General features: G+C 45.3%; 1 protein-coding gene across 2 annotated transcripts; it reads right to left on the bottom strand.

Moving 5' to 3' along the window:
* Positions 1 to 14,492: 14,492 nt before the first annotated feature.
* On the bottom strand, positions 14,493 to 64,332 carry TGM6 (transglutaminase 6). Of its 2 annotated transcripts, XM_032142997.1 has the most exons (13): positions 64,261 to 64,332; positions 50,001 to 50,174; positions 49,191 to 49,433; positions 47,996 to 48,114; positions 46,574 to 46,702; positions 44,891 to 45,068; positions 44,190 to 44,328; positions 41,112 to 41,215; positions 40,789 to 41,031; positions 25,998 to 26,339; positions 16,721 to 16,875; positions 16,296 to 16,429; positions 14,493 to 14,756 (listed from the first exon to the last, which is right to left on the bottom strand). In XM_032142997.1, the coding sequence occupies exons 1-13, from the start codon at positions 64,265 to 64,267 to the stop codon at positions 14,603 to 14,605; spliced, it is 2,121 nt and encodes a 706-aa protein (XP_031998888.1). In that variant the 5' UTR covers positions 64,268 to 64,332; the 3' UTR covers positions 14,493 to 14,602. The 2 variants fall into 2 exon arrangements, with proteins under 2 accessions (XP_031998888.1, XP_031998889.1); XM_032142998.1 differs by lacking the exon at positions 16,296 to 16,429.
* Positions 64,333 to 72,089: the final 7,757 nt, after the last annotated feature.

Here is a 72,089-nt window from a genome sequence, read left to right as displayed (position 1 = left end):
TTATTTCCTTTCTTATGCTTCCTTTGAGTTTAATTTGCTCTTCTTTTTCTAGACTCTTTTTTTTTTGAGAGGGTGTTTTGCTCTTGTTTCCCAGGCTGGACTGCAATGGCGCTATCTCAGCTCACTGCAACCTCCACCTCCTGGGTTCAAGTGATTCTCCTGCCTCAGCCTCCTGAGTAGCTGGGATTACAGGCATGCGCTACCGCGCCCTGCTAATTTTGTATTTTTAGTTGAGACGGGGTTTCTTCATGTTGGTCAGGCTGGTCTGGAACTCCCAACCTCAGGTGATCTGCCCGCCTCGGCTTCCCAAAGCGCTGGGATTACAGGCGTGAACCACTGCGCCCAGCCCTTTTTCTATGTTCTTAAGGTGGGAGTTTAGATTGTTGATTTGAGGCTTTTCATTTTTTTCTGATGTAAATATTCTATGAATTTTCCCCTCAGTACTGTTTCAGTTGGGTCCCACAAATTTTGATATGTGGTATCTTCATTTTAGTTCAATTCAGCGCATATTTTAATTTTCCTTGAGACTTCCTTTTTGATCCATGAATTACTTGGAAATGTGTTGTTCAGTTTCCAACTGATTAACATAGATTGTATTTTCCATAAAAACCATATATGTGTGTGCGTGTGTGTGTGTGTGTATAATTTTTTTTTTTTTTAGATGGAGTCTCACTTGCTCTATCACCTGGGCTGGAGTGTGGTGGCTCACTGCAACTTCCACCTGCTGGGTTCAGGTGATTTTCCTGTATTAGCCTCCTGAATAGCTGGGATTACAGGTGTGCACTACCACGCCCGGCTAATTTTTGTATTTTTAGTAGAGACGAGGTTTCACTGTGTTGGCCAGGTTGGTCGTGAACTCCTGACCTCAAGTGATCTTCCCATCTTGGCCTCCTAAAGTGCTGGGATTACAGGCGTGAGCCACTGCACCCTGCCAGATGGCAATCTTTTATTGAATGGTGCTGCTCCTTGTGGAGCAAGGCTAACTTGTAGGCAGTGCACCCAGAGTCGGCAAGGTGTTGGCAACTGTATTTTACCCACTTACAATTATATGCAAATTAAGGGGCAGGTTGATGCAAATTGAGGGTGTGGGCTACTTAGAACTTTGTAGGAAAGGGGTGGTAACTTCTGCATTGTTGCCATGGAAAGGGGCAGTAACTTCTGCGTCATTGCCATGGCATTTGTAAACTGTCATGGCACTGGTGGAAGTGATTTATGCTAATGAGCAATCAGGGCAGCTAAGGATTACTTTTGTCACCATCTGCTGGTTTCAGCCAGTTTCTTTACTTCATCCTATCTGGATCAGATCTTATTTTGGTCAGCAGGGTTGTGATTAGAAAACAAGTCCTGCTGGTCTCTAACCTCAAATTAATCTGTTTTCAAGTTTGCTTATTCTTTCTTCTGTCAGCTCAAATCTGTTCTTGAGTCCCTCTATTAAAATGTTTATTTTATTTATTATACTTTTCAACTCCAGAAGTTCTGTTTAGTTCTTTCGTATGGTTTCTATCCATTATTGATATGCTTTATTTGGTGAGCCATTTCCTCATACTTAAAAATATTTTTTTACACATAGCTTTTTTTTTTTTTAGTTCTTTGAACATATTTAAAACAGCTATTTAAACTGTCTAATAAATCCAATATCTGGGCTTCCTCAGGAACAGTTATTATTGAGTTTTTAGAATTTTCTCGGGTATAGGCTATATTTTCTTAGTTCATTGTATGTCTGGTATATTTTTTGAAAACTGGACATTGAAAATAATGTGGCAACTCTGGAAGCCAAAGTTCACTGCTCCCCAAGGGCCTGTTGTTATTTTTGTTGTTCATTCAGTGACTTTCTTGTATTAATTCTTTAAAGTTGTGTATTGCCACTGGAGTCTCTGCTCAATTAGCTTGGTAGTCAGCTAATTATTGAACACAGATTTCCTTAAATGTCTTGAACCAATAAGCTCCCCAGCCTTTGTTGAGGAGCTCCTTGTGTATGTTAGGACATACCTTCAATTCTCAGGCACGAAGTTTACAGCTATTCCTTATCCTCCACTTCCTTCTTGTGTAGTGCCTGTGGTCAGCCAGAGGTGAAAATTTAGGTCATCTTAAGTTATTCCTAGACGGGTGTATAGGAATAACTTAGGAAACCCTGGGCAGGTGTACAGTCCTATGCATGCAAATGGCCTCCTAGATTTCCAAATGTATGTTGGAGCTTTTTAAAGTTCCCTGTGGACATCTCATTTCTCATCTTTTAATATTTTTGGTCAGCTTTTTGTTTACCCTATGTTAGGTAGTTTTGATGCCCCAACTTTAGGTAGTTTTGATGTTAAACAATTTCCACTGCTTGTTTTCAGCAAACTCCTGGGGAAAGAGTCTATTTGTACTGAGCAAGCTCTGAGTCAGCTCAGATGAAAAGAAATCCTACAAGTGAAGATTTTAGGGAACCACCAGAGAGGTCAAATAATCATCATCCACTGAGAATGATGTTTTGGAGGAGCTCAAAACCTGTTCTTCCCTTTCCAGTGTCTGCCAAGCTACTGATTTTCACTATAATTGCAGTGATGTTGGTTTTCAAGACAACCAAGGAGATGGGAAGTTAAAACACTACAAAGAGGTCGAGCAGGGAGGCCCATACCTGTAATCCCAGGACATTGGGAGGCTGAGGCAGGTGGATCTCTTGAGCCCAGGAGTTTGAGACCACCCTGGGCAACATGGTGGTACCCTGTCTCTACAAAAAGTACAAAAGCTGGGCATGATGGCATGTGCCTGTAGTACCAGCTTCCCAAAATGCTGGTGGGAGGATCTCTTGAGCCCAGGAGGTGGAGGTTGCAGTGAGCTGAGATTGGGCCACTGCACTCCAGCCTGGGTGACAGAGTGAGACTCCCTCCCAGAAAACAAACAAACAAGAAAAAACCCACTACAAAGCCCTTACCATTCTAACTAATATTCATGGTTTTTTTTTAATTGAATAAGCAATCCTCAGATTTTTGGAAGCCTTTGGTTAATTTACAGAGTTCTGGACATGTTGTTTTTGACAATTTTTGTCAATGTTCTTATTGCTTTAATGGAGGAGTGGAATTTGGAGGTTAGTACTCTGCCATTCCTGATGACATCCTGGGAATGTGGACATTTTGATGTCCCCCTTTCCCGCTCTTTTCGGGGCGCAGTGGCAGGCACCTGTAATCCCAGCTACTGGGGAGGCTGAGGCAGGAGAATCGCTTGAACCCAGGCAGCAGAATCGCTTGAACCCAGGCGGCAGAGGTTGCAGTGAGCTGAGACTGCGCCACTGCACTCCAGCCTGGGCAATGGAGTGAGATTCCATCTCAAAATAAATAAAATAAAATAAAATAAAATAAAAAAATAAAATAAAATAAATACAATACAATAAAATACAGCCAAGCAGCCATTTGCTGACTAGAGGTTATACGTGTACTCTGCATTCCCAGAGGGCTCACACCTTTTTAACTTTGGGACTTACAGCTCTCACCTGAACTAACCAATCAGAGGTCACCTGCCTTGACCAATCAGAGCTCAACTGTATTGACCAATCAGAACAAAGCAAGTTTGAATCCTTCATTTGCACAAATGGACTTAATTGGGAACTGAGGTGGGAAGTTTTGCTATAAAACCTGGGCTTTCCCTACCATCAGAGTGAACAGGCAACCTACAGAATGGGAGAAAATTTTTGCAACCTACTCATCTGACAAAGGGCTAATATCCATAATCTACAATGAACTCAAGCAAATTTACAAGAAAAAAACAACCCCATCAAAAAGTGGGCAAAGGACATGAACAGACACTTCTCAAAAGAAGACATTTATGCAGCCAAAAAACACATGAAAAAATGCTCTTCATCACTGGCCATCAGAGAAATGCAAATCAAAACCACAGTGAGATACCATCTCACACCATTTAGAATGGCCATCATTAAAAAGTCAGGAAACAACAGGTGCTGGAGAGGATGTGGAGAAATAGGAACACTTTTACACTGTTGGTGGGACTGTAAACTAGTTCAACCATTGTGGAAGTCAGTGTGGCGATTCCTCAGGGATCTCGAACTAGAAATACCATTTGACCCAGCCATCCCATTACTGGGTATATACCCAAAGGACTATAAATCATGCTGCTATACAGACACATGCACACGTATGTTTATTGCGGCAGTATTCACAGTAGCAAAGAGTTGGAACCAACCCAAATGTCCAACAACGATAGACTGGATTAAGAAAATGTGGCACATATACACAATGGAATACTATGTAGCCATAAAAAATGATGAGTTCATGTCCTTTCTAGGGACATGGATGAAACTGGAAAACATCATTCTCAGTAAACTATCGCAAGGGCAAAAAACCAAACACCACATGTTCTCACTCATAGGTGGGAATCGAACAATGAGAACTCATGGACACAGGAAGGGGAACATCACACTCTGGGGACTGTTGTGGGGTGGGGGGTGGGGGGAGGGAGAGCATTAGGAGATATACCTAATGCTAAATGACGAGTTAATGGGTGCAGCAAAACAACATGGCACATGGATACATATGTAACAAACCTGCACATTGTGCACATGTACCCTAAAACCTAAAGTATAATAATAATAAAAAAAATAAATAAAAATAAATAAATAAATACAATTTACCAAAAACAGAAGCAAAAAAATCTGTCACCTAGGCTGGAGTGTAGTGGCGCAATATCTGCTCTCTGTAACCTCTGCCTCTAGGGTTCAAGCGATTCTCCCGCCTCAGCCTCCCCAGAAGCTGGGATTACAGGCACCTGCCATCATGCCTGCTAATTTTTGTATTTTTGTAGAGACGGGGTTTCACCACGTTGGCCAGGCTGGTCTCGAACTCCTTGCCCCAGGTGATCCATCCACCTTGGCCTCCCAAAGTGCTGGGATTACAGGCATGAGCCACTGTGCCCAGCCGGATTTTAATTTTTTCTGTGGATATTCAACTGACCCAACATCATTCATTTAAAAAACCTTAATTATATTTTATTATAAATCAAATATCCATCCACGGGTCTATTTCTGGCCTCCATTTTGTTCCATTGGCCTTATCTTCCTCCTATCGTACTTCATCATATTAATCAATATAGCTTTATAATGAACCTTGATATCTAGTAGGGAAAGTCTTCTCATTTTGTTCTTCTTTAAAATACTCTTTGCTACTTTTGGGTTTTTGCATTTCCTTATACATTTTAGGATAGATGGATAGATAGTAATTTTTATTGCAATTGCACTGCACCCATAGAACAATTTGTAGTCTTCCAGTTCATGAACCTGATATATTTCTTCAACTATATAGATCTGTCATTTTTCTCATTAATATTTTACAGTTTTCTGGGTAGAGGCCTTACATGTCTTTTGTTATATTCTTTTTTCCAAGTATTTCATGACTTTTGATGCTGTTATAATGGTATCTTTTAAAATTTATTTTAAAAAATTTTTGTTGCTGGTATATAGAAATATGATTACTCTTTTATATTAACCTTATATCCAGTAATTTTACTAAATTCACTTATTAATCCTACTAACTATCCTTAGATACTTTTGGATTTTTCTATAATTGTACACAATCATGTCGACTGTGAATAAAGACAGTTTTAGTTCTTCTTTTCCAATCCTTACCCTTTTAATGTCTGTTTCTTACTTTATTGCACTGGAAGCTCCAGTACATTGCCAAATGGAAGTAATAATAATGAACATCTTTTCCTCATTCCCAATCACCACTCCCACTTCCTCCCTCTGGGTACTCAAGAAATATAAGTGCTGGCCAGGCACAGTGGCTCATGCCTGTAATCCCAGCAGTTTGAGAGGCTGAGGCGGGCGGATCACTTGAGGTCATGAGTTTGAGACCAGTCTGGCCAACGTGGTGAAAACCCATCTCTACCAAAAAATAAAAAAATTAGCTGGGCGTGGTGGCGCATGCCTATAGTCCCAGTTACCCAGAAGGCTGAGATGGGAGAATCACTTGAACCCAGGAGGTGGAGGTTGCAGTGAGCCGAGATCGTGTGACTGCACTCCAGACCTGGGCAACAGAGTGAGACCCTGTCTCAAAAAGGCAACAGAGTAAGTGCATCACCATACCACCCTCTCATCTATCCAGGTCAGCTCTGAGGTTATGGAAATGGGGTTTAGCCCTTGTCTGGAGATTAAAAAGGCCTCAGTCTCCCCTAAGCATAACCTCCCTGGGTTCACACAGCTCAGAAGCTCAACCTATTCCCTGTTGGCATCTTGGTTGACAACTTCTCTGGAGAGAAGGGAGAGTAAAGAGGGGCATATTTCTAGGCTAGGCTGTGTCACTTGACCTGGTCTAGTGAGACAGGATTCTGGAACCTCACCCAGTTCTGGAGCCATCCTAAAATTTGAGTGATTGTTGGGAGGTCCTGTAATCCAAATAGGTTCCCTTGCTAATACTTTAAATTCCCCCAAGACAGTAATACGTAACTTGTAATCTGGATTAAGTATTGCCTTCTCCAGATACTTCTCTAAAAATGCAAATGCCTTTGAAAGAGGGAAGAAATGAAGTCAGTGTCACATGGTGTCCAAGTGTCAAACAGTTGCTATAATACCAGCAACACACATGCACATACCTGCAAAACATATACTGTATGGCATGTTCACCGAACTGCCCTTTTCTCATTCCAGAAAGACATTGGGGAAATGTCCCAGGCAAAGAAAAGACATGTCCTTTTTGGTGGTTGTGCACATGGGCTCTGGAGCCAGACTGCCTGAATTCACTGTCTGCTTTGCCATTACTAACTTATTAATGAGAAGCTACTGAGAGGCTACTCAACATCTCAGGGACTTAGCTTCCTTCTCTGTAAAATAGAAATAACAATACTATCTAGCTATTTGGCACATGATAAGTGCTCATTAAATATCGTTGTTATTAGACAATATTAGCTCCCTGCCTCCCGTGCCTATGTTTGATGCAAATCAATTTTACAAATAGCAATAGCCAACCTAGACTGCCACTGCCTTCTAAGGTCTATTCAATGGCCAACTTCATTCAGCACTGTGATGGTCAGTTATAGTGTGTCAATTTGACTTGGCCATGGGGTGCCCAGGCATTTGGTCAAACATTATTCTGGACACTTCTATGAGGGTTTCTTGGATGAGATTAACATTGAAATTGGTAGACTTTGAGTAAAGCAGATTGCCCTCCCTGATGTGGGTGGGCGTAATCCAATCAGTTGAAGGCCTGAATGGGACAATAGGCTGACCTTCCTCTGTGTAAGAGGGAATTCTTTATGCCTCACTGCCTTCAAACTTGGCTTTCCCCTGCCTTTGGGCTTGAACTGAAACGCTGGCTCTTCCTGCATCTCAAGCCTGCTGGCCTTTTGACTAAAACTACACCGTTGACTCTCCTGGTTCTCAGGCTTTCAGACTCAGATTGAGCCTACACCACCAGCCCTCCTGGGTCTCCAACTTGCCAACTGCAGATCTTGGGACTTGTTAGCCTTCATAATTCCATGAGCTGGTTCCTTGTAATCAATCTCTTCTGTCCATATGTTGAAAGAATTAAACATAAGAAACAGTTATAACCTCCTTTGGCTGACCAATGAACAAGAGGCCAGGGATCTTTCTGAAGGACATCCCTTTAGGCCTGAAGAAACTACAAAGATGACTTGAACGAGAAGATGTTGGAGTGGTCAGAATCAAGGTATTGGCCTCTGAATCTCCTTCTTTGGTTACCATCTAGGGATTGAAGGTCAGGGCAACTGACCAGTGTCAAGAAGAGGGTGATAAGCTGCAGGACACTTCGGGCACATTAGCTTCACTCTGTTCCTTAGATGCATCTGGCTCATCTCTATGTCAGTGCCTGTGTGGGTCAGCGTTCTTTGTCACAAGGAAAAGAAACTGACTCTTGATGGCTTAAGCAAAAGGGGATGGCGAGTGGAAATTAAGCACAAATTGGAGAGGATGCTAAGAGACAGACCAGACCTAGGGAATACTGGATCCCATGAATTTCCAGAGGGTCAAGAAGCAGGCAGCAAGAAACAGCATGGCAGATTGTATACTTCCAAAAATAGCTACAGCAATATTTCTAGTCCCATAAGCTCTTCCAGAATGTTTCCACCTCTTATGATGAGTTGGAGTCTACTGGAACTGGGAGGAGCTGCCTCGATGAATAGAATGTGGCAGAAGCAACACTAGGTGACTTCCAACACAAGGCCATAAAGGCGAGATGGCTTTCCTCTGGTGCTCCTTCTCTCTGGATATGCTTGGCCTTGCAACCCAGCTACCACGTTGTGAGGAAGCCCAGGCCATGTGGAGGGGTCATGGGTAGGTGTTCTAGCTGACAGCCACAGCTTAGGGCCCAGCCAACAGCCAGTGTCAACCACCAGCAAGGTGAGTAAATGAGCTTTCAGATGATTCCAGCCTCCAGGCTTTGAGCCACCCCAGCTGTTGCTGAGTTGACCAGAGATGACCTGTCCCCACCAAGCCCCACCCAAATTGCAGATTCAAGAACAAAATAACTGTCATTATTATTATTATTATTTATTTTATTTATTTATTTTTGAGACGGAGTTTCGTTCTTGTTGCCCAGGCTAGAGTGCAATGGTGCGATTTCAGCTCACCACAACCTCCGCCTCCTGCGTGCAAGTGATTCTTCTGCTTCAGCCTCCCGAGTAGCTGGGATTATAGGCATGCGCCACCATGCCTGGCTAATTTTGTATTTTTAGTAGAGATGGGGTTTTTCCATGTTGGTCAGGCTGGTCTGGAACTCCTAACCTCAGGTGATCCGCCCACCTCGGCATCCCAAAGTGCTGGGATTACAGGCATGAGCCACTGTGCCTGGCCAATAACTGTCATTATTTTAAGCCTTAAGTTATCATTTGCTTGTTACCAGCAATTGGTAACCGGAACACAGCAACTGTACCAGCAGAAATCACCTGGTTAGAAGACTGCCTAGGGCTCTACCACCACCACCACCTTTAGTGCCTTCTGAAGCTTCTCTCCGTTCTGCTCTCTTAAGATCCAAGTTCCAGGAGGGAGCATATGCACCTTCTGAGTCAAGGCGCCCACTGTGGGCTGTACTGAGGGCAGGCTGCAGAAAGATCTGTCTTCCTCAGCCTAAGGAAGAGAAAGGGGCCGTGGGAGATGGGAGCCACGGGTCACCCTCCCCACAAGACTGTGTGGGAAAAGTGATTCCCCGTGTTACAGGAAAGGCCTCAAACTGATGCATGTGGCCTCTGCCTGGAACATAGTTCTCTACATCTTCGCACAGCTGACTCTTCACGTGCAGTAAAGCATAGCAGCTGAGAGTACAGTCTCTGCTGGCCTGAGTTCAAATATCAGGTCTGCATCTTATGTGCTGTGCCATTGTGTATAAAGTGGCTTCATGTCTCTGTGCCTCAGTTTCCTCATTTGGAAAGGGTAAAGAATAATAGCACCTACTTTCTTACGTTACTATGAAAATTAAATAAATATGTGTAAGGCACCTGAAACAGTTCCTGGCAAGTAGGAAGCACATTAACTGTTAAATTTTAATCATTATTTTTGTTGTAATTATTAACATTTCAGCTCAAACATCACTTCCTCAGAGAGTCTTTCTCTGGTACCTCCATCCAAAGTAGGGCTATCTTGGCTGGGTGCAGTGGCTCAGGCCTGTAATCCCAGCACTTTGGGAGGCTGAGGCAGGCAGATCATCTGAGGTCAGGAGTTCGAGACCAGCCTGGCCAATGTGGTGAAACCCTGTCTCTACTAAAAGAAAAAAAGAAAAACAAACAAACAAACAAAAACTAGCCAGGTGTGGTGGTGTGTGCCTGTACTCCTAGCTATTCGGGAGGCTGAGGCAGGAGAATTGCTTGAACCCGGGAGGTGGAGGTTGCAGTGAAACAAGATTGCACCACTGCACTCCAGCCTGGGCAACAGAGCAAGATTGTGTCTAAAATAAATAAATAAAGTAAGGCTATAGGGCTATCTTAACTCCACCACTCAGGGAGAGGTGGCTGTCACTTTTATTTTCTTTTTGGCACTTATTCACTAAATTTAATTAGCTTATTTATTCACGAATTTGTCTACTTGTTTACTTTTATTTCTCACTGTACTTTTCATATCTTTTCAAATGTGATTGAACACCTGTCTCCACCGGCTAGAGGATAATCCCTGTGAGCACGAGCCTAGGCAACCTATCATGTCACTGCTCTGTTCTTGGGGTGGGACAGAATGTAGGTGGGGGACGTGGAAACACATGGCTCAGAATCCCCTCAATGGAGGGCTCATTCCGCAAACTGCTGTGAGTGCTGCAGACAGATGACCCTTAGCTGTCAGCTGCTCCAGGGCTGGCCCCTGCTGTAGAGAGCTGTCTTACCCAAAGTCATGTCCCTTCCTGGGTGAATCGCTAACAGAGGCAGGCATAGGAAGGCCCAGCCATCTTGGCCCAAACTGGATAACTCAGATAGGCCATTCTAGCTCCAGAGCTGGGGTCAGGACAGGCTGTCTCTGGACCTGCACCACGGTTCGATTCTTCCCTCTGCACACTCATGCTCCCCCACTCCCTTCCATGGGTGTTGAACCCTAGATCACTCTTTGATCAACATCCTGCATCCTAAACTCCATCTCACAATCAGCTTTCTAGGAACTCAGCCTGCAACAGCCGAGCTCGAGGCACACAGATAGTTGGCATTTGCTGGAAGGATGTGTCTGGAGCCACCACAAGGGGAAATGGATCTGGGACACGTGGAGCCTCCCTGAGGGAAGGAGCATCTTTATACGTGGAGTAGCAGATGGCCTCCTGTTCCAGGGAAGATGCTTACAGGGTTCCTTTCACTTGTGGCAGATGCATAATAGGAGAAAGGAACCCACATGATGAGAGGAGGGGTCCCTGGTCAGTCGCTCCATAAGGATTGGGCCATGAATGCAGATTCTCACAGCGTGACAGAGCTAAAAGATCCAGGGGGTCACCATGCTTCTCAAATATTTCTACCCAAGTATCTCAAAGGGAAAGGAAGGTGAGCGCAGATCCCTGGCTCAGGGACAGGCTGTCTTCACCCAGTGACCAGGGATATGGGAAACTCAGATCAGAATGGAAATCCAAAGCTAAGGCCAGATCCATCTGGGATCTGAGTGAGGTCAGGGGTCAGCCAGAGCCTGGATAAAGGCTCAGTGTAGGCTCAGAGCTCAGTCTTGGATCAGAGCTCTGTTTGAGGTTAGGGCTTAGTGTGGGGTCAGGGCTCACTTAGTCAGGATTGGAGCTCAGTCTGGGGTCAGGACTTAATCTGAGGTTGACATGAGAGCTCAGTCTGGGGTCAGGATTATCTGGGACTGGACCAGGGCTCCATGTGGAGCCAGAGGTCTGTCTACAGCCAGAGTCAAGTCAGGATTTAGCTGTGGTAGGATCCAGGGCTTAGTGTGAGGCCAAGGTCTAGGGCTCATCTGGCATCAAGGTCATGACCTAGTTAGCCTCTGAGTCACGGCTGTCTCTGGGGTCACAAGCACAAGCTGGAGCCTCATCCTAGTTTCAGTCCGGGGCTTGTTAAGGGCTTGGCCTTGGTTCAGGTTTGGGCTTGATCCTAGGGCAGGGTGTAGCCTGGTGTCAGAGCTCAGTCCCGGAGCAAGATTTGAAACGATGCATTGTTCTACGGCAAGGTCAGCCAACTACAAGCTGTGGGCCAAACTTGGCCTGCCACCTGTTTTTGTAAATAAAACTTTATTGCAACACATCCAGGCTCATTTGTCTATGTACTAAGTATGGCAGTTTTCATGCTATAGCAGCAGAGTTGAGTAGTTGTAACAGAGACTCTATGGCCTGCAAAGCCTGAAATATTTACTATCTGGTCATTGACAGAAAAGTTTGCCAACCTCTGTCCTAAAGGTTTGGAGGCCCCTCTGGTATGTGAAAGCCCAGATCCCTGACCTAACTTGGTGTCAAGGGCCTTCATGAAGTTTCAGACAGTGTTTAAGAGACAGGGGGACTCAAAGGAAGCAGGAGTCCTGAGGCTCAGTAAAGCCCTGTTGCTGGTGTCCTTCTGAGTGCCCCATGGCCAGCCAACTCTAAGGCTTTTCTCAGTCTTGAACTACCTGTTCTGCCCTTCCTGTGTTAAGGGCATGGTCAGGGTCTTGCCCTACCAGCTGGGAATTCCCTACCTGCACATTTTTCTTTGTAATTTCCAAAACCACATTCCCACTCACACTCTCCCTTGGACTTCTAGGCTGTCTTCTGTCAATTTCTCTACCTCTCCCACTCACAAGCAGGGCTTTCTCATTGGCTGTTGGGGCGGCTTCTGCTTTCCACCGGGGCTGGAATAACCAGGGAGGCCAGTTTTGTCCCATTAAAGCGCTACTTGAAGGCGCCAAGGGCAAGAGCATTGTACTGGAAACAGAGCTACATGGCAGGTGGCCCTCACCACCTTCAGCGACATTCCCCTCCCTAAACACCTACAAGGGGACTTCAAAAGGTTCATGGAGAAGTAACATTAAAATATAAACATAAAAAGTAGAAACTTTATTTCTCAACATGAGCTCTGTCAAGTTCAAGATATTTTTATAAACAATAATACCTTCCATTTAGTCCATCCCTAAAGAACTGAGGGTCCAGGGGATTTAACCATGTCAACACAGTCTTTTTTTTTTTTTTTAACACAACTGAAGAAAAATGGGCACCCTTTAAAGAGTTTGTTTTTAAGATTAGGAAACAGGCTGGGCACAGTGGCTCATGCCTGTAATCCCAACACTTTGGGAGGCCGAGGCAGGAGGATCACTTGAGGTCAGGAGTTTGAGACCAGCCTGACCAACATGGTGAAACCTCATCTCTACTAAAAATGCAAAAATTAGCCGGGCATGGAGGCACACGCTTGTAATCCCAGCTACTCAGGAGGCTGAGGCGGGAGAATCGCTTGAACTCAGGAGGCAGAGGTTGCTGTGAGCCGAGATTGCGCCACTGCACTCCAGCCTGGGTGACAGAGCAAGACTCTGTCTCAAAAAAAAAAAAAAAAAAAAAGAGGAAATAAAAAGAAGTCAGATGGAGCCAAATCAGGACAGTATGGTGGATGCTTAATGAATTCCAGTCAACACTCTCACAAAATTGCCTTTTTTTGATGAGAGGAATGAGCAGGAGCATTATTGTGGTGGAGAAGGACTCTCTGGTGAAGCTTTCCTGGGGCTTTTTCTGAAAGCTTCAGCTAACTTTATCAAAACACTCATAATAAGGGTGTTGTTACTCTTTGGTTGTCCAGAAAGCCGACAAGCAAAATGTCTTGAGCATCCCAAAAAACAGTTTCCACAAGCTTTGCACCTGACCGGTCCACCTTTTTTTTTTTTTTTTTTTGAGATAGAGTCTTGCTCTGTTGCCCAGGCTGGAGTGCAGTGGTGCAATCTCGGTTCACTGCAACCTTCACCTCCTGGGTTCAAGTGATTCTCCTGCCTTAGTCTTCTGAGTAGCTGGGATTACAGGCACACACCACAACACCTGGCTAATTTTTGTAGTTTTAGTAGAGATGGGGTTCACCTGGCCAGGCAGGTCTCGATCTCCTGACCTCAAGTGATCCACCCACCTCGACCTCCCAAAGTGCTGGGATTACAGGTGTGAGCCACTGTGCCTGGCTGGCCGGTCCACTGTTGCTTTGACTGAACCACTTCCCCCTCTTGGTAGCCATTGCTTCTATTGTGCTTTGTCTTTAGGACTGTATTGGTAAAGCCATGTTCCATCCTGTTACAATTCTTTGAAGAAATGCTTCGGGATCTTGATCCCTTGTTTACAATTTCCATGGAAAGTTCTGCTCTTGTTTGCAGCTGATCTGGGGGCAACAGTTTTGGCACCTATTGAATGAAACATTTTCTCAACTTTAATTGTTCAGTCAGAATTGTGTAAGTTGAGCCCTGTGAGGTGTTGGCTGTTGTTTGTGCTGTTAGTCACTGGCCCTCTTCAGATTTGGGGCTGCAGATTTTAGGGAAATGCAATCCAGTTTGGGCCCTTCCTTTATCTTCTTAGATGATCCCAGGCAGCAGTCGCCCCTCAGATCCTGGGCCTCTGTCTTCACTGAGGGAAAATCTCCCTTTGCTTAAAATCTAATGCTTTTTAGGATCAGGACTTAGGAGGTATAAATGGCACACACACGGGCCTCAACTCTGCCTCTAGCTCACCCTGTGGCCTCTGTAAGTTTCCTTCTTCTCTGTAATGGGAGTGTTGAGGGATGGTTAGGTTCCAGCTCTGATACTTTTGGGTTCTCTGTCAGGACTGTGGGGAGGATCCTTGGCTCTTGATGTAGCCAGGGCATTTGAAAAGCAAGGAGAGTCCAAGGGTCAGCCAGGGTGACAGCGAGGTGGCGGGGCGGAAGATGGCAGAGCCGAGTGGGCCAGGGTTTCTCTGATGCTCGGGTCTGTCAGCCTCCCAGCCATGGGGGTGAGAGATGAAGGTTGGAGAGGATCCCTAGGTTCTTACATCATCTATGGTTGTCCAAAAGTTTAAGGATTACTGAGTGCAACCCTTCATTTTACAGAAGAGTAAACTGAGGCCCAGGAGGAGAAGGAACTTGCCTAAATTTACAAAGTAGGTCAGAGGTCGAAGCAGGATTAACTGAGGACTCCTGGTTCCCATGTGGAAGAGACAAAGAATGGGCAGGAGGAGGACAGGGTCCGAATCCACCCCTCTCAGTCCCTCATGATCCATCACTTGGCAGTGGCCACATGGACGATCACAAAGCCCTTGATGTCCGGGAAGTGAGGGCTTACAAGGTCCACCTGCAGCTGCCTTGGGCCACTCTTGGAGGGGGTGATGTCAAACTGGACTGAGGCCCTCTCCTGAGGCTCCAGGGTGGGCACACTGGAGGAAAAGGAGGGGAGAAAGGCAGACTGTCAGTCCTCTTGCCATTCTGAGTCTGGCCTGCCAATCCACGGCTCCCCATACTCCTCAGGATAAAGTTCACCTTGTGGCTTGACATTCAAGCCTTAACAACATGTTTCCAACCCAGGTGCAGTGGCTCACTCCTGTAATCCCAGCACACCGGGAGGCCAAGGCAGGTGGATCACCTGAGGTCAGGAGTTCGAGACCAGCCTGGCCAACATGGTGAAACCTCACCTCTACTGAAATACAAAAATTAGCCAGGTGCGGTGGTGCACACCTGTAATCCCAGCTACTCAGGAAGCTGAGATGGGAGAATCACTTGAATCTGGGAGGGGGAGGTTGCAGTGAGCCAAGATTGCACCACTGCACTCCAGCCTGGGCAACAGAGTGAGACTCTGTCTCAAAAACAAACAAACAAACAAACAAACAAACAAACAAAAACAACAACCAAAGAAACATGTTTCCAATTTAATTTTCTCTTCTACCACCCGCACTCTTCCCATCCAGCCAGGCTAGTTTTCTGTCTGTGCCCTGAACTTCCCTCCTCTGGGCTTTCACCTGCTCTGTTCCTCCCACCTAGGATGCCTTTCTTATTCCAATCCACCTAAGGCCCAAATCAAGTTCTCTTCTTCCAGGAGAACTTCCCTGACAACATCAGCCATCAGGTGTCGACACCAAGACCTTTGCCTGGCAAACCATCCTTCCTTCTTGATAACTGAAAATCCCCTGTCCTCCTCCTGCCCATTCTTTGTCTCTTCCACATGGGAACCAGGAGTCCTCAGTTAATCCTGCTTAAAATTCATCATTTAAGGCTCAGCTCAAACACCAGCTCCACTGGGACTTCTTCCTGGCCTCACTCTCACTTAAGGGCTGCTTTTGCTCCCCCAGACCTTAGACAAGATCTTTTTCACAAATCACACTGTCCTCATGTGAAGGGCCACCTGTATCTGAGAGCCCTTCTCCAGGCAAAACGCCTTCTGTCCATCTTAGTTCCTAACAATTACACATGGGCCAGAGCACAGGTCAGTATAATCAAGGACCACATGAGTAGCAAGTGGATGAATAGAAGAATGAAGGAGTGAATTAATGGTTGACAATGAATAAGTAAATAAACGAATCCATGAACGAATGGGAACATGTGTGAATGAATGAGTGAAGCATAAATGTAGGAATAAGTGAATGAAAAAATGAGCAAATGAGTGAATAAATGAGTAAGCAAATTGAAGAATGCATGAATGAAAGAGAGCAAATGAATGAAAGTGAGTGAATAAATGGATAAATAAGTGAAAGTATGAATGAATGATATGAGTGAATGAGTGAATGAGTTATATGATTTGACTAAATGAATGAATGAATGAAGGAATAAATAAGTGAATGAAGGCTGATATGTATAGGCTGTGGGCTGGTTCCTGGGGTGTCCAGAATCTCCCACACTCCCCCATCCCTGGCAACTTCTCTCTGGCTCATCCATAAGGAAGGGAGCCCCATTCCCTGCCAGCCCCCCAGGCTGGCACTTACTCGATGCTGAGCTGTTCCTGGAGAAGGCCGCTGCCCTCCACCATCAGCGCACAGTCCTTCACTCTCTCTAAGAGGGGGTTGACTACTGTCACTTCCACCGTAACTGCCACTCCCACCACAGCTGGGCCCAGAACCTGAAGGGGACAACATCCATGAGCCATCGCGCCTACCCCTCCTCCCTCCAGGAAACCAATGGTCCTGGCTGAGTTAGAGGATGGATCATTAGTCATGTCCACCCCCGCCTCCATATACCCCATTGCTGAGTGCCACTGTTGCACCCATCCCCTTATGTCAACCCACTCCTCCCACCCTGGAGAGCTAAAGCTGGAGTTAAAGGCACAAACCCCCCAGCTTCTGACGCCCTGCCCCAGCTCTGGGGAGTGGGTGCCGCTAGGAACAGCGTGGTAGATACAGGCTGAGGTCACCTTGATGGTGATGAAGTCCTCTAAAGTAATATCCTTCTCCACTAGAAGCTTCTCTCCTTTGGTGACAAGGCACATGGCAGCCAACAGGATCTTCTTGTCCTCTGTCAGGTCTTCTTTATACTTAGAGTAAGATACTGTAATTGGGATTCTCTTCTCTGGAAGGGAAAGCAGAAGTGGGAGTTGGGGCTTGATGTCTTTCTTCAATGGCACTGGGAAGTAGGAAGGGAATGCCCAACTAATAGCTCCTTTTTCTCTGGTCCTTGCAACCATTCTGAGACAGGCTTTACTCTCCTCAGTTCTCAGATGAAGAAACCTAATGCCCAGGGCAGATATTTTCCTGTTCAAACTCATATAGGAAGTAAACCAAGATAGTAAGATGAGGTGGGAGTCACATTTAGGTCAGGGAGCTACCACAATACCAGATCATTTCTCCAAGAGCCCCCAAAGATGTTTCCAAGCTTTCCCTACTTATTCAAGATGGAAATCTCTCAGCCCATCAACCATTCATCTCATCCTTCACTGTTCATTGAGCACCTACTATGTGCTAGGTGCAGAGAAGAGGAAGACCAAAGGCATGCCTCAATCTTCCAATCCTGTGAGGCCAATTTCCCTACAACTTTTCCAAATGCCCCCCTCCGTGAAGGCCCAGTCCTGGTCAGCCCCACCAACTGAGGGAAGTCTTCACTGACACCTCCACCCAGTGCTCTCATGCTCTCTGAGCTCCTGTGGTCCTGGCCATCTCTATCTCCCTCTCACCAGTCACAAACATCCTGCCTAGGTATTCTTTTCTTGTAAGCATGGATCACCACAAACCTCAGTCTTTTTTTTTTTGGAGATGAGTCTCGCTCTTTTGTGAGGCTGGAGTGCAGTGACATCATCTGCTCACTGCAACCTCCACCTCCTGGGTTCAAGCAATTTCCTGCCTCGGCCTCCTGAGTAGCTGGGACTGCAGGCACACGCCACCACGCCCAGCTAATTCTTGTATTCTTAGTAGAGATGGGGTTTCACCACGTTTGCCAGGATGGTCTCTATCTCTTGACCTCATGATCCGCTCGCCTTGGCCTCCCAAAGTGCTGGGATTACAGGTGTGAGCCACCATGCCCAGAGCATATTTTTTTTTTTCCGACTACTATATATTCTTTCTTTTAGGTTCAATGTGCTCTTTCTGGTTTGCTCCCAGGCCCTCTCATTCCCTATTGTTCTACTCCCCCTGCTTCCTTTATTTCTGTTTTCTTCCTGACTCTGAAGGCATCTGAATTTTTAACTCATGGAAAAGGTCCTTAAAGGGCTCAACTTGGCTCATGCACTCTGCTACCCCAGGGCTTTGCATATCGTAGATTCTCCCGAATGCCAGCAGGCTGATTCATGTGTTAAAGTATGATTTTGTTTTATGGGCTCCCTTAGTTCAGTAGGTCATTACTGGAAGAACCTTTATTACGATAACAGTAATAAATAATAATTATAGGCCGAGTGCAGTGGCTCACGCCTGTAATCCCAGCACTTCGGGAGGCGAAGGCAGGTGGATCACCTGAGGTCAGGAGTTCGAGACCAGCTTGACTAACATGGTGAAACCCTGTCTCTACTAAAAAAAAATTACAAAATTAGCAAGGCATGGTGATGTGTGCCTGTAATCCCAGCTACTTGGGAGGCTGAGCAGGAGAATTGCTTGAACCCAGGAGGCGGAGTTTGCAGTGAGCTGAGATTGCGCCACTGCACTCCAGCCTGAGAGACAGAGAGAGACTCTATTTCAAAATAACAATAACAATAACAATAATAATTATAATTATAAAAGCTAACTTTTACTAAGGGATTAAAGTGTACTGCACTTGGAAGTGCTTTCACAGATTGACTTATTTAATCCTTACAACAATTCCATGAGCAGGTGTTATTATTTTTATTTTATTGATTTGTTGATTTATTATTTTATTGATAATATATTATTATTGATAATAATATCAAAAACACTGATAATAAACATCATAAATCGAATGTTCATTAGGTAGTAGGAATGATGCCAAATACTTTATATACATCATATCATTTACTCCTTGCATGGTGATAGACCACGGTTCTCCAAACGTGGTCCTGGGACCAGCAGCATCAGCGTCACCTGGGAACTTGTTAGAAATGTAAATTCTCAGTCTCCAGCATGAAGAACCATCATATGCCACCATATGATACACATGAGCAGAACTTTGGGCATCAGCTCAGACCCTGGGAGAAAGGAGGAGGAAAGTAGCCCTTTAAAATGTTTGGATCAGGGCTTCTTGAAGTTCTCTGACTCATAGACTCCACTAACAATCTAATAAAAGCTGAGACCGCTTTCCCTAGAACAATGGTTCTCAATAGCACCGTCACTCAGCTGGACATAACTGACATCTGTAGAATATTGCATCCAACAACAGCAGGATACACATTCTTCTCAATCTCACACGGACCATTAACCAAAAAGGATCACATTCTGTGGCATAAATGACACATTAACAAGTTTAAAATAATAGAAATTACGCAATATATGCCCCCAGAACACAATGAAATCAAACTGGAAATTAATGACATAAAGAGAGCTGAAAAATCTAAAATACCTAGGGATTAAACAACACACTTCCAGAAGAACACATGGGACAAAGAAGAAGTCTTAAGAGAAATTTAAAAGTATTTCGAAGTAAATGAAAATGAAACTACAACTTATCAAAATTTGTGGGCACATGCCTGTAGTCCCGGCTACTTGGGAGGCTGAGGAGGGAGAATCACCTGAGCCCGGGAAGTTGCGGCTACAATGAGCCATGACTGTGCCACTGCACTCCAGCCTGGGTTACAGAATGAGACTCTGTCTGAAAAGCAAAACAAAACAAACAAACAAACACCCCTCCCCCAACACACAAACTTGTAGGATGCAGCAAAAGCAGTGCTTAGAGAGAAGTCTATAATATTCAATACATATGATAGAAAAGAAGAAGGATCTAAAACCAATAATCTAAATTTCTGCTTTAGGAAACTATAAAAAGGAGAACACGTTAAACTCATCTTAAGCAGAAGAAAAGAAATAATAAAAATTAGAGCAGAAATCAGTAAAATTGAAAATCAGAGATCAATAGAGAAAATCAGCAAAACCAAAAGCTGGTTCTTTGAAAAGATCAATAAAGTCAATAAGCCTCTAGCAAGGCTAACTTAGAAAAAAAAAAGAGAGAAGGCACAAGTTACTAATATGATAAATGCAAGAGAGGACATCTCTACAGATCCCATGGACATTAAAAGGATAGTAAAGGTAACAAGTTTGGGGAGTCAGGAAAAAAACAGACAGTAAAGGAATATTATGAACAACTTTATGCCCACAGGTTTGATAACCTAGATGAAAGGGAGCAGTTCCTGAAAGAAAAAATCTGCTAAAATTCATACAAGAAGAAACAGACAGCATGAATAGGCCTACATCTATTAAAAAACGGAATCAGCACTTAATAACCTTCCAAACCAGAACACATTAATCCCAGATGGGTTCATTGGTGAATTATACCAAGCATTTAAGAAAAAAAAATTATAGCAATTCTCTACAATATCTTCCAGAAAATGGAAGCAGAGAAATACTTCCTAATTCATTCTATGAGGCCAGCATTACCTTTATGTCAAAAACCAGACAAAGACATCACAAGAAAAAGAAAACTACAGACCAATATGAACACAGATGCAAAAATTCCCACAAAGTATTGGTAAATTGAATCAACAATGTATAAAAAATCACATGCTATGATCAAGTAGGATTTATTCTAGGCATGTAAGGCTGGGTCAATATTAAAGATCAATTAATATAGTCCATCAAATCAACAGGAAAAAATAACATGATCATATCAATAGATGCAGAAAAAGAATTTGATAAAATCCAACACCCATTCCTGATAAAGCTCTCAGCAAACTAGGAATAGAGGAGGAATTTACTCAACTTGATAAAGAACATCTACAAAAAACCTACAGCAAACATTGTCCTTAATGGTGAGAAACTGGAAGCTTTCCCATGATGATTAGGAACAAGGCAAGGATGTCCGCTCTTACTATTCCTTTTCAACATCATTGGAAGTCCTAGCTAATGCAATAAGATAAAACAAGGAAATAAAATGTATACAGATTGGGAAGGAAGAAATAAAGCAGTCTTTGTTCACAAATGATATAATTGTTTATGTAGAAAATCCAAAAGAATTGTCAATGACAACAAACAAAAAATCCTGGAACTAATGAGTGGTAATAGCAAGATTACAGGGTATAAGATTACTAATACACAAAAGTCAATCACTTTCCTATATACCAGCAATGAACAATTGGAAATTAAAATGAAAAACATAATACCATTTATGTTAGCACCACCAAAAATGGAATACTTAGGCGTTAATTTAACAAAATATGTACAAGATCTGTACTCTTGTACATAGAACTGTACATAGAAGAAGATCTGTACTTAGAAGAACTGTACATAGAAGAACTGTACATAGAAGAAGATCTGTACTCTTGTACAAGAAGAACTGTAAAACTCTGATGAAAGAAATCAAAGAACTAAATAAATGGAGAGATATTCTATGTTCATGGATAGAAAGGTTCAATATTGTCAAAATGTCAATTTTTCCTAACTCGATCTATAGATTCAATGCAATCTGAAGAAGTTATTTTGTGGATATTGACAAACTGATTCCAAACTTTATGTGTGGGTGGGAGGCAGGAATGAAGAGAAGTTGGATAATGGGTACAAGATAGTTAGAAAGAATAAGTTCTAATATTTCATAATACAGTAGGGAAATTATAGTTAATAATGATTTATGGTATATTTCTAAATAGCTAGAATAAACAAATTGTATTGTTTCGAACACAAAGAAAAGATACAGATAAATGTATAAGGTGATGGATATCCCAGTTACCTTGATTTGATTGTTACACATTCTATACATGTATCAAAATATGTGTACCCACAAAATATGTACTATTATGATGTATCAATTAAGATTTTTTTAAAGAGCCATGACATAAAAAAGTTTATGTCAAGAGGCAAAAGACCCAGAGTAGTCAATACAATTGTACAATTGTACAATATTGAAGGAGAGGAACAAAGTTAGAGGACTGGCACTACCTGACTTCAAGATTTACTATAAAGGTACAGTAATCAAGACAGTGTGGTATTAGTGAAAGAATGGACAAAGACAGGCATACCTTATTTTATTGTGCTTCATTTTATGGTACGTTGCAGATATTGCATTTTTTACAAATTGAAGGTCTGTGGCAACCCTGAGTCAGGCAAGTCTATAAGAGCCATTTTTTCCAAGAGCATGTGTTTACTTCTATGATCAGTGATCTTTTTTTTTTTTTTTTAAGACAAGGTCTTGCTCTGTCACCCAGGCTGTAGGTGCAGTGGTGTGATCATAGCTCACTGCAAACCTCCAACTCTTGGGCTCAAGCAATCCTCCTGCCTCAGCCTCCAAGTAGCTAGGACTACGGAAGCATGCCACCACACCCAGCATATATTTTTTATTTTAATTTTTTGTAAATACGGGGTTTTGCTGTGTTGCCCAAGCTGGTCTCAAACTCCTAGGTTCAAGCAATTCCCTCACTTTGGCCTCCAAAAGTGATTGGGATTGGGATTACATATATGAGCCCCTGTGCCCAGCCCTTGATCAGTGATCTTTGATGCTATTATTGTAACTGTTTGCTGGCACCACAAACCATGCCCTGTAAGATGTTGAACTTAATTGATAAATGTTGTGTGAGTTCTGACTGCTCCACCCACTGGCCATTTCCCCATCTCTCTCCCATCCCTCGGGCCTCCCTATTCCCAGATACACAACAATATTGAAATTAGGCCAATTAATAAACCTACAATGGCCTCTAGGTGTTCAAGTTAATGAGAGTTACGTGTCTTTCACTTTAAATCAAAAGCTAGAAATGATTAAGCTTAGTGGGGAAGGCACATAGAAAGCCAAGATGGGCCCAAAGCTAGGCCTCTTGTGCCAAATAGCAAGGTTTTGAATGCAAAGGGAAAGTTCTTGAAGGAAACTAAAAGTGACATAGGAATGATAAGAAAGCAAAATAGCCTTATTGCTAATATGGAGAAAGTTTTAGTGATCTCCATATAAGATCACACCAACCATAACATTCCATTAAGCCAAAGCCTAATCCAGAGCAACGCCCTGATTCTCTTCAATTCTATAAGGATTGAGAGACGTTAGGAAGCTACACTATTCTGTGTGATAGTGGAATGAAGTGGAAGCTTCACTATTCTGTATGATAGTGGAATGTTAGATACATGCCATTATACATTTGTCAAAAGCCATAGAATGCACAACATAGAGTGAACCTTAATGTTAACTATGAATTTTAGTTAATAATACTGTGTCAATATTGGCTCATTAATTGTAACAAATGTACCACACTAAAGCAAGATGTTAATAACAGGACGAGAGGCGTGGTGGTGGGCAGGGATATGGGAACTCTCTGTACTTCCCACTCAAAGTTTTCTGAAAACCTAAAACTACTTAAAAACCTAATAATTTAATAAATTATATGTTTTAATAGTCTATCATTTGGCCAAAGAATTTTACTTTTTTTTTTTGTTTTCTTAGACAAGAGTCTCGCTGTCACCCAGGCTGGAGTGCAGCGGCACAATCTCGGCTCAATGCAAGCTCTGCTTCCCGGGTTCACGCCTTTCTCCTGCCTCAGCCTCCCGAGTAGCTGGGACTACAGGCACACGCCGCCACGCCCGGCTAATTTTTTTGTATTTTTAGTAGAAATTTTAGTAGGGGTTTCACTGTGTTAGCCAGGATGGTCTCGATCTCCTGACCTCGTGATCCGCCCGCCTCGGCCTCCCAAAGTGCTGGGATTATAGGCGTCAGCCACCGCGCCTGGCCCAAGAATTTCACTTTTGTGATATAGTCTGACAAAAGTCCAAAATCCAGAGGAAAAAAAATGATTTCTTTTTGCATCAAAATGTTTACTTGCTTGCCTGACACTCTGTAGATAAATTAAACAAAAGTTTAGTGTTATTTTTAGTAGCAATAAGCTGATAACTACCTAAAAGAAAAGATAGGTCACCATATATTTATTTAAAGATCTATTAAATTCTATTTATTTAAACATCCATTAAAATGATGTTTGTGAGGAGCTTATAAAAATATTTAAAATACAATGTAATATGAAAAGATCAGGGCATTAATGACTATTTGCAATATTTAACTAGAACTGTTTTTCAAAAAGCAAACAGGCATTAAAGATTTGGAAGTAAAATACATTAACAGTTTGTAGGTGGGTGGTAGAATCATAGGTGATTTTTCTCTTTTGCTTTCCAAATTTTTATGAATATGTATTACTTTTAATATGAAAAAAATTGCTAAAAGCCAGAGGGAAGTGTATGTTAATTAAAATTTTATGATGAAGTGTTATTTTGTGATTTAGACTTTGTGAAAAATAAATGACAAAAAAAGCTAAAAAAGTGTGACACCTCCTTCATACATTTTCACACCCTATGAAAATCCACAAGCTTCACTTACCAGAAACTGGCCCAGAGCAGCAATTTCTTTGTTTAATTGAATCCTCAGAGTTCAGAAAGTATGTGAAAGAAGAGAGAGGCAAAGGAGAGATAGAGATACAGAGATAGACTGAGAGAGAGGAGAGATAGAGAGACAGACGAAAAAGCCAAAGAGACAGAGACAGAGAGAGAGACAGGGAAGGAGAGACAGATGGAGAGGGAGATATGGGCAAAAAGACAGACAGACAGACTAGGAAAAAAGTGCAAGAATAATCAAAGAGGATACATTTAATAAATCATCCATGAAGTGCTATGTGTTCAAGGATCACAAAACAAATCCTTTAACCTTCGCCTCCCGGGTTCAAGGGAGTCTCCTACCTCAGCCTCCCGAGTAGCTGGGACTACAGGCATATGCCACCACGCCCGGCTAATTTTTTTGTATTTTTAGTAGAGATGGGGTTTCACCATGTTAGCCAGGATGGTTTCGATCTCCTGACCTCGTGATCCACCTGCCTTGGCCTCCCAAAGTGCTAGGATTACGGGCGTGAGCCGCCGTGCCCAGCCTCAATATATTTTTTAAGAAACAGTTGGAATGAGGTCAGTTAAAAAAATACCAAAACCTTTAAAAAGACTGAAGCTATTCTCTTCTGCTATGAAATACTAAGGATAAATTTTAGGCAAATGTACCATTAGGTGTGTTGAGCATATTTGGTGTGGGCTGACCTGACCATTCCATAACCTGCAGTCAAGCAATTGTATCAGCTGAGTAAATGTGCACTGTGGTCAACGTTCCTGGCCTTGAACCCTGGCTTTGCCCCTTTCTGGTCTTGGTCAGGAGTGTGTCTCTCATGCCAGACTGCCTGGATTTGGGTCCTGCAACTATGCACACTGACTGTGTGACCCTGAACTCGTGACTTCACCTTTCTTGGTGTAAGTTTTCTCCTTTCAAAGATGGAGCTAGCACTAGTACCATGCATAAGGTGGCTGGAGGGATTATGCTGTCACATGCAGAATTCTTGGGACAGGGCTTGGCACATGTAAGCACTTAATAAACATCTCTGGCCCGGCGCCGTGGCTCAAGCCTGTCATCCCAGCACTTTGGGAGGCCAAGGTGGGCGGATCACTTGAGTCCAGCCTGGGCAACATCGTGAAACCCCTTCTCTACTAAAAATACAAAAATTATCTGTGGTGCATGCCTATAGTCCCAGCTACTCAGGAGGCTGAGGCAAGAGAATCCCTTGAACCCGGGAGGTGGAGGTTGCAGTGAGCTAAGATCACACCACTTCACTCCAGCCTGGGTGACAGAGCGAGACTCTGTCTCAAAAAAACCTGAAAACCAAAACAAAGAAAACCATCTGTTACCAGTCCAGCCCTCTCCCACAGAACACCTGGAGCCAAATGGGCTCCAGATTTTTTTTGGATTTTAGAAAAGTAATGCATGGCATATTCCATATATGCTGAAATACCCCCAGCATGTATTTATTTGGTGTGTAAATATTCATTCTAATTAAAAACATAGAAACTATAAATCACATCTTCATCAGATCGCCACCAGATGCATGTGGACTTGCATTACTGTTATTATTGTTTTGCCCCTCCGAGTCTCAGTTTTCTCATCTGTAAAGTGGGGACAAGAGGCAAGGCACTGAGCACAATGCTCAGGAATGTCCCCTTCCTTCCTGGGGATGAATGCAGTCCTGGGAAATCCCCCTGATCTCCACAACCCTCCTGAAGAAGGAGGTGGCTTGGCTTGATTCCACCAAGCCAGGGTACACTTACCTTCTTGCGGCCCCAGCCTCACGGCGTGGGATTCATGCAGGATCTCTGCCACTGGCTTGCGGGTGTAGAGGATGGTGGCACCGCTCAGGTTGACCCTCACCCGCTGGGCCCGGGAGGTGAGGTTGGCCAAGCACAGGGCCAGTCTCAGGTCGTGGCCCAGCATGGGAGGCTCTAGCACCTTGAACTTGCCAGCGATGCTGGGCTTGGTGGCAGGCTCCAGGAGGTCGTCACGCCAGAGACAGTGCCCCCCAGCCCTGCGGATCCGGGTTCTCCTTCCAGAGGCTTCCACGCCGAACAGCCTCTTCACCGCCTTGCTGTACACCTGCCTCTCTTTCCGGGACCCTGCAGGGCATCACACAACGTCAGCGGCAGGCACCCCCTTGCTCCTTTAATTTACCATGGCTCGTGGAAGTCAAACTGGCAGTTCAAGAGCCATACACACACCGGCGCCACATGCCTTGTGTTTGATTCTCTATGTCAATAAAATTTTAAATCAGTTGCCAGGAAATTTCACATAAAAATGCAAATTTCCAGCTTCTCTGACAGCTGGGTCAAAAGCCTCATATAATGATAGCTAGCACTTTTGCAGATTTGCTATGTGTACTCTAGCACTTGGTGCTATATTTTTTTTCTCTAGGAGGTACTACGGAGGTATTATCATCACCCACATTTAACAGACAAGGAAGCCGAGACACAGAGAAGTAAAGTAACCCCTCAATCACACAGCTTATGTGGTAAGTGAGGGAGCTGGGACTTGAACCAGGCAGTAAAGCTCCAAATTCCATTTATGCTCCCTTACCACTCTCTATATGGCAACAATAGTCTTGAGGCAGGAGGCGGGACTTGACTCTGGAGTTGGGGCTCAAACTCAGGACTAGATTAAAGACAAATGGAAACAGGGAGGAGGCAAAAGCACTTCTCTATAAGACATGCCCACCAGTGCTATGGCAACACCCAGAACTTACTACCCCTTTTCAAGGTAATCACCTGGAAGTTAGCACCCTTTTCCTAAAAATTTCTGCATAATCTGCCCCTTAATTTGCATGTAATTAAAACTGAGTATAAATATGATTACAAAACTGTAGGGTATAACAACTTCATTCTTTTGCATGTGGATATACAGCAGTCCCAACGCCACTTGTTGAAAAGACTGTTTTTATTCTTTCTCCATTGAATTGTCTTGACAGCCATGTAGAAATCAATTGAACATAATTTTAAGGGCTTCTTTTTGGACTCTCAGTTCAATTTCTCTGATCTATATGTCCCTTCTCATGCCAATATCACACCGTCGGGGTTTCTGTATATTTGTAGTACTTTTTGTTTGCCTGTTTGTTTTTGAGACAGGATCTCACTCTGTCACCCAGAGCTGCTATGCTGGGCATACTGCCTGTGGGGTAGCCCTGGCCAACAAGGAGCAGCACCTTTGCTGTTACTACACACTGCTGCTTCAAGAAAAGTTGCTAACACCACTGGCTCATCCTTGAATTCTTTCCTGGGTGATGCCAGGAACCCTCCTGGGCTAAGCCCGCATGCCCTACATCAGTCTAGAGTTGAGCAATAGCAGCCCCCCTAAGAGGGAATGCACTCTCTGGTTGTCCATGATCTTCACCCTGTAATTCTCACTCACGGGGTTCTATCGGTGGGGCTCCTGTAGACATGTGAGTTTAGGGCCCCTGATACATCACTTTCCCCACTGCTAGCACAGACTCTCTTTTGAGCTCCAGAACAATACAAGGAACTGGACAGCACCCCCCAGGTGTCTCACAGGTGCCTCAAATCCAACCAAACCCACCAACTGCCCAGCAGCATTCCTCATTCCAGCCAATGGTGCAGCCATGAGCCCAGGTGTACAAGCCAGAAGCCTGGGGGTGTTCTTGACTCTTCTCTCACCTTTATCACTCACAAAAGAGCCCTCACCAGGTCCTGCTGAGCATCCTCCTTAGGCTCTGGAATCTGTCCTCTTCTCTCATCTCTCCTCCCCCATCAGACCACCATACAAACCGCCTCACCATGAGGTCAGTGTGTGAAGTTTTATTACTGTTTTCATTACTCTGTCCCTGCAAGCTTCAGTTTTCCTATCTGTAAAGTGGGGACAAGAGGCCCACAAGCAAGGCACTGAGCACAATAATCAAGAACGTCCCCTCCCTTCCTGGGAATGTGGGATCCATCCCATTCCAGTTCTGTTTCCACGCTGATGATTCCAAAATCCAATTCTGATGGTTCCTCTTCCCTACTTGAAACCTGCAGCATATGGTCTTCACACCACTCTCCCCCGAAGGTACCCTGATACTGTGTGACCCTGGTCTGATCACTTGGTGATCGCTTGGTGTTGCTGTGGACACCAAGGTTCTTTAACATTCCATGTTTTATTATTAAAATGTATGTGAATTCTGCTACTGCACAATATATTTTTACTATGAAAATGTTTCATTTCCCTGCCAAAGAATGTAATGCCACCTTCTCATGGAGGCCTTCTCTGACCACCCGATTTTTTTAACAGCTTTATTGAGATATAATTCCATAACACGCAATTCACCCATTTTAAGAGTGTAATTCAATGTTTCTTAGTAGTTCACAGAATTGTGCACCCATCACCACAATCTAATTTTAGAACATTTTAGTCACTCCCCCCCAAAAAATTCTGTAACCATCAGGAGTCACTTCCCATTCCTTCCCACCCCAACCCCAGCCCTAGGCAACCACTAATATAATTCATAATTTGCCTATTCTGGACATTTCATATAAAGGGAATCATACAACATGTGGTCTTTTGTGAAATTTTTCCACTTAACATCATGTTTTCAAGGTTCATTCATGTTGTAGGTAGCATGTATCAGTACTGTGTTCCTTTTTATTTCTGACTAGTATTCCATCTGATGGATATACATTTTATTTATCTATTGATGGGTATTTGAGCTGTTTCTATTTTTATCTATTTTAAATAATGTTTCTATAAATATTCATGTAAAGTTTTTGTGTGGGTGTTTGTTTTCATTTCTCTTGGAAATGTAGCTGGGAGTGCAATTGCCGGGTCATGGTAACACTATGTTTAACATTTTGAGAAACTGTCAAAGTGTTTTCCAAAGTGGCTGCACAACTGTAAATTTCCACCAGCAATGTATGAGTGTTTCAATTTCTCCACATCTTCACCAGCACTAATTGTCTATCTTTTTGATGACAGTAGTTCTAGTGGATGTGAAGTGGTATCTCATTGTGGTTTTGACATGCATTTTCCTAATGACTTAATGATGTTAAGCATCTTTTTATGTGCTTATCGGCCATTTGTATATGGTCTTTGGGGAAACGTTCATTCACATCTTTTGCCATTTTAAAATTGGATTATTTATTTATTTATTTATTTTGTAGAGATGGAGTTTTGTATGTTGCCCAGGCTGGTCTTGAACTCCTAGCCTCAAGTACTCCTCCCAGCTTGGCCTCTCAAGGTGCTAGGATGGGCCAAGCATGGTGGCTCATGCCTTGTAATCCTAGCACCTTGAGAAGTCAAGGCGGGAGGAGCACTTGGACTTTCAGGTGCTCTAAAAAAAAATTATATTTTTTTTATGGTTGAGTTGTAAGAGTTACATATACATATATTCTAGATGAGAGTGCTTTATCCATTCAATACATGATTTGCAAATATTCTCTCCTATTCCATGGGCTATCTTTCCATTTTCCTGATGGTACTGTTTGCAGGACAAGTTTTTAAATTTGATAAAGTCCAATTTTTTCCTTTGTTACTTGTGCTTTTGATGTCGTTTCTGAAAAGGCTTGGTCTAACCCAAGATCATGAAGATTTACTCCTATGTTTTCTTCCAAAAGTTTTTTAGTTTTAGCTCTCACGTGTAAGTCTATAAACCATTTTGAGAATTTTTTGTGTATCATGTGAGATAGGAGGCCAACTTCATTCTTTTTATTTTCCTTTTTTAAAATTTTTCATGTAACCAGTGGGGTATAACAACTTCATTCTTTTGCATGTGGGGATATACAGTGGTCCCAACACCATTTGTTGAAAAGACTATTCTTATTCTTTCTCCATTGAATTGTCTTGACACGCTTGTAGAATCAATTGAACATAACTTTAAGGGTTTATTTTTCGACTCTCAGTTCAATTTCTTTGATCTATATGTCCATTCTCATGCCAGTATCACACTGTCTGGGTTACTGTATATCTGTTGTAATTTTTGTTTGTCTGTTTATTTTTGAGACAGAATCTCACTCTGTCACCCAGGCTGGAGTACAGTGGTGCAATCATGGCTCATTGCAGCCTCAACCTCCCAGGCTCAAGCAATCCTCCCACTTCAGCCTCCTGAGTAGCTGGTAGCCATGCCACCACACTCAGCTAATTTTTAAAATTTTTTGTAGAGATGAAGTTGTCCATGTTGCCCAGCTGGCCTGAAGGGAGATTCCTGAACTGAAGGGAAGTCTCCTGACTTGGCCTCCTAAAGTGCTGGGATCACAGACATAAGCCACCATGCCTGGCTGTAGTAAGTTTTGAATTTGGGAAGTATGAGACCTCCAACTTCTTTTTCAAGATTGTTTGGGCTATTTGGGGTTCCCTTGCATTTCCAAATGAATTTTATGATTAGGTTGCTAATTTTGGGAAAAAAAAACTCAGCTGTAACTTTGATAGCATTTTGCTGAGTCTGTAGATCAATTTTGAGAGTATTGCAATTTTAACAATATAAACCCTTTCGATCCATGAAAATGGGATGCATTTTCATTTATTAGAACATTAATTTCTTTCAACAATGTTTTATAGTTTTAGCATATAAGTCTTGCTCTTCTTTTGTTGAATTTATTCCTAAGTATTTTATTCTTTTTGATGCTATTGTAAATGGATTTATTTTCTTAATTTCATTTTTGGATTATTCATTGCTAGTATCTAGAAATATGATTAATTTTTGTATATTGATCTTGTGTTCTGCAAACTTGCTGAACTTGTTTATCATTTCTAATAGCTTTTTAATGGATTCCTTAGGATTTTATATATACAAGATTATGTCATGTGCAAATAGAGACAGTTTCATTTCTTTCCAATTTGGAAATCTCTCTATTTCCATTTCTTCTTTCCCTCCCTCCCTCTCTTCCTCCCTTTCTTCTTTTGTCTTCTTTCTTTTTATTTTAAAAATTGTGATAAAATACATATAACAAAACATTTACCATCTTAATCATTTTTAAGTGTACACTTCAGTGTCATTAAGTACATTCATATTGTTGTATAACCATCACTACCATCTATCCAGTGCTCTTTTCATCTTGATTGAAACTCTGTACCTATTAAACAATAATGCCCATTATCCCCAGATCTTAGCCCCTGGCAACCACCATTCTACTTTCTGTCTCTATGAGTTTGGCTACTCTAGGTACTTCATAGATATAAGCGGCATCACAGAATATTTGTTCTTTTATGTCTGGCTTATTTCACTTAGCATAATGTCCTCAATTTTCATCTGTGTTCCAGCATTTGTTGGTATTTTCTTTCTTTTTAAGGCTAAATAATATTCCATTGTATGTATATACCACATTTTGTTTATTCATTCATTCAATGATGGACACTTGGGTTGCTTTCACCTTTTGGCCATTTTGATGAGATTGGGTGCATTCAGGGTGGTATGGCTGTAGATGTTTTGGCTATTTTGAATAATGCTGCTCTGAACATGGGTGTACAAATATCTCTTTGAGGTCCTGCTTTCAATTATTTTGGGCATATACCTAGAAGTTGAATTGCTGGATTGTATGATAATTCTATTTTTAATATTTTTATTAAATATTTTGGCAACATATTCAAGACATCAGTGCCAAATCCAACATTATGAAAGTTTTCTCCTATGTTTTTTTCTATGAGTTTTATAATTTTAGGCCTCATGTTTAGACCTTTGATCCATTTTCAGTTAATTTTTCTATATAATGTAAGAGTCTAATGTTCAGTCTTTTGCACATAGATATCTAGTTTTCCCAATACAATTTTTAAAAAGATATCTATTTCTTTTTCTTGCTTAATTTCCCTGGCTAGTACTTCCATAAAAATGATGCATCAATATGGCAAAAAAGGACATCTTGGTCTTGTTCCTGATCTTGGGGTGTAAATGTTCAACCTTTCACTATTAAGTATCATTTTAGCTGTGGCTTTTTTATAGGTGACTTATCAGACTGAGGAAGTTTACTTCTATTCTGAATTTGTTGAGTGTTTTTTTTTATCATAAAGGGGTATGAGATTTTGTCAAATGCTTTTTCTGCATCTACTGAGATGATCATGTTGTTTTGTCCTTTTTTCTATTGATACGGTGTATTATATTAGCTGATTTTCAATGTTAAACCCATCTTGTATTCCTGGGGTAAATCCCACTTGCTCATGGCATATAATCTTTTTTTTATATGTTGCTGAATTCAGTTTATCGGTAACTGAATTCATTTCATATTCATGAATTTTTGCTTTCATTGTTGATTTTTGCTTTCACATTCATAAGGAAGATAGATATGTAGTTTTCTTTTTTTCTGATGTCATCTGGTTTTGGTATCAGGATAATACTGACTTTATAGAATGAGTTGAAAGGTATTCCCTCATCTTCTACTTTTTGGAATAATTCGTGAATAATTGATATTAGTTCTTTTAATATTTGGTAGAATTCACCAGTGACATAATCTGGGCCTGATTATTTCTTTGTGGGAAGTTTTCATATTACTAGCTCAATATGAACTATTACTAGTTCTTTACTTGTTGTGAATCTATTCAGATTTTCTATTTCTTTTTGAGATAGTTTTGGCAACTTGTGTCTTTCTAGAAATTTACCCATTTAATCTAAAGTTATCTAATATGTTGTCATACAGTTGCTCATAGTATCCCCTAATAAACTATCATTAATTATAGCAATTCTGACTCCAAATGTGTGGGGATTTTTCATACCAACCAATTCTCCAACTCTCTGGACACCAACTGGGTCTCCTACAATTCAATTCAATTCAATTATAACACTAACTACCTGGAGTTAGCATCAGACTCCACAGGTTTAAGGGCTCAGTCCCACAAGACTGAGTCTTCAGACTCCAGTCACAAGTATTGGTTACTCAGGGTTGCTCACACTTCTGTCCAACTTTGCTACAGATTTGGGGTTCTCATAACTGCCCCCAGCCTTAGGTTTCATAATTTGCTAGAGTGGTTCACAGAACTCAGAAAAACAATTTACTTACCATTCCTGCTTAGTTATGAAGGACATAACTCAGCAAGAGCCAAGTGGGAGAGAGACACAGGGCAAGGTATGGCAGGGGGCAGAGGTGGTGTGGGGTTTCCATCTCCTCTCTAAGCATGCCACCCTCTCAGCACCTCAATGTCGTCCCCAACCTGGAACCTCTCCAAACCCCATTGTTTAGCAGTTTTTACAGAGTTTCATTACATAGGCATGACTGATTAAATCATAGGCCTTTGGTGATTAACTCAATCTTCAGCCTCTCTCCCCTCCCTGGAGGTCAGAGATGGGGTTTAAAGTCCCCAATCCCTAATCATGTCTTGATTTTTCAGGCAACCAGCCCCCATGCTGAAAGTGATCTAGGTGCACCTAGTCATCTCACTAATGTGCTACAGCTGATGCTCTTCTCATTCTGAAGACTCCAAGGGTTTTAGGAGCTGTGTGCCAGAAACTGGGGATGATAACCAAATACTTTTCTTTAAAAACCACACTCGTTATAGTTCTTTTCATTTTTGCAGGGTTGGTAGTGACGTCCTCTCTAATTTTAGTAATTTGATTCTTTTCTTAGTCTAGCTAAAGGTTTATCAATTTTGTCAATCTTTTCAAAGAATCAACTGGTTTTGTTGATTTTCTTTTATGATTTTTCTGCTCTTTATTTCATTTACATTTATTTCCACTTTAATCTTTCTTGTTTCCTCTTTCTGCTTTTTTAAGTGTTTAGTTTGCTTTTCTTTTTTTTGTTCTTTTTTTTTTTTTTTTTGTTTTGTTTGAGACAGTCTCGCTTTGTGAACCAGGCTGGAGTGCAGTGGCCTGATCTCGGCTCACTGCAACCTCCACCTCCCAGGTTCAGGTGATTCTCCTGCCTCAGCCTCCTGAGTAGCTGGGACTATAGGTGCATGCCCCCACACCCAATTCATTTTTGTATTTTTAGTAGAGATAGGGTTTCCCAATGTTGGCCAGGCTGGTCTCGAACTCCTGACCTCAGGTGATCCACACACCTTGGCCTCCTAAAATGCTGGGATTATAGGGGCGAGCCACCACATCCAGCCATTTTTCTAGGTTCTTAAGGTAGAAGATTAGGCTATTGATTTGAAATCTTTCTTCTTTAATACAGGTTTTACTGCTATAAATTTCCCTCTGTGTACTGCTTTAGCTGCATCTTATAAATTTTGGCATACTGCGTTTTCATTTTCTTTCACTGCAGAGTATTTTCTAATTTGACTTGTGATCTTTCCTTTGGCTCATTGGATATTTAGATGTATGCATTGTTTAATTTTCACATATTATAAATGTATCAAATTCTCTTCTGATACTGATTTATAATTTAATTCTATTGGAATAAGATTATACACTTTGTATGATTTCAATCCTCTTAAGTTTACAGAGGCTTATTTTATGGCTGAGCATATGGTCAATTCTAGATTATGCTACCCTTGTACTTTCCAAGAATATGTATATGTTTCTGCTACAATGTGGAGTCTTCTATAGGCATCTGTTAGAGTCCACCTGATTTTAAATGACAAATGTTCACTTCCTCTCAACCAGTCCCTAAACTCTTTCCCTTCTTTATTTTTCCCCAGAACACTTATCAGTATCTGAAATACTAGTTATTTTACTTATTTGTTTACTTTTACCTGCCCCATTAGAATGTCAGCTCCTTTATCCTTTAAGATAAAGATCATATGCATTTTGCTCACTGGTTGCCTGGCACTCAGTAAATGCTCAATAAACACATGCCAATAGAAAAAAATGTGAAAATGTGGCTTATATGTCCTGTAGCTTCACATAAGCCAGTCCTGCAGTCAACAAAGCAAGGCCCTTCTTGATACAACTCAAACTCCTTATGGCATTAAAAGCCCTTTATATGCTGTTGGCCCCAATTCATTCATTCCGTGAATCTGTACTGAGCACCTACTATGCAGTTGATGCTGCTGTAGGAGTTGGGGATATAGCAGTGAACAAAACAGTCAGGCTCCCTGCCATCCTAGAACTCTCAGTCTAGGAGCATTCTAGGGAGACAATAAAGATTCAAGCAAATATCAAGTTGCGATATGTGCTTAGAAGGAAGTCAATAGGGTGCTGAGACCCCTGGCCAGGCAAAAGTTTGGAGTGAAGTCAGTAGGTCCTTCCCAGGCAAAGAAAGCATCTTGTGCCAAGTCCTTTAGGTATAAAAGAGCTGCTAATGACCCTTCCCTCTTGCTGTTATCTAAACAAGTACTTCCCTCGCTGCTGCTGTTCCCTGATCATTCTGTACCTTGGCAGCCTGACCTCATCACACTGCATTGGGGTTGTCTGCTTTCCTGTGCTTCCTGTCCACTCTCCCACTTGGTACTTGGGGGTACCCACTAAATGCAAGAAGGGAGGGAGAGAGAAAGGCACAGTAGAAAGACAGAGAGCAGAATGGCTGGGAGAGAGGGAGTGTGGAAGGAGAGTGTCCTGTGCTGGTCACAGGGTCTCTGCATCAACCTCTCAGCAACTGTAGCCCCACAGCCACTGCACTCACTGTTCCCTGTCTGCTTGGCCAGCCAGGCCCCTGGGCAGTAGGTGCTTAGTCTTCCCACATAGGCTGCAGTGGGTTGAACAACGTCCCCCTCAACAATATGCCCAAGTCCTAACCCCTAGTACCTGTGAATATAACCTGTGAACAGGATCTTTGAAGATATAATTCAAGATTTTGGGATAAGATCATCCTGGATTTAGAGTAGGCTCTAAATCCAATGACTTTTGTCCTTGTAAGAGAAAGGAGATAGGAATTTGAAACACATAGGAGGAAAGAAGGCCATGAGAAGATAGAGGCAGAGATTGGAATGATGTGACTACAAGCCAAGGAATGCCTGACCCACCAGAAGCTAGAAGAGTCAAGGAAAGAATCTCCCCTAGAGCCTTTGGATGGAGCATGGTTGAGCCAGCCCCTTGATTTTGGACTTCTGGCCTCCAGACTGTGTGTGAGAGAATAAATTTCTGATGTTTTAAGCCACCAAGTTTGTGGTAATTTATTATGGCAGGCCCAGGAAACTAATACACAGGCCCAGAAGCTGATGGCTGGACAGGTGCACCAGCCTTGCTTCCCTGCTGTCTACTAGTACCAGCCTCACCAACTAAGATCTTGGCTTTATATTTTCTTTGTTTGGAAGGTTCATTCTCTGTTTGCTTAGTCTCCAGGCTGTCTTAGGAATATGGGCAAAGCACATTGTACCCAGGGGCTCTGAATCTTTGTGCTCTAGCATGTGTCCTGGTTCCACAGACAGAGCAAGAGCTCATGACTCAGAGAGGCACAAGTCCCTGTCATTTCATCTGTAGAATACTGCTCAAGCAAGTCAAGGATGTCTTGGCTTCCATGAGCAGTATTGCCCAGCATGAGTCTGGAATCCCGCTGGACCCTGTCTTCCTGGAATGCCTTCTCAACCTTTCATCTCCTGGCTAAATCTTACTCCCTTCAGCATTCCCTCCCATAGGCTGCTTTTCCTGATACCTTCTGCCCTGGCCGAATTAGAGACTCCTCCTCTCTGTTCCTTTAGCCTCTGGACGCCCCAGTAGAGTGCCAGTCACTCTGAATTATTCTGTGCTGTCTGCTCACCATGTGGTGAGTTCTCTGGGGACTTCTCTTTGTCCCCTTGCCTCTGAATCATGCCTGACACTCAGGAGGGTCTCTACTTTGAGAGCACATGAAAAAGCCTAGCATGGTGTACGGCACACCAAGGCCACTCAGCGAAGACGTGCAGTCTAGCATATTAGGGAGGGCAGAGGCCCTAAGAGTGGACTGCCTTGTTAGAATTCCAGCTCTTCTGGGCTTTGGAAACTTGGGGAAGTTACTTAACCTCCCTGTACCTCAGTTTGATTATCCATAAAATGATTTTATTTTATTTTTTGAGACAGAGTCTCACTCTGTAGCCTGGAGTGTAGTGACGTAATCTCTGCTCACTGCAACCTCCGCCTCCTGAGAGCAAGCAATTATCTTGCTTCAGCCTCCTGAACAGCTGAGACTACAGGCAACCACCACCATGCCCAGCTAATTTTTGTATTTTTAGTAGAAATAGGGTTTTGCCATGTTGGCCAGGCTAGTCTTGAACTCCTGACCTCAGATGATCTGCCCACCTTGGCCTCCCAAAGTGCTGGGATTGCAGGTGTGAGCCACCATGCCTGGCTCATAAAATGATTTTAAAATAAATATTAAATGAAATAATGCATGGACATTGCTTACCATTTTGCTTAGCAAGTTCTAGATACCGTTACTATTATTTTTGTTAATCTAGATGTGAAATTACGTTGCCCACAGTAGGCAGTCAATAAACAGTGGACAATATTATAATTAAATAGTGGCAGTGCAGTGCAGAGTGAGGAGCATGGGCTCTGGGTTCTGCAGGAGAGTTCTCCCTTCCCTGGCTGGGTCAACTTGCCTCTCTGTACCTCTGTCTTCTCCTCTGTAAAATAAACGTTGTACTAGTGTCTCACTTAAAAGCTCATGGTAAGGGCTTTGTAAACATTTGTTAAATAAAATAACTACATAACGTGAAAATGGCCAGCCCACAGCAGGTGCTCAGTAACAGTGATTGCCATCACTGTCATCATGTAACAGGATATTAATTTCTCCTGTGGCCATGGTTTTTTTTTTTTTGGGGAGTTTCGCTCTTGTTGCCGAGGGTGGAGTGCAGTGTGCGATCTTGGCTCACTGCAACCTCCGTCTCCCAGGTTCAAGCAATTCTCCTGCCTCAGCCTCCCAAGTAGCTGGGATTACAGGCATGGGCCACCATGCCCGGCTAATTTTGTATTTTTAGTAGAGATGGGGTTTCACCATGTTGGCCAGGCTGGTCTTGAACTCTTGACCTCAGGTGATCTGCCCACCTCGGCCTCCCAGAGTGCTGGGATTACAGGTGTGAGCCACAGCGCCTGGCTGGTCATGGTTAAATCTTAGGACAAAAAACCCACAGACCTCATGTTCTTTTTTTTTTTTTTGAGACAGGGTCTCACTGTGTTGCCCAGGCTGGAGTGCAGTGGCACAATCTTGTCTCACTGCAACGTCTGCTTTCCAGAATCAAGCGTTCCTCCCACTGGAGCCTCCTAAGTAGCTGGGACTACAGGCATATGCCACCATGCCTGGCTAATTCTTTTGTATTTTTTGTAGAGATTGGGTTTTGCCATGTTGCCCAGGCTAGACACCACGTTCTAAGTTCCAGAAGCTCCCAGCAGAAGGGACCCAGCAATCAATCTGCAGGTCTTATCAGAGAGGTGCCAGCTCACATACTCCCCTCATCCATAGCTCACCCCCAAGACATTAAGAAGATAGCTAAAGTGGAAGATGTCTTTGACAGTCAAGAAAGTGCCATGTTCCTGGAGATAGGAGCTAAAGTGTGAGTTGGGGGTATGTGTAGGTGTTTAAAAGAATCAATATTAAGGTTTGGGGGTATCTTCAGCAAGAAATGACTGGCTGATCTAGATTGGGGGTGCCTACAGAAAGGGAAGTTGGTATTCCCCTCCCTGTGGGAGGTCTGTTTATCCTGTCTTGCTTACTAAGCCGTGTACTACCTGAGCAGGGAGAAGAGAATTGAAGGGAGAGAGCAGGTGGGAGACAGCCAGTCAAGACTGCTCCTCCTACCCACAAGTGTCAGGTTTCAGTTCCCAGCCTTGGAGTGGGACACAGTGGAGGTTAGGGTTGGGGGCCACAGCCTTGTAAAACCTCTGCAGAACTTGGGGACAAAAATCATCATGCATCAGAAAGAAGCTGTGTTGAAAGGGCCCAAATAGCACAAGAAATCAGCAGTGTCTAGAGGAACAGCACAGGGATTAGTCTGGATGGCAGCAGGTTGTGATGGAGCCACCATCTGTCCTCAGCAAGCATAGATAGGAAACTAGGGCAGCAGCACCCGCCCACTTAGCCAGCACTGAATCCTCACCCAGTTAAGACAAAGGCATCTGCTCTCCTCTCTCTTCTTTTCCTCCCCCTTAGCCTGACAGTACTCTCAGCATTGGTTGCACACTAAAGACCACCTGGGAGCTTTAAAAAGTCCCAGTGCCAGAACCACATCCCGTAGAGACTGTGATTCAATTAGTCAGGGGTGGAATCTGGCCTGCTGTGGTAGATTAAAAATGGCCATAATGCCTTGCAGCTTCCCACCCCTTGAATCTGGATTGGGCTCATGAATTGCTTTGACCAATAGAATGTGGCAGAAGTGACATGGTGCACATTCTGAGCCAGGCCTCTAGAAACCTCACAGCTTCATCTCTCACCTTCTGGGAATGTTGCTGCTATTCAGAAAAGCATAGGCTGGCCTGTTGGGACATGAGAGGCCAAGTGGGAACACAGACCCAGCCATCTCAGCAGTCCCATGTGACAGACATATGTGAGATCCCAACCAGCACCACCTGGAGAAGATGAACCATCCCAGCTGAGCACAGCCCAAATTGCTGACCCACAGAATTGACCAAATAAGTAATTATTGTTTAAGATATATAACTGAAACAGCTCCCTGGATACTTCAAATGTGCAACCAGGGGCCGGGTGCAGTGGCTCACGCCTGTAATCCCAGCACTTTGGGAGGCTGAGGTGGATGGATCACCTGAGGTCAGGAGTTCAAGGGCAGCCTGGCCAACATGGTGAAACCCTGTCTCTACTAAAAATACAAAAATTAGCTGGGCATGGTGGCGGGCACCTGTAATCCCAGCTACTCGGGAGGATGAGGCAGGAGAATCGCTTGAACCTAGGAGGCGGAGGTTGCAGTGAGCTGAGATCACATTATTGCACTCCAGTCTGGGCAGCAAGAGTGAGACTCCATCTCAAAGAAAAAAAAAGTGCAACCAGAGCTGTAAAATATGATGCAAGAGAGCAGAAAAGGGAGGTGAGGAGGTGTTCAGAGCAGATTATGTCTCCACTTTAGCAACCTTCCAGGGTCACTGCTCTAGCTTGTGCTCAGGGGACAGGAGGAGACAGGGTCTAATTCAAGTTTGAGCTTGAAGTCATAATTACTTGGTGACATGGTTTTAACAAGCAGAAATGGTTGAAAATATGTTAGTCAGATCACAACATTGCTAAGGAACCTGTTACACAGTGGGAAAGGGAGATTTTTAAAGTATATAGTTGGAAGCAGCTATAAGAAAAAATACAACTGTTTTGTTTTTGTAGCCTAACAAGTAGGGGCTCTTCAATGAACCAGTGGCCATAAATTGGTATCATGGCACAGGCCCTGGCAGATGCTAAACAGGAGATGCTATTACTATTAGTCTGAATTGGGCCTGTGCCATGCGTTTGTCCTAGGTGTTCAATAAATAATACCTGCTACTATCATCATTATTATTATTAGCAGTGATTATTATTGTATGTGAACATACCTAATGCAGTGCCTGGTATATGGCAAGTGTTCAAGGAAATGTAGCTATTATTATTACAAATGGGAAATCTTCTAAGGCAGAAGAGGTGCTTAGCAAACAGAGGAAGCTATTAATGTAGCCTATATAAAGGCACTTGGCTCAGAGCACAGAGACAATGTGAATGGAAGCTGCTGTCAGAGTCATATACATGGGGCGGGGCCTGGCCCCAGGCCACCCGCAGTGGGCTCTCTGCAGCAGATGGACCATCCTGGGGAAGGTAATAAAGGCCGCCACGTGGCCCTTACCTTCCGGATACTTGTAGAGGTCGGTGATGTCCACGCGGGAGTCACTGCCCACTGCCTTCGTGCTGATGCATCTCCCAATCTTCTTTGTGTTCGAGTATACACGCTCCCGGCTCTCATCCTCATGCCACAGCCAGGTGATGTAGTCAGCGTTGACCTCCGCAAACACGAAGGGGCCATTGTGGGCCAGGTGCACATCGCCCTCGCGGATGGCGGTGACTGAGGCTGGGCCGCACCGGAACACACCTGGACAGGAGGGGTGGGCATGAGCAGCATGGGTAAGGAAAAGCAGGGGTCTGGAACTTACCCCACCCAGTTGAGCATACCTTCACTCTCCTCCTGGGGGGTGGCATCCAGAACCTGCCAGCCATTGTAAGAGGGGCCTAGGTCCTGCCGGGCAAACCAGCTCTCATTCCAGACATGGAAATTCCTGCCACAGAGAGAGGATGGGTGAAGCTGCCTAGAGTGAGGGCATAGGAAGGGAAGATCCTACTGAGAGGCAGACCCTGGGCTCCCTACTCTGCACAAGAACTGTGGCTGCATGTTGTGAATCACTCATTCAACCACACTAATGAGCACACAGCATTCATATATGTTTGTATATATGTGTATGTGTGTATATAGATGTGTGTGTATATTTATCAAGAACGTGTTGTCCAAGGTACTGCAACTAAGACAGAAGATCTTTACTCTCATGCTACTTACATTCTAACAAAGGAGACAGGCAAAGCTAAGTCAGCAGATAAATCAAACAAATGTAAGTGACAATAAATGTTATGAAGAAAAAGAGGAGCTTAAGCTAGAGAACAACCCCTATAGACCTACTCTAGGTAAATGACATTGAAGGTGAGACTTAAGTGAGAAAGAATAAGCTATAGGAAGAGTGAAGGGAACAATATTCCAGGCAGAAGGAACAGCATGTGCAAAGGTCCTGAGTGAGACAAGGAAAAGCATAGTGTGTTCAAGGAGCAGAAAGTATTTAAGTATCTCTGGGATATGGCCAGCAGAGGGGGTAGGTAGGGTTCTGATTATGCAGAGCACTATAGACTCTGGTAATTTCAGCCTTATTTTTAATTCCCTGTGTTAAAAATGAGAATATGAGTAGGAAACATGACATCACTTGTTCAAGGTCTTGCAGAAAGAAAGGAGCAGACAGAAACCTGATTCCCGGTTTGCCTGACTTGGCATCTGTACAGTCGGCCTCAGAACTCCTCTTTGGCAGGCAACTGTCTTTGTTGGGGAAAGTATCTTGATTAGCATTTGGGGATTAAAGGTGGGACCCTGATAACCTGGGTGGTGACAGAGTCCCCAACATCAAAATGAAGTGTCGGTGCTTTCTGCATGAAGAGAAGGGAAGAATGTGAGTATTTTGTGCTTCCAGGGCAAGGGAATGAAGAGAACCAAAAAAGAGGAGAGGCCAAGGGGAGCAAAGAGATGGTCTGAGCTGGAGGCCAGCTCGGGAAGGGCTCCTGGCACGCTTCCCTGGGGAACAAGGATACAAGGCTCTCCGTGTCTCTGTGTTGTGTTCTCTTCACTGTCTCTCCTAATCTTTATTTTTTAAATTTTTATTTATTTATTTATTTTGAGATAGAGTCTTGCTCTGTCACCCAGGCTGGAGTGCAATGGCGCAATCTCGGCTTACTGCAACCTCTGCTTCCCAGGTTCAAGTGATTCTCATGCCTGAGCTTCCCTAGTAGCTGGGATTATAGGTGTGTGTCACCACACCTGGCTAATTTTTTTTTTTTTTTTTTTTTTTTTTTTTTTTTTTTAGGAGAGATGGGGTTTCACCATGTTGGCCAGGCTGGTCTCGAACTCCTGACCTCAAGCGATTTGCCAGCCTCGGCCTCCCAAAGTGTTGGGATTACAGGTGTGAGCCACCGCGCCCAGCCGTCTCTCCTAATCTTTAGAAAGTTGGCTTTGAGTGGCAGACTTGCACATGTGTGAACAGACATCTGAACAAGGTTATTCACTGAAGCCTTGTTTGTAAAAGCAAAACTTGTTTTTAACTGAGGCAACTGAAATGTCCATCCATATGGGACGGTTCGATGAACAATGGCTTTTTCATGCAATTGAGAGGCAGACTGAGTTCATACCCTTATGCTTCCACTCACTAGCTGTGTGGCCTTGGATGGGTTACTTAACCTCTCTGTGCTTCAGTTTCCTCATCTGCAAAATAGAATCAATGATCTTAACTTATTCACAGGTTGTTTGAAGAAATACATGAGTTAATCTATATACAGCACTTAGAACTGGACCTGGCACAGACTAGGTGCTCAGTGAGTGTTATGTTACTATTTAAAACATTATGGAAAATAAGGAAAACTCTTTGTGTATTGATGTGGAATTGTTAAATGTTCCAGCAAGAACAGTATCAAATAAAGCTGCCAATACTGTTTAAGCGGGGAAAAGGCAGGGAGGCACTGTAGGTACGTATGTGCTGGTGTCTGCAGAGCATCTCTCTGACAGGAGACATAGGAGACAGTGATAGTGTTGCCTCCAGGAGGAGGATGGGGAGGCTGGGAAACTGGGTGGGAGGGAGACATCACCGCAACCCATTTTGTACCTTTCGAATATTAAACCACATGAATGTTTTTCCTATTTCAGAAAATTAAGTAAGTTAGAATGAATTTTTTTTTTTTTTTTTTTTAGACGGAGTCTCACTCTGTCGCCCACGCTGGAGTGCAGTGTCATGATCTTGGCTCACAGAGACAACCTCTGCCTTCCAGGTTCAAGCGATTCTCCTGCCTCAGCCTCCAGAGTAGCTGGGACTACAGGTGGCTGCCACGACGCCTGGCTAATTTTTGTGTTTTTAGTAGGGATGGGGTTTCACTATGTTGACCAGGGTAGAGTGCAATGGTGTGATCTCAGCTCACCGCAACCTCTGCCTCCTGGGTTCAAGCAATTCTCCTGCCTTAGCCTCCTGAGTAGCTGGGATTACAGGTGTGAGCCACCGCACCTGGCCTAGAATGAATTTTTAAAATCTTTATGTGAAGAATTTTGTTTTAACTGAGGAAGGAGTCTGTTTCCCACCTGAGACACAGCACGGAGAACTGCAGCTGATACGGAAGCAGGAGCCTGATCCAGAGGTACCTGTGCGGGTGGAGTTCCCACCCCACCCCAGGAAGCCACAGATTCCCAGAGAGAGTAGAACCAGGCGTTCAAGGCAATCAAATCTTGAGGCCCCTCCTGACCTCTGAGTCTACATGTCTTGAGCTCAGACCTTACATCTTGGAAGAGGTACCACTCTATCCGCAGGGCGCCTCTCACTCCCTCCAGAGTTGGCTCAGACTCAGGAGAGCTGGGCTCTGGGCCTGCCGCACCCTGCTGGTGTTATGGAAGATGATGCCTTGCTCCACCTGCTGGGCTTCCAGAGCCCTTGGGCCTAGGCTGGGGGCAGGACCCACCACATGCTGTCTTCTGTCAGGTCCTCCAGAGTCCGCCCGAAGGAGTCCACGTATTTGTCCACGCTCAGGTTCTGGTCTGTGTCGTGGGCTGAGTTGAAGTTGGACACGACCCGTGTGGCTATCCCCAAGCACCTGAGGACTGCAGAGCAGAGACTGGGAGGCTCGGAGCCGGTGGGACCCCGGCCCCTAGGAGAGGGGCCTGGCTTCCACAGCAGGCCCCCTGGCTCATTTGTGGCCAAAGCCCTCTGCCACCCCATCTTTTTCTGTGTGTCTGCTTTGTCAGGTTGCGGGGCTGAGACTCCCATCTCCACTCTCAGAAATGCCACCATCTCCTGCACATTCTCTCAAGGACTTCAGGAGACGTTGTTGCCACCTCATGTGAGCAGACAGGCTTTGAGGCTGGCAGGAACTTGGAAGCCATCTAATAGAGCCCTCATCTTCCTGAGGGGACTGGAGGCCAAGGGAGCCACAGGGCTTGCCCAAGGCACTCAATGAATGAGAGACAGAGGGAGCTAGGACTCCTTCAAAATAAAAGATCAGATGTTAAGGAAATAAATTCTCTGGCTTCTCTCTTCATTAGCCAGACTTTGTTCTCCCCGTCAATGAATCCATCAATGAAGATGGGTTGCAGCATATGCAAATATATGTAAATACATATAGATAGAGGAGGCTGGGGGAGGGGCCCTTCTCTCCCAGGGTACCTGTGCACATGACTCCCGCGAAGACCCAGCACTGGCCGTACTTGACTGGCTTGTACCTGCCCTTGAGCCACTTCTGCAGAATGGCCACGCTGCCGCGCCAGTGCAGTGGACTGGTGCCGCTGCCGTACTTGCCCTGCCACTGTCCTTGCACCACACCTCGGTCATTGTTGCTGTTCACCTGGGCAGAGGAGGGCATGGGTCCACCACCAGGCAGGGCTTCCTACCTCAAGAACCACATCGTGGTAAAATCGTCTCCAACTTTGGACCACCAGGTCAATCGGGGTCACTCTTGCTTTTTAACTATCTGAAAATTAGGGGCATCTGTTGCCTTAAAATACCTACTTCCTGGCAGCACTTGTCATTTTTCAATTATCTTCCATTTGGATACTGTGTTGTAAAAATCATTACAACTTTAGAGCATTTCCTATGTTAAAGGATCTGTTTTGGAGGACTGTTGGCATTATAGGGACAGCTAACATTTATTAAATGCTTATTGTGTGCCAGACACCACTATGCCAAGAATTCTGTGCACACTATATTAACCCGTTGAAGTTTACAGTGTAGGTTTATTATTCTCCTTTTTTTTTTCAGATGCAAAAACTGAGCTTCAGAAGCATTCATGGACCTGCCCAAATCACACAGCAAGTTAGTCCAAGTGGTGATCCATGAGTCTAGGACATGGACTCGGGAGCCTTGAGTTCAGGACTTTCACTGTCCTCGGGGTTGTGATGCTCTGCTGCTTGGGATTGTCACTCATGTTAATTCTCTGTGCTCCAACTGCTCTCTGAGATCTTGAGGAATTGAGAGTATCAAATAGGAGAAATATAGCTTTGTGCAATTTTGGAATCTCAGATACCCACCCACTGACCTTAATACCTGCATGTGGTAGAGGGAGCTGGTAGACCCTGCAGACACCTTTTGGGAAGAAACACCACAGCCTGAGGCCTGTGATAGGTTAAAGTTGTCATGCCTCCCATGGAGAGGTGTGTCTATGTCCCACTAAAAAGGAGGGGTCCTCTTGAGTCTGGGCTGGCCTGTGACTACTTTGACCACTGACTATGGTGGAAGTGATGCTGTGCCAGTTTCCAGGCCTAGGACTTATAAGACTGGGAGCTTCCACTTACTCTTTCTTGGAAGAATTGCTTGGGGCAGGGAGGTGTGGGTGGGGGAGCCATTGCTATGCATGAGACTGCCATATTGTGAGGAAGCCCAAGCTAGCCACATGGAAAGGCTGTGTGGAAAGAGTGATGACTGGTGAGTCCCAGCTGCTCCAGCCTCCCCAGCCCAGGGCCTGACATGAGGGTGGGGAAGCCATCCTGGACATTCCAGTTCCAGGAGACATGACACGGATGGCAACCTAGGAACTGCCAACCACCAGAACCAAAGCCCCAGACAGAGGTCCTGTCAAACCATCCCAGACATATGTAGCCATTAAGATACCCCCAGAAGAGCCATCTTGGAGTGGAGACAAACCATTCTCATGGTGCCCTGCCCAAATTCCTAGTCTAAAAAACTGTAAACATAATAAAGGGTTGTTTTACACCACTGAGTTTTCGGGTGGTTGGTTATGCAACAACAGAGAATTAAAACAAGGGGTGATGGGAAGAATCACAGAGTGTGGTCCCGGGGTTGGCTGGGGGATCCTTGAGGAAGTACACGTGCAGGGATGGAGGGGCTTCTCACCATGGCGCTGATGACCCTGGTGACGTAGATGGGGTCGTGGCGGCAGGACACGTCGGTGGCTGGGTTGTTTTGGTGACTGGGGCTTCGATCCAGGATGGAGAGGCAGATGTTCAGGATGTCCTCCTCAAACTGCTCCCCAGAGAGGCTGTGCTTAGAGGCTGTGCTCAGTCACCCATGTTCCAGGCCCTCCCACAGCTCTCACCTGGTCAGTCACCCCATCTGTGCAGCGCAGTTTGCTGCCCCCTCCAACCACCAGGGGCATCACAGAGCACCCCCTAGTCTTGGAAACCCTTCCTCAAAGAGTCACCTAGGGAATCAGAACCGCAGCCTTAATCATGCCTCTCCCCTGCTCAACAACCTCCCATGGCTCCCGACTACCCACAGTAAAGTCTGGGCTAAAATTGGTGGCTCTTGAGCCACATCTACCTCGCTGATATGCTCATTTGGTCTACATGATGTTTTCAAACACATTTGAATTAGTTAGCAACATTTAAAAACTGGGGAATTTTTGCATACATATTTAGGTTTCTGGTCTCTGATAATTTGGAAGGTCTAGCAATAAAAAGTGGGTGCTGAATAGTGGCTACCCCTTAGGGGGACCCTAAACTCCTCACTATGTCTTCCCTGCCCAGCACCCGAATCCCAAATGCTTTAAGCCCCTGGCCTGCAGGGCAGTGCGCGACTCCTCAGCCTGACAGTCAAGTCCAATCTTTCTTCCACTGGGCACCCGGAGCTCAGCCAGACAGAACTCCTCTAGCAGACTCAGGACTCCCTGCTTCCCACCTCCGTGCAGCTCTGCCTGCTCTTCCCTCTGCCTGGGCAGATCCTGCCTCACTGTAGAGACCCAACCACAATATCATGTAAGCCTCCACGATGGCCGAGGTGGAGGTTCCTTTCACCCTCTTCTGGGCTCCCTTTGCTTCCATCCCTATCATTCTGACTTTTTCCTTCCCCTATTGCACCTGGTATTGGAACTGCTTATCTAAGCCAGTGGCTCTCAAAGCGTGGTCCTAGGCCGGCAGCATCAGCATCACCTGGGAACTGGTTAGAAATGCACATTCTCAGGCCCTGCCCAAGACCTACTCAGTCGGCAGCTCTGGGGGTGGGGTCCAGCACGCCATCCCTCCTGGGATTCTGATGTATGCTCGAGTTCGAAAACCACTGATCAGAGCTATTCATTTTTCCACAACCATACTGACCTGTTCTGTGTCCAAACCATGTCCAAACCACCTCCCCTTCCCCAGGACCCGGCGCAGGCCCTGGCCCAGTGAATAGTAGATGAATGAATGAACAAGTGGGTTTTCTCTAGGAGAGAGCCCCCCTTGTCCCTCCTGAGAAGAGTGAGCAGACAGAGGGACTCCAGTCCCACCGCCCTCCCCATGCCCCAGCCCACATCCTTGTCTGGCCTGTGCCCCTGGAGACCTGCCCGTAGTTCCAGCCCTGCGCTCGTATGTGCTTCTCCACGCCTCGGAAGATGATGCCGCTGTCGTTGAGCACGTACTCCCGTCTCTCCTCCTCTGAGGCCAGAAACACATCGTCCTCTGAAAAGCAGTCATCAGGCCCGGAGTGGACTGGGGCTCTGGCCTTGCTGGCCTGGGGAAGGGGCTGCATCAGGGATCAGCAGCAGGACAGCGCCCGGAGGCTGATTGGGGCAGGAGAGGTCAAGAGGGGGCTTGCGAGCTCCTGTGCTGCCTCCCTGCCAAACTCCATCCCTCCTGGCAAGTCTTTATCGAAGCAGGGACCAATCCCAAAACAGCCCAAGACTGGAGTTTTATGGGACCTGACACCTTTGGGTGGCCCTCCTTGATGTCAGTAGTGGCCTCATATTTCTCATATTTCTTTCTTTTTTTTCTTTTCTTTTTTTCTTTCTTTCTTTTTTTTTTTTTTTTTTGAGACAGAGTTTTGCTCTTGTTGCCCAGGCTGGAGTGCAATGGCGCAATCTCAGCTCACTGCAACCTCCACCTCCTGGGTTCAAGTGATTCTCCTACCTCAGCCTCCCGAGTAGCTGGGATTACAGGCATGTGCCACCACAGCTGGCTAATTTTGTATTTTTAGTAGAGACGGGGTTTCTCCATGTTGGTCAGGCTGGTCTTGAACTCTCGACCTCAGGTGATCCACCTGCCTTGGCCTCCCAAAGTGCTGGGGTTACAGGTGTGAGCCACTGCACCTGGCCATATTTCTTAAACATTGATAATAATACTGATCCTGGCCACCCCTTACAAAGGCCTTACGATGTATTAGCCCTGTGGATTTTCACCATAGTCCTAAGAGGTAGGCACTGTTATTTTTCCCATATTACAGATGAGGAAATGGAGACTGGTAGAGGGGAGCAGCTCAGCAGAGCTGGGACTAAACCAAGGCAGTCTGATTCCCAAGTCCTGGCTCTTACCCACCCCTGGGCCTCTCCTACCCACTGGGTCCTCTGGCACAGGCTTTGAAGCACCTGCTACCAGGTTTCTCTGACCATTGCCTACCCCTGCCTAGGCTAAGTTCTTGCCCAGCTCTTGGTATTCAGCTTCTTGTCCTTTAACGCACCTCCCAGGCCCCCTCCAAGGGCAGACTCTCCCCTGAGGATGTCTTTTGGAAAAACCTCTACATTGGACTTGGCCACTCCTACCTGCACACCATGGGTTGAAAAGGAGAACAAACTGGCCCAGCCTCCGGTTGCTGTGTTTGCGGTGAGAGGAAAGCCTGATACTCAGCAGGTGGCGGCCAATGACAGCATTGGGAGGGCTGGCGAGACTGACGGTCAGAGTGTTCTCCATCTGAGCCTCCTTTGCTGCTGTCCAGCCCTCACCCTGCTCCAGCTCCGATGTCTGGAACACAGCTTTGGTGTGGAGGGCCTCAGAAGCCCGGGGTCCTGGAGGAGAGGAGAGGGACTCAGGAGACCCTGCCCCTGGGAAACCCGGCTTTAGAGAAGTGAAAAAAGCTCAGGCCTGGAAGCCCCACCTTCACCCCCTGAACTGCTGGGAGGCTCTGGGAAAAGGACCTGACCAAGAGCAAGAAGGCCAGTGGCCGAGTGAGGGTCCACCTCAGCTGCCCTGACACCCCAGCCACTTTCAGGCCAAGGAGAAAGTGACAGCATCCTTTAAAACCAAAGTCTGCCTATGTCGGGCCGGGAAAGGAAAGAAAAGCTTGGGCTTCAAAGTGCTTGATGGTTTTTCATACCCTTCCAGAGCCCCGGGTGTCTGGTACACACAGCGTTCCAGAGAGGTCCTCCCATCCATCCCACTGTCTGCTGGCAGCACCTCCCAACCACCCCCAGAAAGCTGCCACCAGAAGCCTCCAGGGTTCAAGGCTCTGTCTACCTACAGGGACTTGCTTCCCCCAGAGCCTGAGCTGCTGACTGCAAGGTCTCATGTTACTGGGTCATAAGATGGGTCCCTCCAGCTGCAGACTAGAAGGGGGCGCTGGTGAGCCCAGTTACCTGTCTCCACCGTGAAGATGAGGGTCTCCTCACAGTCCAGGGCTCTGCTCAGCTCCAGCGTGAGGCTGAACGACTGGCCCCTGCGAACCACTAGCTCAGGGCAGGGGTACTCCTGGGTGTGGTGGGCAGCGCCATTCCTTGACCGCTGCCAGTCCACCTTAGTGACTCTGATCCCTGGGTGGGGAGAGGACAGGGAGATGAGGCCATGGCCTCGTGTTTCTCACCCACTCTGAGCTTGTCCTCCCATTCACTCCCGGCCAGTCATTTGTTCATCCAGCTGCTATTTATCATATACCAGCGATTCTCTGTTTGTTTGTTTGTTTGTTTATTTTGAGACAGGGTCTCACTCTATCACCCAGGCTGGAGTGCAGTGGCGTGATCTCAGTTCACTGCAACCTCTGCCTCCCAGGTTCAAGCAATTCTTGTGCCTCAGCCTCCTGAGTAGCTGGAACTACAGGTGCACATCGCCACACCTGGGTAATTTATTTGCATATTTTCGGAGAGATGGAGTTTTGCCATGTTGGTTAAGCTGGTCTGAAACTCCTGACCTCAGGTGATCTGCCCGCCTCAGCCTCCCACAGTGCTGGGATTACAGGTGTGAGGCACCTTGCCCAGCCTCTTAGTCATTAAGTTCTGTAAAATCACTGCAAAGTTTGAATTAATGAGAACTGACCCATTGCCCTCAGGGAAAATAAATACAGGTTTAGGTTCCTGTGAGCCTCTGGTCCCAACTTATTCATCAATTGATCAGTATATAACCTTATTATATGTGCGTTTCTGTTTAAAGATACATTATTCAGGATGGGCGTGGTGGCTCACGCCTGTAATCCTAGCACTTTGGGAGGCCGAGGTGGGCGGATTACCTGAGCTTAGGAGCTCGAGACCACCCTGGGGCCAACATGGTGAAACCTCGTCTCTACTATAATACAAAAAATGAGCCGGGCGTGGTGGCGGGTGCCTGTAATCCCAGCCACTCAAGCAGGAGAATCGCTTGAACCCGGGAGGTGGAAGTTGCAGTGAGCTCAGATTGCACCACTGCACTCTAGCCTGGGCCACAGAGCGAGACTCTTCTTCTCAAAACAAACAAACATAATTTAATATATATTGTTGATTCATTAATATTGAACTTGTGGCCAGCAGTGCTATAGTTCATTCCTGAATGTTCACCTAACACATATTTTTCATGTAAGGCAGATCGCAGCTTTCCTGCTCCTAGGAACATGAGACAGCACTTCAGTCCTATGCTCTGCGGCCATTTTAAACAGAGAAATCACCAACAAAAAAAGCACAAAAATGCAAAAAAACCCTAGTTTTAAATGAACAGAGAAAGGTTATTTGTTTATAGTATGACAGCTGAAACAAGAAGGCAGAATATTGCCTGTTCAGCTTCAGCTGGGAATACGCATGTCAGTTCAGGTGACAATTTTTCTGCACTCTGTGCATGTCTGCGAATGGCCAATAAAGTGCAGAGTATAGATTTTGGATTTAAAAATAAATATTAGCAATGTGCATATACAGAATCCACAAGTGTTGAGGATTGACTGTATGATCTCTATGCCAGGCTGGTGTCTGGTGCTGAGGATATAGATGTGGGCTTGCCCTCAGTGCATGGTGCGGTGAGACTGTATGGCTCAATGGTTATGAGGAGGTCTTCTGGGGGGCAGCTGACATGGGTTCAGATTCTGACTTGGCCATCTACTGGCTGAACCACCTTCCTTTCCTTTATCAAAACAGAGTGTCACTTTGTCACCCAGGCTGGAGTGCAATGGCGCGATCTCGGCTCACTGCAATCTCTGCTTCCCAGGCTCAAGTGATCCTCTCATCTCAGCCTCCCAAGTAGCTGGGACTGCAGGCGCATGCCACCATACTCAGCTAATTTTTTGTATTTTTGGTAGAGACCAGGTTTCGCCATGTTGCCCCGAACTCCTGAGCTCAAGCAATCTGTCCGCCTTGGCCTCCCAAAGTGCTGGGATTACAGGCGTGACCACTGTTCCCAGCCCGCCTTCTTGACCTCTCTGCATCTCAGTTCCCCGCTCTGCAGAATGGGAATAATGCCTGTGGCGTGATTGTGAGGATAATGGCCCCTGTCGTTTAGAGTCCTCAGAACATGAGAGCTCAATAAATGTTACTTATTATGTTCCAGGGGTGACACCTAAGTAGGTGAGTCCACATAACTCATTCTTGCTTTGATACATGCTATCAGGGAGAAGGATAGGAGCTGAAAGAACAGTAACAGAGGGCTTGGCCTGGTCTGAAGGGGGACAAGCAAGGCTTCCTTGAGAAGGCAGAATTGAGGCTGAGTCTTAAATTGGATGGGGGTCCCCAGGAAAGAATTGAGTGATGGATCTAGTCTCAGTCCAAGCATCCTCTTCCTCTATTCAGGGTTCATTCATTCAAATGCTGAGCATTGTGCTGGATGCTACAGACCCAACAGTCTGTCAAATACCCACTATCACGCAGTTGATAGCCCAGTGGAGAAGACTGGCATTAAGCATATAGACCTCAAACATTTAGGGGCAAGCTTTGAGATGAACCCTAAGGGAGAGGCATTGGGAGTCCCAGGAGCACAGAACACCTAAACTCAAGTAGTTAGATTAACAAAACTATTCACCAGAGTAATATAAGCAACAGCTTAAAACTCTAGGATGTGTGCAGTCTTGAATTCTAGCCAGCAGCTATGGTGCTAGACAGAGAGACAGGAGGGAGTATGGTGACTTCTAAAATTTGAGAGAAAGCAGATGTGTGGGGAAAGCAATGAGGTCGGAGGGGCCCATAGTCAGCAGACCACCAACGCTTGGAGTGGGATGAGGAGTCTGCCTTTTATCCTAAGGACCGTAGTCAGCCAAATATTGTTTTAAGCAAAGCTGTGATGTAATCAGATTTGCACCTTGGAAAGTTCATTCTGGTGCCATGTAGAAGATTAATTAGATATCTGGTGAGATGCTTTAGTAAGCGAAGGGATGTTCCACGAAACTGCTGTTTCATCTTGTCAAACATCTGCTGCCAAACCTCCACTGGATGCCCCATTGTCTGTTATGATCTGTCCAAGCTCCTTCATCTTGGACAAGGAACCAGGCAGGATCCCGTTGCTTTCCATCCCTCCAGCTCACCCCCACCCTGTCACAGCTCCATTACTCTTTGCTCTAGCTGCATCAGACTCTAGCTCTGCAACCTCCTGCCCCGACGTCCCACACATCTCTTTCCTGCCTTGTGCTTTTCCTAAGGTCCCTCCTGGTTGGGGTGCCTGTGATTGTCCTCTGAGATGTTCCGGCCTCGGCCCTGCCACTACAGTTTATCTCTCCTTTGTCCACTCAGCTATTAGATTTGGGATAATACAAACAACAATAATAAAATCTTTGTATGTATTCAAGTGCTTATGCCTCCTAACATACACCTAAGGGAGGTACTATGACCCTTTGCATTTTCTAGATGCTGTCATGCTCACTGGGTTCCCTATTTCACCTTCCCTGTGCCCCCAGCCCCGCATATCCTCAGGGCTCAACATGGAAGCCAGAAGGATCCTGTTAAAATCTAAGATCACTTCGTTGCTCTCAAACTCTCCATTGGTTCCTGTCTCTCTCAGCAGAGTTGAAGTCCCGACAATGACCCACAAGCCCTTCAGGATTGAGTACTTTGATATCTTTTTGGGCCTTCTGTTTCTCTTCCCCTCTCTCAACCCCTTAAGCCACACTGACCTCCTTATTTCTCTTTGAACCTGCGGACAGGCTCCCTTTTCAGGGCTTTTGCACCTGCTGTTCCCTGTATGTGGATCGCTCTCCTTTCGGATTCCTGCAGAACCTGCTTGCCTTATTCTTCAAGTCTTTGCTCAAATGTCACCTTTTCAGTGGGACCTTCCCTGACCACCCCTATATAAATTGCAAATCACCCCTACCCTCTTTCTCCACTATTTTCCTCCATGGCACTTACTGACATCTTACACTAATTTTATTTCTTTATTTTAATTGCCTACCTTCTGTTTCAAGAATATCAACTCCATAAGGGCAGGGAGCTGTGCCTGTTTTGCTCATTGATGAATCTTCAGTGCCTGATACATGGAAGGTGCTCAACAAATATTTCTTAAATGTATTAATGAATGAATGAGGAAACTGAGGGCAAGAGAAGTGAAATAACTTGCCAAAGGGCACACAAACAAGCAAGGGCTGGAGTGGAGTCTGTGGGCATTCTGGCTTCCAGCTGTTGACCACTGGGCCAGTGGTTATACTAGTTTTATTGTGGTTGACATAAGAAACAGTTTTAAATGTTCCATACTCCATATGCCTGCAAACATATATACATGCACAGATAAAAACTGAAACAAAAGTTTCATTACTATTTCCCCTTATCATGAATGATGAATACTGAAATTTATTTTCTTTTTCTGTCAAATCTCTCTAGCCAAAGACCACCAGGAACACATCAGTACAATGAACAGGAAAGGCTCATCGCTCGTGGCAATGAGAAAGACTGCTCACCACAAAGAACCACGGAACATCTTGGGAAGAGGATATTAGAGAGGACTTACAGGATTACGGCTTGTGTTAGGTGGTTTTGGGGAGAGTTCAAAGAAGCAGGGCTTTGCTCGGGATTGGAGACTGCTCTGGGAATGAGGCAAGTCTATGTCTGAGTATCTTAATAGTCCTTATGTAGAAGGTGGGAAGAATGAATCGAGGCTAGTGTCACAAGTGGTAAAGAAGCAGCCATTATTCATATCAGCCCAACTATAGGGCTAATATGTCAGTAAATCGAGACCAGTAAATGGAGACCAGTAAATGGCTTAGACAATGTTCATGTTTTTGTCTGTGTTCACTCATGATTACAGAGTGGTCTTGTTTTTGTCTTGATTCACTACAGTCACAGGATGGCATCTGATCACTTCATCATGTCTTCTGGTAAAGTTTCAATAATCATTTACATACTTAAGTATGTTTAGTGAAAAATTGATTTCCTCTTATTTACTATTTATATTATAGTTAGGATACAATTTTTTAAAAAGTGGTGTATAGAGGTAGGTAAGGAACCTGAAATTCAATTTCAGGTTGGTGAAGGGACACTATTAAATATTTGTTATATTGAGAGGGAGGGTATTAGGGACAAAAGAGTTGATGTTTTACTCATCTATTGCTTCTTAACCAATCTGTTTAACCCAGAGTTTAGCTTGGAAAAATGATAATCATATGTTATCTTTCATGGTTTCTGTGGGTCAGGAATTTGGGCAGAACTCCACTGGCCAGCTCTTAACTGGAGTTTCTTATGTGGTTGCAATCAGACGTTAGTTGGGGCCATACTCATCTGAAGGCTTGACTGAGGCCGGAGGATACACTTTAAAGGTGACTAACTTACATGGTTGGCAAATTGGTGCTGAATACAGGTTGAGGCACCTTGCTTCCTTTCCATGTGGATCTTTCCATGGGAATGCTTGAGTGTCCTCCTGGCATGGTGCTTAGTTTCCCCTGAGCAAGTGACCTGAGAGACCATGGTGGAAGCTGCAATGCTTTTTATGACCTAACCTCAGAAGTTACACAATGTCACCTCCACCTTATCCTATGGGTCAAGGCAGTTACAAAGGCCTACCCAGGTTCAAAGAGAAGGAACATGCCCCATCTCTTGCCAAAAATGTACCAATGTCATGTCTCATTGTAAAAAGAACATTGAGCTGAGATGTATACTGATATGACCGCCCTGTGAAATATAATCTGCCACAGCTGAGAACCACTGAAGTTATATCACCAAGTACTCCCCACCCAAGGACACTTATCATGCAACTCTTTTTTTTTTTTTTTTTTTTGAGACAGAGTCTCACTCTGTCACCCAGGCTGGAGTGCAGTGGCGCAATCTCAGCTCACTGCAAGCTCTGCCTCCCAGGTTCTCACCATTCTCCGGCCTCAGCCTCTCCGAGTAGCTGGGACTATAGGTGCCCACCACCACGCCCGGCTAATTTTTAAAATATTTTTAGTAGAGACGGGGTTTCACCGTGGTCTCAATCTCCTGACTTCGTGATCCGCCCACCTCTGCCTCCCAAAGTGCTGGGATTACAAGCGTGAGCCACTGCACCCGGTCTACTTATCATGCAACTCTTGGCTGTATCTTATTTGATGCCAAGCATACAGGAAATGTTCAGTAATTTTTGGCTAGACCATTGGATAGGTTTTATTTAATAAATCTTCCTATGAACCAAGTGCTTTTCCAAATATTTTACAAATATTAGCTCATTTAATCTTAATAAACCATATGAGAGAGGTACTATTGTTAACTCAATGTCACAGATGATAAAACTGAGGTACAGAGTTACACAGCCTGTTTTTTGTTTTTTGTTTTTTTTTTTAAATTTGAGATAGGATCTTGCTATGTTGACATGTTGACCAGGCTGGTCTCCAACTCCTGGCCTCAAGCAATCCTCCCATCTCAGCCTCACAAAGTGCTGGGATTACAGGCATGAGCCACTGCACATGACCCAGAGTTACACAGCCTTCTAAGTGATGGAGCTGGGAATCTGCCTCCTGAGTTGGTGGCTTGTCTATTGTGCCTTTATCTTTGACCCCATAGGAGTCACAGCCTGGAAGTTCCAGACTGTAAAATTCAACATGAGCTTCACCACAGGCATCATCAGATCAGTGGCTTGTGTGGGCAAGTGTCTGGACAGAGCTGGTCAAAATGTTTGACTTTTTAAAGATTCCAGCATCTTTGTGCAATTTTTTAGTTAACAGCATGTGGCAGATTGATTTTCCAAAAGTGGTTGCAGTAATATCTCCCATCCCACATACTCTTCTTTCAATATGATGTTGATACTCCTCTCATTGAGAAGTAGAGCATATATTCCCACCCTCTGGACCTGGAAGACTTGTGGCTAAGACAGAGTGACACATTGTGACTTCTAAGGCTAGATTATAAAAGTTAATACAGCTTCTTTCTGGTTCCCTTGGGTTGCTTGCTCTTAGAACCCAGCCACCATGCAATGAAGAAGCCCAAATGGCCCATGGAGAAGCTCACCTGGAGAGGAACCAAGGCTTCCAACCCACAGCCCACTGAGCTCCCAGCTGACAGACAGAACTATTTGGAAGCCATGGGACTGAGCCATCTGGCAAGTGGGTCCTTCAGCCCCCAGGCAATCTGCCCCAGCTGATGCAGACACAAGCTGTCCCTGCCGTGCTCTGCCCAAATTGCAGGTTCCTAAGCAGGAGAATGATTGTTGTCTGAAGCCCCTAAGTGCTGGGGCAGTTTGCTACACAGGAATTGATAACTGAAACATGGAGAGAGCCAAGATTCTTGTCTAGACCACAACAGCCTCCCAACTACTCTCCACCTGTGAGCTGTCTGGGCTGGTGCTGTGGTCTCAATAATCAGGCTTGAGATTCATGCAAAAGACTAGTTTTAGCTTAGCCTAGGCCAGAAGCCCCTGCTGGCATCATGATATGGGGATAATGACTGAACATGTGGGTAGGAACTCACATGGCTGACACATGTATCCCAAGATTGGGAGCTCCTACAAGCCCCTGCTGTGGTGACTGAGCAAAGACTGTGCAGGACCAGTGTTCAACAGTGACCCCGTGTGGCATGAGCTGGAACAACAGTGCCAGGGGGCTTTCCCATTACCCTTGTCAATCCTCACAACGGAAAGTAGAACCAAAGCTTTCACATCAAGTTAGCCCCAGTCATTCTAGCGCAGGCACAAACCTCTGAAATTCCAAAACTTTGAGCTCAGATGACCTTGGTTTCGTCAGAAAACACAAGCAGGACCCTCTCCCCCAACCAGGTACCTTGTACATAGAATTGTCAAGTCTAATATCAGCAGAGCTGGAAGAGCCATTAGGAGCTCAGGTCTCCATTTACTGACATATAAACTGAGACCCAGAAATGGGAAGAAAGGGATTTCTTGCCTGAGGACACACTGTATTTGTAGCCCACAATTCATGTTGCTACTTCCCAAGCAATGTATGTAGGGACAGGCCAGAACAGGATGCTATTTTTTCAGTGGATGAGTCAGAAGCAGGCGACGAGGTTGCTGGATGGTAATTATCTCAGCCCTGCTATGCCCCAGGGCTGGATACAAGGGGAGTTTGGGATTGGATGAGGGCTGCTGGACCCTGAGTCATGGGTTCAAGCCCCATGGATCCTGCACTGGTTTTCCCCCTTCCCTGCCACAGCCCAAAGCAGCTCCCATCACCCTCTGAGGCATCTGCATCCTTATCACAGACGAGCAAGAGGAGGTGGTGGGATGAGTCAGAACTGCCATTATCATCATTGTCCTGGAATCTCAGAGACCATTTCTCTCACAACTTCCTGCCCAGGTGCAAATTCCCTTGGCCAAATTCTTGGTGGATACTTGATCATGGTCCCAGCTTGCCATACCTCTGAGAGGTAGCTCACTCACCGCCCAATGTTAGAAAGCCCTTCCTTCTGCTGAGCCAAGCTCTTTCTTCTTGCAACTTCTCCCAATTTGTCCCTATTTTGCTCCCCATTACCCCCATAGAACACACTTCTTCCTTTGCTCCTTGATGGGGTTTTGCAGAAACTACCTAGAAATCCCAATCTGCCAGCCCCCGGCACCTCCCCTGCCCAACTCTACATTCGCCCCATAACCCAGGAGGTCACTGTTCTGATCTCTGTGGAATCTGTCCCTGGAGCTGCTGCTTTGGTGATCTAAGTTGTCCACACCCATCAGCATCACACCTCCATGACCTGCCATTTGTGGGGTAATGGCCAGGGCTGGGGGAACTACTGGTGATTACAGATAAGTTCTGTCCTAGCCAGTGTCCTTCCTAGTCCTCATGGGGACAGTGAGACTGATGGGCATGGGGAGAGGCTCCTAGGTATATGGCAGCCCAAGGCGAGGAGATAGATGTGCACTTGGGATGGTTTCCAGGCCCCTTGTCAAAATAAACCCAGTATCACCCCTTCCATGTACTCAGCTCAAATTCTGTTAAGACAGAGGCTTCTGTCCCTTATCTGTGATCAGGGATGCTGTGTTATAGTTGTTTGCTTACATATGTCTCTCCCTCACTGGACTGAGAGCTCCATGAAGGCGAAAGCTGAGTCTCCTCCTCTCTGGGTTGCTAGAACCTGGTTAAGGGCCCAGGGCGTATTAGGTGCTCAATGAATGTTGGTTGGATGAATGAATGAATCTCCTTCCCCATCCCTTGGCTGGGGTATGGAAGGCAGAGCTGATGCTCTGCAGCGTCCTTGGGCCCGCCCTCGAGGATCAACACCCACACCCTGTCAGCTGCTCACGCTCCGACCATCCACACCCCACCCACCTCGTAATCCCTCTCTCAAGCTGTCACATTCCAAAGCCTGCCTTTCCTTCTTAACTTCTTTCCTTCCACAGAGTGAGAAAGAGGAGGGTGTGTGAGGCCTCTGACATGGGCAGGCAGACTGGCCACTGACCACCCACCCCCACCCACTGCCTCTCTGGGTCTGTTTTCTTCTCTGTAAAATGACCCAGAAGGACTCTTATGGTTTGGATAGTCTGTGGTTTGCTGAAGCAAGTGCCTCTGATTACCCCCAAGGACTCCTCTCAGCCCTCCTCCCTACAAGACAACCCCCGCCTCAACCTCCCCCATCCCTGGCCAAGAGTGTGCTGATGTGAAGATTGTCACATAGCCTCTAGGACATGGTTTTCCTGCACTGGTTTTCTCTCTTCCCTGCCACAGCTCAAAGCAGCTCCCATCACCCTCTGAGGCATCTGCATCCTTAACACAGACGGGCAAGAGGAGGTGGGATGAGTCAGAACTGCCATTATCATCATTATCCTCGAATCTCAGAGACTGTCTCTCTCACAACTTCCTGCCCAGGCACAAATTCCCTTGGCTGAATTCTTGGTGAATACTTGATTATGGTCCCAGCTTGCCATACCTCTAAGAGGTAGCTCACCCACTGCCCAATGGAGGGGATGGGAGAGGCAGCATCTGCTCTGAGACTGCTCCAGGTGACAGTGAACCCAAGGCCCTGAGGACATAATGGGCAGCCTGTTTTCAGCCCCGGGGCCCTTCACCCTTGGGATATGCAGGGTGAGCTCCCAGCCCAGGGCTAAAGTCTCGCCAACCCCAGGGCTGAGGCTGTACACCCCAGGCACAGGGAAAGGATGTGGTAAGAGTGCTCCCTCCACCTGCCTGTTACCCCAAGCCTCACAGCCCCTCCAGCTTGACTGCTCTCCTCCCCTTCTCCCTCTCATCGTCTTCTCAGCGCTTCCTTTCACTCTGCACAGCAACTAGGACCCTGATTTTGGAGGCACACACTTGAGCTCACATGCAGGCTTTGCCCCGTGTTGGCTGTGTGGCAAGTGAGTGAGCTCTGAAACTCAGTCTCCTGGTGATAATGAGGGTGATGATCATACCCGCCTCCTCACGTTGGGAGGATTAAGTGAAATAATTCACACAGAGTATTTAGACCAGTACCAAGCACATACTAGGTTCTCAGGAAATGTGAGTGGTATCATCATTAGTATTTACACAGGACCTCCTAGCTGCCATTCCTGTACTCTGCCAATTCATGCCATCCTGAATCATCTACTTGTTGGCTGTGTGGCCCTGGATCTGAGGATCCGATTTCCTTCTCTGGAATGTGGCAATAATATCTTTCGTTTAGGGTTCTGAGGAGGATTAAATGAGGTAGTAATTATACATAGGGTAGTGATAAAATGCATCACTTAAACCAGGAAATTCTGAGAGTGAAAGGAGAAGCCATTAATAAACACTAAGGCAACGGGCTTCCACCAGGATCAACGTCTCCCTATTCATCAGGTACGTAGCCTGGTGCTGGGTCCACAGTGATGAGCTCTACAAACAGGGATTTTTTTTTTTTGAGACGGAGTCTTGCTCTGTCACCCAGGCTGGAGTGCAGCGGCACAATTTCTGCTCACTGGAAGCTCCACCTCCCGGGCTCCCGCCATTCTCCTGCCTCAGCCTCCTGAGTAGCTGGGACTACAGGCGCCCACCACCATGCCTGGCTAATTTTCTGTATTTTTAGTAGAGATGGGGTTTCACCACGTTAGCCAGGATGGTCTCGATTTCCTGACCTCATGATCCGCTCACCTTGGCCTCCCAAAGTGCTGGGATTACAGGCGTGAGCCACCGTGCCCAGCCTACAAACAGGGATTTTTCCATCATCACCTCCTTTCCCCACATCTCCCCCATCACTTTGGTCCTCCCCTCCCCAATTCCTACATTCACGGGGTTTCTTGTTATTCTTCCCTCTTTGCTTCTCGCTTAAGTGACTGTATGGCCCCAACAGCCTCAGAGTGTTTTTCAGCTCATCCTCTTCAATCCATCCCATCACTATGGAGAAACTGAGGTTCAGAGAGGAGAAGGGACTTTTCTGAGTGTCAGCATGTCATTTTCCCTGCTCAAGCACCATGGAATCTACAGCCATCTTGTTGGCATTGAAGGTCCTTGACAGTCAGGCCCTGCCCATCACTTCTGGCCCTCTGAACTCCTCCCCAACTCACTTGCTCACCAGCTGGCCCCAGAGCTCCACCTAAGAAAGGGAAGGGTCCATGTGCAGAACATCGCCTCCTGCCCACTTAGATCTCCACCCATCCCCACCCCTAGGCCTAGCTCATCCATCTTCCTCCTCCTGCCCTTGGGTAACACCAGAGAGCTGAGTGTTACAATCCTCCCCAATTCTTTGTCTCAGCCCGGTGGGGTTGAGCCCTGGAAGCTCTATTGAAGCCAGCGGCAACTTCCAGACTCTGGACTAAGCATAATTGATTTTTAATGGGCCCCATTTTAATCCTATGCTTAGTACGCATCATGGGCACCTGAACTCCATGACTAAATGATTAATCGGGAGTTGCCTGGGGCCTTTCTGGGGCCACTGCCCCATCTCCCTTTCCTTCCTGGTCTTGTTGGAAGCTGCTGGCCTCTCTCTCACCAGGAGGCAGTGACTCGTCAACTCCAACCCAATGTCCCAGCCAGAGCCAGCCTCACACACAGTATTCCCCTCAATTCTTGGAATCTCTGAGCTGAAAGATGATTGTAATTTAATCATGGCAAAAGGGTCTCACCTCCTTTGTCAACACTGATCAACTGGTACTTAAAGAACTGGGTTGAGCATTCTGGGGCCACATCCAGGCTCCAGAGGGAAGAGCTCTGGGGTCAACTAGGGATGTCCACCATGGATGGAGTGTGGGAGGGGGGATAGGAGGAGCTCCAGGAAGATGAATACACTGTCCATCTAGGATCTGATGTCTCAGTCATTCAGGCACAGAGCCTGTGGTACGCAGGACCTACTGCTCTGAGGAACAGATCCTCCCAAGAAGCCAAGAGGACCCAGAAGACCCAGGAATTTGAATCCAATCCAACACATAGTCCATTTACATAGGCATGACAACTCCAGTGCTGACATTTCACAGACGGAGAAACAGAGCTTCAGAGAGAGGAACCCAGCAAGTTAGTTACAGACCTGACAATGGGCATCATCATCAACTTTTTTCCTTCCTCAGCAATTAACCTTGGCACTGTCAAGTTTAAGTCTGATAGGTTATCAAAGGCCCAGGGAAGAGGGATCATCTAGGTGAGCTTTGAGAAGCAGATCTTGGAGGAACAAAGGCAATCTCGTCTGCACCAGGGCCATCAGGGAGGCAACCCCAGCTCTGGAAACAGGCAGTCTGGGCTGTGAGCTGGGGTTGGCAAGGCCTGGTCTTCAGGAGAACAGACCTATCCTAAGAGCCTGAAGGGTCCAACATGTCCAGCAATGCTGTTGTTAACTGCCAGGAGGAAATATGAAGAGGAAGCTAGACTATGATGAGGAAATTAAAATATCTGCCTTTGAAAGTTAAAAAAAAATGGATTCATAAAACTGTCACATAATTCTGAACAATTAAAACTGGCAGACACAGACTCAGAAACGCCCCTTGAATACCTTGAGTGTAGGACCCCTGGTTCTGCTGACTTGCTCATTACTGGGTCCCAGCATCTAACAGACAAATTCTTGCAGAGGGAGTTTTCTGCTCACTATATTGAGGTCGTGGGGGACACATTATCTTTCTTTCTTTTTTTTTTTTTGAGACAGGGTCTCACTCTGTTGCCCAGGCTGCAGTGCAGTGGCACCATCTTGGCTCACTGCAGTCTCAACCTCCTAAGCTCAAGCGATCCTCTCACCTCAGCCTCCCAAGTAGCTGGGACTTCAGGTGTCCACCACCATGCCTAGCTAATTGTTGTATTTTTTTTGTAGAGACGGAGTTTTGCCAGATTGCCCAGGCTGGTCTCAAACTCCTGAGCTCAAGAATTCCACCCCCCTTGTGGGGCGCGGTGGCTCACGCCTGTAATCCCAGCACTTTTGGAGGCCGAGGCGGGCAGATCACGAGGTCAGAAGATCGAGACCATCCTGGCTAACATGGTGAAACCCCGTCTCTACTAAAAATACAAAAAATTAGCCGGGCATGGTGGCGGGCGCCTGTAGTCCCAGCTCCTCGGGAGGCTGAGGCAGGAGAATGGTGTGAACCTGGGAGGCGGAGCTTGCATTGAGCTGAGATTGCACCACTGCACTCCAGCCTAGGCAAGAGTGTGAGAGTCCATCTCAAAAAAAAAAAAAAAAAAAGAAAAGAATTCCACCCCCCTCAGCCTCCCAAAATGCTGGGATTAGAGGCGTGAGCCACTGTGCCCGACCCACATTTTCTGAGTCTACTGTTTACAAGTCCCCACTTGAGATGTGTGGTGGGAGACCAGCACACGTGGTCTCACTAACTCCTCACAGCAGCGCTGTGAGATAATTTGCATTATAATTCCCATTACGAACATCAGAAAACAGAAGTACCAAGGGCAAATTTTCTTGCTCAAGGTCATATAGCTCTTTTCACTTGAGCCAGAGCTGCTCTTGCCCTCAAGTGCTTGGGGTGGAATCAGGCGAGGATGCAGCCTGTGGGGGCCTCTCACTCCTTCCCACCCAGGCCACAATTCCCAACTATGCCCAGAAACGTCTCTGGATCCATGGAATGTGCATGGGGTGCAAGAAGATTTTCTTTCTTCTGCCCCCGCCTTCCTGTGCCCGCCTCCTTCAGTCCTGCAAGGCACAGGGGTGAGATCTGGCCCCAGCCCAGGAGACAGTGCCTGAGCCAGCCTCTGCCATGGGCTTGCTGGGTGGCCTAGAGCTGGCTTTTTCATCTTGGGCCTCATGAACACACACGAAGAGTTCATGTGTTCATGGTGGACCGTCCAGCTATAAAATACTAACAATTGATGATCAAACGTCATCCCACAGACCCGTGTTTCTTGAAGCCCCTCTCATGAGCCCTGGTGCCCCAAGGCCCCAGGCTCTGCCCACTCACCTGCCATGCGACGGCCAGCTGGACTCCTCTGTTCCTCCACACAGTGGTGTGTGCACCGTCAGGACAGTGTGGTGTGTCGCGGCAGCCAGCCAGACCAATTTTAACAAGGAAAACCTTGGGACACTCCTAGGCAGGAAAGTCAGAATTCAAAAGAGGAGGCGTGGCCCTCCACCCTAGCAGTGACACCCACGAGACACAAAATCATCCTGTAATTGCACCTAGAGGGGTTCACTGTGGGAGTGGCTCCAGCCAAGAGACCTTGGAAACATGGAGTTGCGAGTGGGACTGTGGATAAACTGAGGCTCAGAAAGGTCACAAGCCTGGCAAGAAAAAGAACGGGGAAAGAGAGAAGAGTGAGAGGGAACTCAGATTTATGGTTGGCCATTCTTAGCCCTCACAACAACCCTCAGATGAGAAAAAGCAGGCTCAGCGCGAGGACCCCAAGGTACATGGTTACACGCTGCAGAGCTGGGTCAGTCTGAGGCTCCCTCTCCCCTCCTGGGTGAGACCAGAAGATTCCTGGGCCCACAGCTCCTCTCTGTTCTGCAGGCATCCAAAGAGGCAGAGGTCCATGATCCTCCTTCAGGGCCACTAGACTCCCCTAGTGGACACTAGACTCTTGAGAGGAGGTAGATAAGAAAAAGGGGAGAGCTGGTTCTGACTCAGAAGCTAGGCCCATCTGCCCTGACTTTGTGAGTGGCCTCCAGCCAGGAGCTTAGAGACCTGGTGGCCACAGGTGTCCCGTGACCTTGCGCAAGACCTCTCCCCTCCTGGAACCCTGGTGTTTCTACCTATAAACTAAAGGAACTGGACTCAATTATTCTTCAGGGCCATTCCAGCTCAAAGTCTAAGATTCTGGGCTTGAAGATGCTGAAATTCAAGGCACCTAAAATCTTTAGTGTAATGAACTAGAGGGGATTTTATTTTCATGGGAGCTGATGGGGTAGGTTTCTTTTTTGCCAGAGAAATGCTTTGATGGATGACTTGGGGCTATCGGAGGCTGGATGTGGCCTGGGCCAGTGAGGAATGGGAAGTGGGAGGGGGTAGAATCGAGGGAAAGAGACAAGGAAGGGCAAGGAGACAACTGTGTGCTAAGCACAGTATAATGAGGCCGCTCCCTGGGATCACCCCAATATTCAGGAAACTGCGTAAAAACCCCAAAGTGTTTGATGTGGTTGGATTTCTTACAGAAAGTGGCAAAGAGGCTGAGTTCTGCTTCCTGGCTTGACGTAGATCAAGCATCTTTAATGGGCTGTCTGCAGACCCACGTAGCCTTATAATTACTGACAACTGGCAACAGCCCAGGGCAGCTCCTTCCTCAACACCCTGCAGGCTGCTGCCCCACAGACCCCGGGCCCTGCTGAAGCTGCTTTTCTGCCTATGCAGGGTCAGGCTCCTCCCCACTAATGATCGTCTTATTCAGGGCCCTTTTATCTTTCATCCTGGGCTTGCTTGGACGGGAGCTCCCAGAAGACAGGGCATCAAAATCACTGCCTGCCCCACTCCTCGCGACCCCAAATAATGATTCATATTCCTCATTTTTTTTTTTTTTTTTTGAGACAAGATCTTGCTCTGTCACCCAGGGTGGAGTGCAGTGGCAAGATCTCAGTTCGGTGCAACCTCTGCCTCCTGGGTTCAAGCAACTCGCCTGCCTCACCCTCCTGAGTAGCTGGGACTACAGGCGTGTGCCACCATGCCTGGCTGATTTTTTGTGTATTTTAAGTAGAGACAGTGTTTCGCCATGTTGGCCAGGCTGGTCTCAAACTCCTGACCTCTGGTGATCTGCCCACCTCAGCCTCCCAAAGTGCTGAGATTACAAGTGTGAGCCACCGCACCCAGCCCATACTCAGTTTAGAAGTGAGCATCATAGCCTGGCAGTAGAGTCCTGGGTTCTGTTATCTCTGGGCCAAACTGGCTGTGTGACCTTCATCAGGTCACTTACCTTCTCTGGGCCTTATTGCCTTCATCTGTAAAATACGGGTGTGAACTAGGTGTTACCAGTTCCAACATTCTCTGATTCTGATGATCAGGCTAGAGATGACAGACAGGAGCCAAAGCCTTGGGCGGCTCAGGGTACCCCAATGCCAGGCATAAGGTGGGTGCTTCACAAATTAAAACTTGTGCCTGGGGAATAATCAGATGCTTTAAAAGCAGTTTAATTGCTCTTCTGGCTATAAAGATAATACATACTCAGGTACAAAATTCAAGCAATACAGGGAACGAAGAAAGTATACATGCATATGGCTGTATACACATGGCAATAAATTTACATGAATCGCATTGTACACAGAAGCTGTTTTGTAACCTGTCCTTTTTGCTTGACCAAATATGGTGCTCTCTTTTCTTTTCTTTTCTTTTCTTTTTTGAGACGGAGTCTTGTTCTGTTGCCCAGGGTAGAGTGCAGTGGCTTGATCTTGGCTCACTGCAAGCTCCGCCTACCGGCTTCTCACCGTTCTTCTGCCTCAGCCTCCTGAGTAGCTGGGACTACAGGCGCCCGCCACCACGCCCAGCTAATTTTTTTTTTAAGTTTATTTTTAGTAGCGACGGAGTTTCACCATAGCCAGGATGGTCTCTATCTGCTGACCTCGTGATCCGTCCGCCTTGGCCTCCCAAAGTACTGAGATTACAGCTTTTCAAATCATAGAATATAGCTATGCATTGTCATTATTAATGTCATCTCTTGTGTGAATTTACATAATTTTACTAACCCTTCTTAAATTTATAAGAATTTAGGTCATTTCCACTTTTTTGCCCTTTTAAAGAAATTTAATTTTTTTGCATGTGTTTTTGTGTGCTTCTATGGTGGGACAATTTCTGAGAAGTGAGACTGTTGAGGTGAACCACTCTTCAAGGCAGCAATTCTATGTGCAGGAATTTGTCTGACAGATGGATCCAAAAGTGTGGAAAGATTTAAGTACAAGGATATTTATTGCAACATTAATTATAACAGAAAGAGTGAAAACTCTCCTGTCTTCATTAATGGGATAAATTATGATCTATCCATGTAATAAAATACTATGTAGCTATTTAAAAAGTGGAGGCAGACTGATACACGTTGATATGAAACAGTCTCCTAGGTACATTGCCAAGTTAAAAACAAAAAGTAAGGTGAAAAAAAAAGGAGGTGGTAGAAACGAGAAGTCAGGGAGAAACCTAATTTTTGAACTCTTAGAAATGTTTGACTGTGGGTATATACTACCTTTCAAAAACATTATTATTATTATTATTTGAAATAACAAGCCGGGCATGGTGGTGTGCACCTGTAGTCCCAGCTACTTGGGAGGCTGAGGTGGGAAGATACAGCAAACCCAGTTTGGGTCCAGCCTGGGCAACATAGCAAGACTCTGTCTCTAAAAACGAATAAACAAGCAAAATTATGATATATTTTGCCTAATTTCCCTCTAGATACATACATATTCTCAAACCACCATTTTTATTCTGTGGCACTCCTGATTCCAAAGGCCCCGTGGCTTCTCACTCCCAAGAAGGTCCCAAGTTCAAACTCTTTATGGTGGACTTCAAAACCTTTTGCAATACATTTTTTTTTTTTTTTTTGAGATGGTATTTCACTCTTGTTCCCCAGGCTGGAGTGCAGTGGCGCGATCTCGACTCACTGCAACCTCTGTCTCCCTGGTTCAAACGATTCTCCTGCCTCAGCCTCCCAACTAGCTGGGATTACAGGCATGTGCCACCATGCCCAGCTAATTTTTGTATTTTTAGTAGAGATGGGGTTTCACCATGTTGGCCAGGCTGGTCTCAAGCTCCTGATCTAAAGTGATCTGCCCACCTTGGCCTCCCAAAGTGCTAGGATTACAGGCATGAGCCACCATGGTCGGCCAGCAATACAATCTTAATTTATCCCAGGTCTCTTTGTTCCTCTTCATGAATACTTGGCCTCACACAGGCTCAGCAGCACCCCCCAGAATACCCCCAAGTCCACCATGGCATGAAGATGCTGGACAAGTTACTTCCAGAAATCACGTTCTTCTAACCTATGTGCTCAAGTAGGAGACCACAGCCAACAGTCAGATTCATGAATCTAAAGTTTAGTGGGTTCCTGGCATGTAGTAGATGCTCAATGTATTAATGTTTAGATGGGTTACCTGTATTTAGACGGTTGCCTAAGATCTTGGCTCTGGAGTCAAACTGCCTCGGTCAAATTTCAGCTTCATCACTTAGTTCTCTATTGGCAAATAAGTTAACCTTTCTAGGCCTCAGTTTTCTTATGTGTAATGTGGGGATAAAAGTAGTGCCTACCTCGTAGGGTTGTTGTAAAAATTAAATCTGAATATATGTAAAGCACTTAGAACACTGCCTCGCACACACCCAACAAGTATTAGTTGTAATTATTTTTACTTTCTTCTTTTTATTTACCGTATTGCTTTACTTTTCTATACAAATCTGTATTATTTTTAAAGTCAGGGGAAAAAAGTAAAAATTTCTCATTCATTTTGCCCCTTTTTCTCATCCTAAAAACTGAATTCCAGCTCCACGTTCTTCCAGGAAGCCTGATTGCCATAGTCTCCAGGGGTCTTGCCTGCTTGGAGCTCCTGGGCACGTCCATCATCTATCCCTCTGTCTGTCTGTCTGTCCACGCACCGCACACTGCAGTGGCTTGTTTCCTTCCCACCACAGCCTCCTTGATGAGGATATCTTGAGGGATTCAGGTCTCTGTCCTCCCATCTGCTCCCCAGCACCAAGCCCTAAATCCAGTGAAGAGGAGGTCATGCTAAAGCACCCTGTCCTTTGGGGAGGAGTTCAGAGAAATAAGGGTCTCTTGATGGGGAGTGAGGATGGAAGAGAGGCTTTCTCCAGGGAGCGAAGCACAGACGCCTGGGCAGGGCCCTTCTTCCCCTTTGATCAGTGATGAGTTGTTCACATGCTTAAGACACCAGTAAAGTGTGGATACCAAACAATTTTTTATTTTTTTGAGGCAGGGTCTTGTTGTCTCCCAGGCTGGAGTGCAGTGGTGTGATCTTGGCTCACTGCAACCTCTGCCTCCTGGGTTCAAGCGGTTTGATTCTCCTGCCTCAGCCTCCTGAGTAGCTGGGATTACAGGCGTGCACCACCATGTTCAGCTAATTTTTTGTATTTTTAGTACAGACAAGGTTTCACTCTGTTGGCCAGGTTGGTCTCAAACTCCTGGCCTCAAGTGATCTGCCCAAAGTGCTGGGATAACAGGCTTGAGCCACGGTGCCAGGCCTGAATTTTTTAAAAAATTTTAACATTAAACCATTAAAATCCTACAAGAAAACCTAGGCAATACCATTCAGGACATAGGCGTGGGCAAGGACTTCATGTCTAAAACACCAAAAGCAATGGCAACAAAAGCCAAAATCGACAAATGGGATCTCATTAAACTAAAGAGCTTCTGCACAGCAAAAGAAACTATCATCAGAGTGAACAGGCAACCTACAGAATGGGAGAAAATTTTTGCAACCTACTCATCTGACAAAGGGCTAATATCCAGAATCTACAATGAACTCAAACAAATTTACAAGAAAAAAACAAACAACCCCATCAAAAAGTGGGCAGAGGACATGAACAGACACTTCTCAAAAGAAGACATTTATGCAGCCGAAAAACACATGAAGAAATGCTCATCATCACTGGCCATCAGAGAAATGCAAATCAAAACCACAGTGAGATACCATCTTACACCAGTTAGAATGGCCATCATTAAAAAATCAGGAAACAACAGGTGCTGGAGAGGATGTGGAGAAATAGGAACACTTTTACACTGTTGGTGGGACTGTAAACTAGTTCAACCATTGTGGAAGTCAGTGTGGCGATTCCTCAGGGATCTCGAACTAGAAATACCATTTGACCCAGCCATCCCATTACTGGGTATATACCCAAAGGACTATAAATCATGCTGCTATAAAGACACATGCACACGTATGTTTATTGCGGCACTATTCACAATAGCAAAGAGTTGGAACCAACCCAAATGTCCAACAACGATAGACTGGATTAAGAAAATGTGGCACATATACACCATGGAATACTATGCAGCCATAAAAAATGATGAGTTCGTGTCCTTTGTAGGGACATGGATGAAACTGGAAAACATCATTCTCAGTAAACTATCGCAAGGACAAAAAACCAAACACCGCATGTTCTCACTCATAGGTGGGAATTGAACAATGAGAACTCATGGACACAGGAAGGGGAACATCACACTCCGGGGACTGTTGTGGGGTGGGGGGAGGGGGGAGGGACAGCATTAGGAGATACACCTAATGCTAAAGGACGAGTTAATGGGTGCAGGAAATCAACATGGCACATGGATACATATGTAACAAACCTGCACATTGTCACATTGTGCACATGTACCCTAAAACCCTAAAGTATAATAAAAAATAAAAAAAAAAAAATAAAAAAAAAAAAACAAAAAAAACAAAAAAAATAAAAAAAATTTTAACATTTAAAAAAAAAATCAAAGGAATCACCTTGGGAAAATAAAAGCTGTGTTGTGTTTATTTACTTTCAAGTTTACTTTTGTTTTAATTATATGGATTGGAAGGGCATCATGATTTTTTTGAGGACTCAGAGCATCTCCCTAGCCCTGAATGTACAGTGGAATTTTCCAGAGGCTCCATGATATATAATGTTTAAAAAATTGAATGCAAAAGCAGCTATGAGAATCCAGCTGTTCTCTATTAAGCCTGCCATTTAGTTAAAGAAATTAGCAAAAAAAAATTTATATCTAAAACAATGCCACTCTTATGAATGCTATTTTTGTTCTTGGAAAGTACAGTTATTTTTCATAAATACATGTTGTATGTGTTAAGATGCAATAGGTTTTTTAGTTTCTAAGTGAATTAATGCATACATTTTTGTAAGTTTCTCATAGTTAGCTTCCAAATCAGTAAATATCTATAGATATAACCCACATACGCAAGTGCTCTTTGGCATCTCAATAATTTTTAAAAGTGTAAAGGGGTCTTGAGCCCCACATGATTGAGAACTGCTGGCCTAGAGTGCACTTCCCCTCTAGGATTCCAGGTCTGTCCCTTAAGAGAAAACTTCAGACTGACCCAAATCACAGGGAAGGGGGCCTGAGGCTGTGGACCCAAGTAAAGATGAGGCTGAGGGCCAGAAAAATTCAGAGCAGCTCTGCCCTGTGGGTGGCACCCCAGGCCTCTCTGCTGCTTGGAACCCCCATTTCCAGAGCCCCATGGGTCCAGCAACCACAGACCTGGTACTGCCCATGGGTGAGTTCCAAGGTCCAAGCAACCAGCTGGACACAGGATCCCCTGTGCACTCTGGCTGGGAGTCACCTGTGTTGTTTTGGGAATTCATCCTCACAAGACAATGAGTTAGAACAACCTATCACAGCTCGACCTGGACTGGTCGGGCAGCAGGGTGTCCCTTCCCCTCTCTGGGCCTCTGTTTACCTGGCTATAAAATGGAAGCTGATACTGTTCCTTCTCACCCTTGGGCAAAGTCATCGGACAACTAATAAAAGACTGTGAAGCTCTAACTCACCTCTACATCACCTCATTCTGACGGCCATGCCTGTAGCCAGTGACATAGGTGACAGGCAGCTGGCGTTCATGCTCTTGCAGGGAGGTGCTCACCCAGTTGGAAGGCGAGGTGCTCACCCAGTTGGCAGGCAAGATGCTCTAGTACTGTCATCAGCAGACCTTGTCCTTGCCCACCTTATGTGGGCCAGAGCTGTGCGGCAAGCCTGGAGGTGAGAGGTGGCCTCATTCCCTGTCACCTGTGTCCTATTGTGGCCCCGTCTGTCTTTCCACACATCACACATTGTTAGCACCTACAAGCGGCTCTGAAGCTGCAAAGACTTCAGAGCTCACTGTGTCACT

The sequence above is a fragment of the Hylobates moloch genome, unplaced genomic scaffold (genome assembly GCF_009828535.3).
Source record: "Hylobates moloch isolate HMO894 unplaced genomic scaffold, HMol_V3 SCAFFOLD_21, whole genome shotgun sequence".
Taxonomy (NCBI): domain Eukaryota; kingdom Metazoa; phylum Chordata; class Mammalia; order Primates; family Hylobatidae; genus Hylobates; species Hylobates moloch.
This window is presented reverse-complemented; position numbering and strand designations above follow the sequence as displayed.

What these genes read in the sequence shown, in the direction of transcription:
- TGM6 (XM_032142997.1), bottom strand. An exon ending in CCAGGGTCATCAGCGCCATG is followed by an intron (nt 45,069 to 46,573) that starts GTGAGAAGCCCC and finishes TCCTCTGCCCAG; the next exon opens with GTGAACAGCAACAATGACCG. An exon ending in CCTCTACAAGTATCCGGAAG is followed by an intron (nt 26,340 to 40,788) that starts GTAAGGGCCACG and finishes GATGCCCTGCAG; the next exon opens with GGTCCCGGAAAGAGAGGCAG.